This window comes from Megalobrama amblycephala, linkage group LG2 (assembly GCF_018812025.1).
Source record: "Megalobrama amblycephala isolate DHTTF-2021 linkage group LG2, ASM1881202v1, whole genome shotgun sequence".
NCBI lineage: Eukaryota > Metazoa > Chordata > Actinopteri > Cypriniformes > Xenocyprididae > Megalobrama > Megalobrama amblycephala.
The window spans coordinates 38,859,519-38,920,466 of record NC_063045.1 but is presented as its reverse complement, the minus strand read 5'-3'; the positions used below and the strand labels follow the sequence as shown (position 1 = coordinate 38,920,466).

Below are 60,948 nucleotides of genomic sequence, written 5' to 3'. Positions count from 1 at the left end.
TCACAGGACCTCGTTTTTTGTGATATCAACTTGAGACGCAACTTGGTTAGACATGTGGCTTTGATTTTATAGCAGTTTTAAAGTCCACATTATTTTCTATTTCTATTTTAATCTGCTGAGTGCCTTCATTAAAAAGAGACCAAGCTTTTAAAGCATTTATGAAGTCTGTAACCTGATTTTATCACTTTGTCAACAGAAAAAAGGCAGCTGAAGAATCCTTCATAAGAAATGGAGAGCATCTTTAACACGTGCAGCATGTCATAAAACAGGTTTGTCATTCTACAAAACATGTCTCAGATGAAATCTGTGGTCATAAATAGTAATCTCACTTTTTCTCTCTTTTTGTTTCCCTCTTCAAACAGTACAATCAACGCATAAAGCACGTCTACGTCCAATAAATCAACTTTTCAACATGACACTTAACTCACACTTAAAGGTGCACGAATATATTCATATGTTATTGATGTACATTTGTAGGTATTAAAGTAGCTCTGCATGCAGCATTCAACATGTAACTTAAAACTACTGGATGTGAAATACATGTACAAGTTTGCAGCACTTTTAGATGATTTCGAAATGGTTTGAGTTGGCGTTCCTGCAGGGGGAGATGCATGTATATCATATCAAACATGCATTGACTAGTTTCTGAAACATGCCAGGTATTTCAGTGCTGTTTTTCTGCTGTTATATTTAGCTCAGGCCTGACTGGTGAGTTTCATTGACTGAAAGCTGATTAGTTTCATGGACTGGTGAGCCACAGATGAGTATCTCTTTCAAACATTTATGTAAAACAGTAACAACATTTTTATGGGTCTTAGTTGTATTTTGTTTTACTTTTAGAGTTTTACAGCTCTGCATTGAACCCTTCTTGTACTGTATTTTATAATAAAGATTTTTTTGTTGTTTATATAATTATGACTGCTTCTATTTCTCAGTCATATTTTTTCATTGTTTCCACATGAAATAAAAGGTTTTCCATTTGATAATATATTATTATCCTTTAATAATATGAATTAATTTTCACATTTAGTTTGCTATATTTAGTTTTTTTCCATCTGTTATCAATACATATGCAATAATAAACATTAAGTTTATGCTCAATTTTATACTTAGTAGGGTTATAAATTACAATGGTTGCCCCATACATTTCTATAAAGTTTTGGGTTTTACAAAAGACCAAAATATATTATTACTATTGTGGTTATTCTTTTTAAACCACTGTTAAAAGGTTTTGCTATAGTGATAGTAATTTCTTTAATTGTTTTGATTAGGGACTGGTTATTTGTATAATAGTAGTTATCGATACACATGGATGGACAACACTGTTGGTTTGTTTTTAATAAATATTACTTTAATACAAAAAATAACCAAAAACTGTTACAAAGAGATTTAAAAGATGATGTATTGCTATTTAGAAACCACACATACCTTGAACCCTGAGCAAAGGGAAATATAACATGATCTGATGAGTTACAGCAAAATAAAGTCAGAAAGATCTTATTTACACTTTACTTCCTTATTCTGGATGGTTTTATTACTATTTAACCTCATTTACACCTTGCCGCTCTTAAATGCATCTGTTTTTACAGTTTATAATTAATAAACTTCATTAATTTATTGTTTTAATATATTTCATGTTTTGTTCTACAGTCATTTGTGTAACAGGTAAGTTTTCTTTTATGCTTCCAGACTGAAGGTAAGTTATCTGCTCACTGACCTTCATTAAACAACTGATCACTTATTAAGAACTGGCAGAAAGTATTTATACTGGAAATTAACTATATGTATAGATATAGTTTAAAAAAAAAAAAAAAAAAAAAAAAAAGATTTTATGGATATACAGTATACTTATACTTCTTGACTATCGCTGCATTGTTCACAAGACTCGTGGATCTCGTGACAGTTCAGACACGACCCACATGCTGCAAAGCATGCAGAGGAGTTAAAACTGAAACAACCAGTATTACTAGTTATACTGCATCACAGAAAGCCCCGATAACCCTTTTGACTAAGCTTAGGTTGTATTCACACAGCAAAAGAAAATATTGCACAATTAATTTTTCTCAAATCCTTCATTATTAATATATTTTCCATTCATATGCGATTTTAACCCGCATTACAAACCTTCAACAGGAAGTTACATTTTGGCTATTTACAACTAAATTAAAGCCCTCATTTTACTTAACCTCAGAGTGCAAATGGCAAGCACAATCAGTGATTGTTGTAAACAACGCTTGAAAAAGTAAGAAAAAGACTGGTGTAACACGTGTACGCTCCAGTTGAAGACAGCTTGCACGACTTTAACAGTTGTCAATGTTCACAAAGTAGTAAAAGAATATTCACACTTCACAGTATGTAGTAACTAAGCTAATCATTTTACAGATCAGCATCGTAAGGTCTTCCAGTGTAGGAAGTGTTGACGGATCCCATGTCCCGGGTTTTGGCTCTTGGGAAGTCCAGGTCGTCATCCAGTGACTTTTGTGAGTAAGGTACGCTGCTTCTGCTGCTGATGCTTCTCGGTATGTTGACCCTCGGCAGAGGCGTCGGTCTCTCCGTCGGCCTGGCCGTCTGCCTTTCTGTTTTGGCTTGAGGCTTTTCTCCACGGTTCCGTCCACCGCAGCAGGAGCAGATCCCGATGAACATCACACAACCACCGAGGACCTCCATGATGCCTCCGATGTAGCCCAAAACGATGCAGTATCCAACACGAATGTCATCCGCTCTCGCTGGGTCTCTTTTGACCGAGGTGGAGTTGAGGCTGTTGAGCAGATGAGTGTACCATGCAATGGGAATAATGGTCAGGACTCCGGAGCAGAAGATGAGGAGGCCACCCAGAGAAGCCAGGATCCACCTTGGTCTTTCCTTCCAGCATCTGACTCCAGGTGTTGCCACCACCAGGCCAAGTATGGTCACGATCAAAGACGCAATCATCATTCCTTGAGCGATCGGAATAATCTGGTTGTTAAAGTACGTTTGGTCATTGGTACGTTGGTTGCACAGTTGCGATCTAGATGTTGTGGAGGTCCTGCAGATGTCCCAGATTCCTTGTTCCACCACCAGATCCACAGCTTCGCCTGCCAGGTTGTTGACTGTGCGCCAGTTGGGCGCAACCGTGCTGGTCAGGTCTAGGATCCATCCACATGGTGCCAGGACCATGCCGAATATCAAGATCCCTGGAGTGCGCATGGTTGAAGGTCGAGCTGCTGTCCCCGTCTAAAGTGAGTCAAATATGTCTGGCGCTTAAGAAGAAACATACTGAAACCTGGAGGAGGTGGATCCGTCTGATTAGCATCTGATGGGTGTGGTGTTGAATGCCTGGTTCAAACTCAGACAAAACTGGTTTTTACTGCATGCCATGTTGCAGCCAATACCTTGAATACCAGTATGCAAGAGCTAAGGGATAAATAGGGTAAACTGGGGCAAGTTGTCACAGAGAAAAGCTGTTTACAGTGGTTATACCCGAGTACCAGTGAGGTTTCAGGTCAAAAGGTTGTCTTTGTTTGTCACCTAGTTCAAAATTGTCTTTAAATAGATGTTTTCACTTAATGCTTCACCTAATGCTTCACCTATCTATATTCATACCTTCTCATTTTTGCTGTTTTACATGCTGTAAATTTATACAGTTCATTAATTTTTATTAACCAAATAATTGTTCAATATTTATGCATTAAATACATTTTTGTCCAGTTTTTTTCTGTTTCATGATGGGGTTTGTTTAACAACTGCTTTACAGTTTTTTTTTTTTGTTTTCATTTTTGTCATGCAGAGGTTAATGACTTTTAATATAAATTATTAATTTACAAAAACATATTTTTGAGATGGAAAGTTTAGACATACTAAGTTGAAATTGACTTAAAAAGTTGACATTATAATAATTATGACATTAAAAAGTTGTAAGTCAATTTCGACTCATCATTTCTACTTTTTAAACTTAAATATGCCATAATTTCAACTTTATCTCATAAATGATTTATTGTCGTGAGACATATTAAGTTAATGACTTAATGTCATATAATTATGAATTTTTATGACTTAGTATGTGGCAAAATGGGCTTCCATAAAATCACATTTAAAAATAGCTTATTAATGGAAATACAAGAAGAGGATGATATTTATTGGTAGCATGCATAAAGTTGTACTTGACATTGTTCAAGATGTGCAATTTTTAGCTTCATAATTTATTCATTTATTACATTCATGTAGCCTTCATATAAACAGCCTTCAACAATTTGCATTAAAATTGATGGATGGAAGTAAATTACAACATTACTGTGAAAAAAAAAAACCCTTCCACAAAACATTTTACATAGCATTCTTCCTACAGCAGAGACACACACCTCTGTCCCGTGTGCAGTGGTTGTGCAAAGATTAGCTTACTTCAGAAGAATGTGTTTGCTTTTTGTAGTTGGTTAACTGTACAAACTTAAGAGGTTCCTGATAAATTACTGTATTTACACATTATAGCCCAGTGTGCTACAAAATCGAAGACATCGAAGGTACTGCCAACAAAATCATAAGGGCTTTACATTATAAAGTGCCAAGTAAAACCAAACTAATGGTGTTAGTGCTCCTCAATATAACCTCAAAACCTCACTTCCCTTGACAATCAGAAAATGTAGGCCTATAACTATGATTTCCGCCAAAATATCATAGGTGAGTAGTTAATATGACCTTAAAATAAATGATACATCAAAGATAATACAGGTGGTAAAACAGATGGTCACATTATGAATTATTGATAATCAAAAAAGGCCTTTCGATGCACAACCACATTTCACATAATGTTCAACATGAACTAAAACCTAAACAAAACATAACTGGCAATAAAAATAAAAACTATTTAAACATTGGGCCACTTCCTTTTACTGTAAATTTTACAGTGACTTGAATTTTACTAGAAAATCATTATAATCTATTTTACAGTGCCGTTGTAAAATATTGCCTAAGGCATTTATGTGATTTTTTTTTTTCACAATATTGTCCTGTTATGTGTAATATAAATTTTCACAATATAACTGGGCATTAGACCACTCAAAAAATGAAATGAAACGTAGCCTACACTGGAAAGACTGATTTGATCAATCTGGTTGATAAACTACGGAATTTTCACGCGGAAACGATGGTTACCACGGTGATTTTCGTAAGCATCTTGCTAAAAGGTTGTCTTTTACAAATCTGAGTCGTAAGGTTGTGCTTTATAGGCCGTGTTCACTGGTCTGTCCTGTTGCGTCTTCGCTCGTGTGAAGTCCATCTCACTTTGTTTGGAGTAATACGGGACACTACTGGCGCTGCTCGCACTGCTCACGCTGATTACACTGGGCACTATGACTCTGTGTGGTGGAGATGGATCGCGCGCGGACTTCACCGCATTTGTCCTCGGCCTTTGATCTTGCTTCCGACCGTCACAGCGCCGACACAACCCGATGGACATCACCAAACCTCCGAGCACCTCCATGATCCCCCCGATGAAGCCCAGAACCAGGCAGTATCCTACACGAATATCGGTGGATGTGGAGAAGATGGAGGTCATGATGTGAGTGTACCACGCCACTGGTATGATGGTGAGGACCCCTGAGATGAAGATAAGAAGACCACCTATCCCAGCGACAGTCCACTGTGGGGTATCAGTCCAGCATCTGACTCCGGCTGATGCCACGCCGATGGCAATGACATTGAGAATGAGTGCCGCCAGCATCAATCCTCGCGCGATCTGGATGATCTGAGCGCTGAAGTACTGCGTGTCCTGTTGGTTGCAAAGAATATCCCGGGATGATGTGAAAGTCCTGCAGATGTCCCATAATCCTTGTTGGAGGACCAGATCGGAAGATTCTCCAGGGATGTTGTTAATCGTGCGCCAGCCTGGTGCCACGGTGCTGGTCAGCTCCAGAATCCACCCGCAAGGTGCGAGCACCATCCCGAAAATAAAAATTCCAGGAGTTCGCATGATAGATTTGGGAGATCACACACAAACACACAAAAAAAGTCCAGCTGGGAATGAATTACTTTGTTTACGGTGTTTAAAGAGTAAAAGGGCAGCAGAAACTTCTAGTGAGAGGACCCCATAAAATCTGGTTATTGTTGAAAGTCACGTGACTGTCGGTCTAGGAAACATCAAAACTGCTTTAAGTTTCGACAGTCTGTTCTGGGCACACCTGTAGGGCCCCGCCCACTTGGCATTACGTCACATGCGATACAAAAAAATTGTAGGGGAGACTTTGGTGCTGATCATGGTGGTCATTTCGAATAAATGATTTGTTAATAAAGTTATACAGTTGGTAGATACTAATCGGAATAGCTATATTGTCAATTTCTTAATTTTATATGGTAGCCTATATTTTGTACTGAAGAAAACAAGACGAAACGAAACCAACCAACTTATTTTGATTATAACAAAAATCTTTATATATTGTTTTTCATGCACAATCTTTAAACAATTCATCTGTAGGTACTCTGCTTTCCTCTTATATGCTTGATTTTCTGTTGATTTTCCTTTCTCATTTGTCATTTATTTGAACATAAGACTAGGACCTTTAATATAGGAAACTATAGCTTTAATTATCATATATTATTCTGAACTCTTCAATTTAACAAAAATAAAATGAAGACAGAAAAAACTGGGGGGAAAACTTTGATATTTTATTATTTTAGGCTTTTTGGGTTAGCCTATTTATAGATCTCTTATTTTACCATTTTGCTTTCTTTAAATCAAAAAATCTTTCAATCTTTCAATCAAAAACTTTGCTATTGTCAATCAGTGCTTGTCTTGTTTTCTGTCCGCTTCCCAAATAGCAAATTGATTCTGGGCCAAATCAAGGTTGAATTATGGCCCATGATTGGCCCAAATGCTGCTTGCTGAAAGTAAACCAGATCTAGAATCATTCAGCTTTTGAGTGCATTCTGTCCTTAATTTATGCTGCATCACGACTCTGTAACAGGGTTATTATAGTTAACTAACTAAAACCATCAAAGACATTTTCATTACTTGAAATAAAATAAACACTAATTCAAAATATTAATAAAAACTATAGCACTACCTAAATAACACTGCTCTGTAAAGAGTTCTTAAAGAGTTCTCTGCTTAAAATACATTGAGAACATTTCAGGGTTGGCACATTGTGATATTCAGTACATTTAAGGTTGTTGCATCATTTAGCATATATGTTGAAACACTCAAAACCATGAAAACAAGTTTGAAACGTCACTCTGAAACTACAGCTGATCCCAGGACACGCCCCTCAATGACTGTCACATTGCTTTGATTAAATCTTGAAGTAAATCTTTCCACTTTCACCACATTAAACTACTAATGTGCTGATATGTTTCTTTCCCCTGCCCAAAATACCAGCTTAATCTAGCTTAAGTTGGTTTGCTGCTCTTGGTGTGTTTAAGATTCAGAAGTTTATGGTTACCCAGTCTGGCCTAGTCCAGTGCTAAACTGGGTGGAAGCAGACTGGCCAGCTTAGACCAGCAAACCACCTTAAGCTGGACTTTCAGCAGGTTTCTTATTCTGTTTTGTACTATTACTGATATCACCGATACTGATATCATTACCATAACACCATGGTACAGTTGTGAGTTGCAAAACAAAGTCAACATGCCCTTTGTTCCTACTGAGCTCCACCTGTATGACTATACATATTGAGACAGATCACCATGGAATGTGGTTTGGAATGAGGATAAACCTAACTCAAGTAGTCTCAGCATATGTGATGATGATATGATAACAAGACTGCAAAACACGTTGTTTCCGCCTGAAGTCTTGCTATATCTGTCATTTGAACCTAGAGCTAATGCATTATCTTACAATTAGCTTAATGGAGAAACAATACCTTCTTTAAAGGCACAATGGGGACAAGAAGGATCTGTAATGGTATTGTGATCAATGCAGTTGCAACCTGCAACCCCTCTACCCAGATCCTACTCACCCTGCTCTGTGCGGGCCTCGAACCTGGGTCTCGTGGGAGTCGGACACGCTAACAAAGAGGCTAAAAGATGCAACTTCTTTACTTGCACAGCAACTACTAGCTGGCCTCCGTTACAAATATGTATGTAAAAATACACAAATGTTTGTGGAATAAAAAGCTGAGTAATAATCACAGTCATCCTATCATTGCATTCAGGCCATATATTTTGGTCATATAGTATCGAAACATCACATAGTATTGAAACATATACTTTAATTTCCATTAAAGAATAGCCTTTATGTCAAACATCACATGAACAAACAGGAAAACAGGTCTACTCATATCCGCTTGTCGGAGAAAGTGTTAGCATATGAACTAACGAGAATATCTATGGACTTTTAAGGTAATCAGCTAACCTATTGCTGCTGCTTTTTTTCTCCCCATTTGGCAGTTCAGGGCTTCCATACTAATAAAATACATTGCATTTAAATAAATGTTTCTCTGAACGTTTAAAGTTGACATAAAACAGAAGTTGTGATAGTGTTTTCCCTATTGTGACACATGTTAAATGGCTTCTCAAATAAGAGTTGTAGCGCAGGACTTGATTTTGTCCATGGGGATTGATTGATTGAATGGTTGGGTTGTTTTGATTTGCTATTGGTCGATCTCAAGTGAGTGACAGGTTATTGTCCCGCCCTTGTGCCAGTAAACACGTCATCAGAGGAGAGAATAGATGTCGCTGAAAGAGGGAGGGGAAGTTATTTTGATTAAAGATTAAGAGGTACATGAATTATTATATAGAATTAAAAAATAGTGGTGTGCACGGATAAACAATTTATAATAAACACTGTGGTATTCCATAAAAATATGAATTGTCAATTTTGAATTCATGGTGATTTTATGGGGTTAGTTCACCCAAAAAATGAAATTTCTGTCATTAATTACTCACCCTCATGTTGTTCCACACCCGTAAGACCTTTGTTCCCCTTCAGAACACAAATTAAGATAGTTTTGATGAAATCCACAAGTTTTTTTTTTTATCCTCAATAGAAAGCAATGAAATTACCACATTCAAGGTCCAGAAAAGTAGTAAAAAAATTGTTAAAATAGTCAACGTGACTACAGTGGTTCAACTTTAATGTAATGAAGCGACGAGAATACTTTTTGTGTACAAAAACAAAACAAAAATAATGACTTTATTCAAAGTCGACTGCATGCAGAATGTGCACGTCAATTTGGGCGAAGAGCAACCTTTGACCTGATGCAATGATGCACGCGGAGGCGCAGAGGAGAGAGCAAAACAAAACACTGGTCACGAATTAGCAGTTTAAAATGAGAATTTTTTTTACAAAGAAATGTCGGAGGATTTCGATATAAGAGAAGAGAAGCTTGAGTTTGTTGCCCAGCCGTATTTGTTTGAACCGCGAGAGGCGTCTAAGCTTACAATACTCCAACATCATGCTTCATACATCGCGTCAGATCATTTCTCATTTTGCGCAAGCCGACTTGCGCATTCTGCATGTGATCTTTCGCCGGAAGCTAGTTGTTTGAATATATAAAGTTTTAAATATGGATATTTTTCTTACAAAAACGCATCCCTTCGCTTCGAAAAGCCTTTATTAACCCTCGGGAGTTGAATGGATTAATTTTTTTTCATGGATGGATGCATGTTTTTGTCTTCAGAATTTGGCCTACCATTCACAACCATTATAAACCTTGGAGGACAAAAGATATTTTTAAATATATCCTGAATTGTGTTCGTCTGAAAGAAGATGGTCACACCTATGGTTTGAGGGTGAGTAAATAATTTTTGGGTGAACTATCCCTTTAAGGTTGAACCATTGTAGTCACGTTGACTATTTTAATGATGTTTTTACTACTTCTGGACCTTGAATGTGGTAATTTCGTTGCTTCCTATTGAGGATAAAAATAAACCTCTTGGATTTCATCAAAAATATCTTAATATGTGTTCCGAAGATGAACGAAGGTCTTACGAGTGTAGAACAACATGTGGGTGAGTAATTAATGTTCATTTTTGGGTGAACTAACCCTTTAAGTGCACAGAGAGGTCTCAGTGAATCCACTAGGATATACATTACCTTAGATTTGCTTCTCCCTAGTGGTGAGGTTTGGCATAACACACATCACACATCTCACACGTCACACACACACACAGACACACACCTGGTCTCTTACGATAAATTGTTTATAATCCGTGCCACTAACCTACACTCTATATAGGCTACAATAAATCATTTTAACTGCCTCGAAAGCACATTTGCCCGCCTGTTTATCTGTTCATCTGACATGGTATTATTAGAAGAGGTCACACTGGCAGTAAACCGGAGGCGTGCACGCCTGCGCGCTCACGACCTGTGCGTGTGAATTTCCTTCTTGTCACTCACATGTGTTACAGAGCGATAGAGAAACTTAAACAGTCGCAGCGTTAGCAGCGAAAGAGGAAGGAAAATGAAGATGTACTTTTCAACGGTGGTGATATTTACAGGTATATTTATAATGTTTACTGGTCACACATTATAGTGTTCACTTATATGGATATATAGGATATATATACTGTTAAAGCTAGCTACTTATTATAAATTATAGACAATATATAAGTAGCCTCCGATTATTAGCCAATAATTATTTTATGAACCTTTAAACTGAAATGACATTGCTGTCGTAAGCAATTAGGTTATATTTACATGTGACATGTGTAATGGACATTGTTATATTGAATATTAGGCTACCAATTCATTCAAAACATGTAGCCTAAAATTGCTCTTTGACGTCACTGGGTATGTGTAGCTCATGAGTGAAGCCTACTGTATGTGTTACTTTAGTTTTTATAAGGTGTATGATTTGAATTTAAACAATGTTCAACTACTGAAAGCGACTTCACGTAAGTTTTTTATTGTGTCTCAGTTTTGGTGTTTATTGACATTGTTAATGTATTGTGCGTAAGTTAATGAAGACTTTTTGTGGCTTTTTCGTTGTTTTTGTTTGTTGTGACATGAAGGTTGGATGATATTTGTTGGCAGCACAACTGGCACATCGACAATAGCAGCAACTACAGCATCTAGTTCATCGACATTGCCTTCTACGAACACAGCATCAGCAATTGTCACTGAGGGACTAAAAACGGATCAGTCTTCCCCAACGGTCAGTACAAAAGAAACAACAACTGATATACCTGTGATTTCCACGAGCACTACGAACGACTCTACATCAGCTCAGACAACATCAAATACAACCTCTAGCGTTAATACTAACTCTTCAGCAACTGAGCTCACCAGCGTAGTCAACAATGCGACTAACGCGTCGACCACAATCTCAACGAGTTTGGTGACTGAAACTCCTGCAACATCCTCTTCTGCGAGTCTTACCTCAAAGAAAACAACTCCTGCAACATCATCTTCAGCGAGTATTACCTCAAAGATAACAACTCCTGCAACATCATCTTCAGCGACTATTACCTCAAAGAAAACAACGCTGGGGAGCACGGCAGAGGTTACATCTACGGTAACTATTACAACTAAACCGGTGTCCTCTTCTACAAGAGCAACAACCGAGGAAAAGAAAACCATCTCAACACAAGACAAAAACAGTGCTGAACAAGAAAAGAAGGACCCAGAGGCCTTGAGCTCAGGTATGAGTTCATATTTTCATATTTTTTGCAACTTGTGTACATATTTCATTTTATCACAAATAATGTTAATACAGTGTTTCAGTTCCTGCTGACCAGTTTAGTTGAATGAACACAAAGTTTTGATTGTTTCCTGACCTTCTGCTCCAGATCTTAAGTAGGTCAAAGGTGTATTTTATTTCCTTATAAGACTTTATCTATAGTTTCGTTTATGGTTTTCATAAACCGGGTCAGTTCATGTAAATTAAAATTCAAACTAATTTATTGAGGTTAACACATAAAGTATCCCTAAAAGATGAAATTTTACTATGAAAATTTAAAAATGTAAGATGACTTTCTCTAGCCAAATAAAAAAAAACATAATTGTCATCTTTTATTCCTTAAGCCTGTAATAAAACTCTATTGCCAAATAAAAAAAATTCCTAGATATTGATCAAGGTCAGAGGCAGGTCTCAAACATTTTAGTGTTTTTAGCAACTGAATTTATTATTTTGTAGCCTACATATCCAAACCACTGATTCCCAAACACTTTAAGAGGGTTCTTCCGAGTTAATATTTAATACAGTAACTGAGTGATTGAACCATTAACAGTTACCTAGTCTTTTCTTGTAAGTGACCCTTTTTATAGAATCTAAGTAGGTGTTATTTGTACTTTACACTCAAATGTCATTCAGCCTCACTTAAAACTGTCTGAATGTCATTGCACTGAATAACGAAACAAGTGTCATCTGCAAACAAACGCTACTAGAGATTTTCTCAGAACTAACTTTTGACATTTAGCTGGTATTGCAGTGATTTTGAGTGGATGTATGAAGTCAAGTTCACACATACACTGCAGTAGAGGAACCACAGGTGTAGTTCATCAGATTAACTGGACATAATCCAATAGCGTGTGATAACCACAAAATGGAATAATACTTCTTGTTTTCATTTTGAACACTATAACATTTGTGTAATTTCAAACCTGACACTTCTTTTTTGAAACATTTTACTTGAAAAGAGTGTGTGTGTGTGTGTGTGTGTGTGTGTGTGTGTGTGTGTGTGTGTGTGTGTGTGTGTGTAGTGCAAATCACATTTTTAAGTGTACCTGAAGTATCTAAATTCATTCTAGGGACACTGTATGTGAAAAGAAAGAGTGTAAGAAAATTAAACTCACCCTCAAATTTTGTTTTAGGGTCTTTTAACTAGTTGCTTATTAGCATGCATATTACTAGAATATTGGCTGTTTATTAGTAATTATTAAGCACATATTAATGCCTTATTCTGCATGACCTTATTTTACATTGTTAATCCTACCCAATACCTAAACTTAACAACTAACTAACTAACTATTAATAAGCAATAAATTAGGAGTTTATTGAGGGAAAAGTCGTAGTTAATAGTTTATATGTGTTCCCATACTAAAGTGTTTATCTTTTCAGTATACTTATTTTTGCACATGATTTTAATGTTTTGTTTGATATGAATTGTAAATAATATAGCTTTCACTATATGTCATATATGATTGAGCAAACTAAATCTTGTCCTTACTTCCTTTTCAGCAAGTGTCGCTGCCATCGTAATTGGCTTCCTTGTCATTGTATTAATCTTACTTGGTGGGGCGTACTACTTCAAGATGCGGTGAGTCAAGCAGCAAATGCAGTTATTTGTAGTTATCTTCTTTTATTTTTTTCTGCCAAGGCTTTTTAGGGTGAATTCCACAGAGCTGTTCATTTTTATATATTAAAAGGAAATATATTGTGCAAAGATAAAATTGTTTGTTTGTTTTTTAGGATAATTAGGTTTTTTGTTATAAATTATATAAAATATATATTTTTAATTATTACATTTCATTATGAAAAACAATGTGAAAAAAAAAAATGTTATTATTTTCTTGCATTATACTTAAATTGTGAAGTATTTATAAATACATCCTGGTAGTATTTCTTGAGTTTATTATTTGCTGACTGTAATACATTATGAATGAGAAGGACAATACTTTGCATTACAGTAGCTGGGAGGGAATGTGCTTGAATCGCATGAAAATAATGTCACAAAAATGTCTAAAAATGTATGATGTTAATGCAAAATATAATTTCATATTTTTGTCTGTAAATTTTGGGGTGAATATTATGAATTTAACCCTTTATTGTAAGCTATAAATGGAAGAGTAAATTCACATTTTATTTTTGCAGTTATTGCTAAATGAATTGTCGATGGCCTTATGGTTTGTTTGTGTGTTACAGACGTTCTTCTTACGGACGCCTTTTGGATGATACTGATCACAGCACTGTGGGGAATTTTCTCAACCCAATGTTTGATGGTTAAAAAGGGAAGTGTTCATGAAGAAACATTCATTTCTGAGGAACAACCTACACACATTTCTTTAGCAATGAATACGGTGGCATCAGATTCTGTATTTTGGCCTCAAAATTCTTCGTCAATCTTCATCTAAATCATCTAAACATAGATCATACGCTGAAGAGAATCATCAAGAAGTTTTTCGAATGTACACTCTTAAGAATAAAGGTTCCAAAAGCAGGATCTCACAGTGATGCCATAGAAGAGCCAGTTTTGTTTCCTCAAAGAATCCTTCAAGATGTTTAGAACCTTTTTTTCCAGTGGAATGGAAAGGTTCCATAGATGTTTCTACGTGAAACCATCAATGCCAATACGGAACCTTTATTTTTAAGAGTGGCGAGACTTTCTGAAAGATTTACTATGAAGGCTGGAAGTGATGTCCTAGAAATTTAATTTTTGTTTGTTTGTGAAATGTATTTTCTTATTGTACTGGGTATATTTTCTGACTAACTAGTTTACTCTGATTAAATGCGCACACTGTTCGTCTCATGATCGTATTTTTTTTTTCAGTGTAAATAAACCACATTAATAACATTAGCTATAATCAAAGCCTCACATCTCAAACAGGCCACTTGTGTTCATTATTGGTTTCTCAGAGTGACCTTATCATTTAGTGTAATTACAGCTCTGCCCTCAGCTGTGGCCTCCACTATTCATGTGAAGACAGTCTCTTGTTTTAACACGAAGACCGTTTAACATTTCTGTTGCTTTAACAATAACAGATTTTTCCTCTTGTCATTGTAATGGCAGGGATCCACAATCAGTGTGCAATTAAGCATTTAAACAGTCAAGACTGTTATTAGAGACTTAAAAATAAGCCATCAAGCAAATGGAGGCACTTTAACAAAACATCTGGTGTTCTGGTCTGTTTGAGATTGGGTTTCAGTAAGTAGTGCTGCAGTTTATTTATCTGCATCCATGAATTTATTTTTGAATGTTTAAAACCATGTTTCCACCCCTAGTTTTTCTTACCTGTTCAACAGCAACCACTGTTTCCTGTTTTTGCAAAAGCTCTAGTTTCAAGAATTGCACAAACCACAGCAGGATTGTCTAATTCACTGGTCTCGAGCTGCAGCAATTGATTATAAAACTGTCAGTGTGTATAAAAAAATGATCATATTTAATTTCATCAATATATATATAGAATTATATGTAATATATTTTTTGCTTATGTCATGAATACTTTATCAGAATTCTTGTTTAAAATCAAGTTCCTGTGTTATATACTTTTTCCTGTGTGATTAATATTTCATGTCACTACCCATGAATATGGTGTACTTTTGTTTGTTTATGAGACATACATATAGATATGTTTTTAAACTAATATCTTACAAAAAAGGTTTTAGACATGTTTTAGACAAACTATATTCAGACAATGTTCTAAATTTTAGTCACAAAAATTGTGAACTCAGATAAAGGAAATGAAAACAAAACAGCTCATATAAATGTACTTGTCCTCCTGAGGTTTCTGAAGATGATGCACCTGCTTTCACAAAAGCAAAAAAGGATTAACTTTAAAGAGTTTCAAATCAAGCATTTCAAAGAGAATGCAGCTCATACACTCTCAAATTTGGCTGTGACCTCGATTATCAGAAACCTGACCTCATTTTACTGGAGGACAAACAATCATTGTGCTCTGAATACACATTCACATATTAAACCTATAAATAACCTATTCAAATAACTGATTCTAAATCTGAAGGAAATAAAACTTACTTAAATTCTGGCAAACGTAAGCATGGAATGCATTATAAAAGCGATTCCAGCAATTAATAAATAGAGAGGAAACTGCAAACTTTTCAGATCAATGATCTAGCTTTTTTAACATTATAAGCCAAATCTCATTTGAACCTAATTTCCCCTTCATTTCAGCAATCTGTTGAGATGAGCAGACAGGTTGCTCTCGTGCTGTTCTCATTCAGCTGCACAGTGTTTGTGATGCTCACAAAGTGTTGTCGTGAGTGTTTTTCAGTGTGCTCTTGTTATAGGCTGTTAATGAGCGGGCCTGTCATTAGCACACAGCTGAGAGCTAATTGCTGTGATGACTGAATATCAAACTGTGCTCACAAAGCCCCATCATTCTCTCTACTTCAACACCTCTTAACATTGAGGTTATTTTAGCCTTCACAATGCCTCATAATACTATTGTTATTTTAGAATAATTTTAGAATATTTACATTTTTAACTATTTAAACTTGAACTTACTTTTTCATAATTTATACAATTATTATATTTACATACACAATCATAGGTATCTTATATAACAGTGTTCGATCTCTATTAAGTAACACTCATTTAGTTTAAATATTTACAGATTTATTTATAATATTTCAGCTGGGGAAGTTGAGTTGAGGAAGTGAGTAGTCCTCATGTCAGCTGGTTTGCTGTAATGTCGTGGGTCAAGAGGACCAAATTAACCCTGACCAAACAACATATTCAACCAAACCTCTACTTAGTTGGCCATTTTTAATTATTTGCTGAATATAGTACTGAAGGAACAATAATTTCAGTGTAACTGTTACACCAGTACTGACCCCAGCACTGAACCCTGAAGAACACCACAAGTGATTAATGAATCTTTTTTTTTTTTTTTTTTTTTTTTTGACATAAAACATAAAAATGAGTAGTCCTCATGTAAACTGGTTTTACTGTTTTAATGTAATGTGGGTTAAGAGGACGAAATTAAAGCGATCGTTCACCCAAAAATGAAAATTCTATCATCATTTACTCACCCTCGAGTGGTTCCAAACCTGTATAATTTTCTTTGTTCTGTTGAACACAAAAGAATATATTTTGAAGAATATGTTAAAGGGATAGTTCACCCAAAAATGAAAATTTGATGTTTATCTGCTTACCCCCAGGGCATCCAAGATGTAGGTGTCTTTGTTTCTTCATTAGAACACAAATGATGACTTTTAACTCCAACCGCTGCCGTCTGTCAGTGGTATAATGCAAGTTAGCGGGAACTTGGACTATAAGATTAAATAAAACACGACAGACAAATCCAAATGAAACCCTGCGGCTCGTGACGGCACATTGATGTCCTAAGACACGAAATGATCGGTTTGTACGAGAAACCAAACAGTATTTATATCATTTTTTACCTCTAATACACCACTATGTCCAACTGCATTCATCACTCGATTCGTAAGGTCTGATCGCGCTCTGACAACGGCAGTGATGTCTCGCTCTCATTGAAGTATATGCGTGAGACATCACTGCCTTTGTCAGAGCGCGATCAGACCTCACGAATCGAGTGATGAACACAGTTGGACATAGTGGTGTATTAGAGGTAAAAAATGATATAAATACTGTTTGGTTTCTCGCACAAACCGATCGTTTCGTGTCTTAAGACATCAATGTGTCGTCACGAGCCGCAGGGTTTCATTTGGATTTGTCTGTCGTGTTTTATTTACTCTTATAGTCCAAGTTCCCGCTGACTTGCATTATACCACTGACAGACGGCAGCGGTTGGAGTTAAAAGTCATCATTTGTGTTCTAATGAAGAAACAAAGACACCTACATCTTGGATGCTCTGGGGGTAAGCAGATAAACATCAAATTTTCATTTTTGGGTGAACTATCCCTTTAAACTGAATTGAACAGTTTTGGGGCACCATTGACTTCCATAGTAGTTTTTTTTTCCTACTATGGAAGTCAATGGTGCCCCAAAGTGGCCTGGTTACAAACTTTCTTCAAAATATCTTCCTTTGTGTTCAACAGAACAAAGACATGTTTACAGGTTTGGAACTACTTGAGGGTGAGTAAATGATCATAGAATTTTCATTTTTGGGTGAACTATCCTTTTAACCCTGACAAAACCATATACCATATAAAGAAAAAACAATATTCTCTATTTAGTTGGCACATTTATTTATTTATTTAGTACAGAAGGAACAATTATTTTACTACAGTGCAATGTTTCACCTTTTATACTGTAAAACAATTAGACAAGTATGAATAACTGGATGAAGCGCACTCTTGCTCATGTGATATAGCTTAATTAAACCTTTTTAGATACATACATACAGCAAGCTGAAAACAGATCACATTATTGCACACTAAAGGTATTTATTTAATAAATGAAAGAACATTATTTGTCAAGCATCAGCCTGAAATATACATAATGCAAAGCTTTCATAATCTGCCGGTGAAGCTGCTGAAGTAATGATTCAGGCTGTTTCAGGGATTTCTCTGAGGCAGACTGATAACAACAGGGGGCAGTGTGTAGGCAGAGTAGTACGGGTAGTATGGGTAGAATGGGTATTGGTATTGTTGGTATTGGTATTGGAAGTTAAAATAAGGGTTTGTAAGGACGTTATCAGCTCTAGGAACAGGGAAGAAGATATGCCTGGTGATGGGGTCTGTCTGAGCAAGTGGAGAACCAATGAGCTGCTGACCCTAGATCAAACACAGCATTCACAGAAAGATGTAGACAGACTTGTAAATACATTGTTTTGCGATGTTATGCAGAAATCTTCTCACCTCACCAATTAGTGGCCCATTATCTCCGTCTGTGTCTTGCTCCACCTGTATAAAGACAGAGGCGTTGTTCAGAACGATTCTATTTTAATTGAATCTATAATATAAATATTTGAATGTTTAGTCTATTTAACCTATTGATTTTTTAGTGGAACTTACTGGAGCACTGAGACAAAGACCCAGGATGGACAACACTACAATGATTGTCTTCATCTTTAAGTTTTACCCTAAAATGCACCAAAACAGTTATTATAGAGTTATTATAATAATATCTTTGCAAAGTGCTTCACGAAGCATAAAGAAATGTGTAAAAAAAATAATAAAAAACTGAAATAAAATCATCAGGGCAATGGTTTGGCAGATTTAGTCATGTGCCTACCTCAAAGACTATTACTCAGAGCAGCAGTTTATCAAAAAAAGACCTAAAAGTTATCTAAAGCTATCTAAAAGTATAACTGAATATATGTTGATCACTTTAAGGCTAAATAATATCTGTTTTATCTGCATTTAGCTGGAGAACAGTATCGTTCAGCTATTGCAAATGTCCCGTCCCAGTTAGTTTGACACATTGCCTCTGTCTGTCAATTAGAAATGTGTAATCAGTTGTGCCAAAAACTGCACTCAGATCAAATGGGCAAACACTAAGATTATACATATTATACATAAAATATCTTTAAAAACCACAACAATCATAAGCCCTAGGCCTACTAAGACAATACTGACATGTTTACATTTCAGAGTTAGCTAGCACCAGTGTTATTTTAGTATCATTGAGACTTTATTATAGTTTTTATTAATATTTTAAATTAGTAATATATAAAGTTTTAGTCATTTTTAGTAATTTAGTAATATGTCTATAGTTTTTATTAATTTCTGTTTTAGTTTTTGTTATTTTAGTACATCAAGTACTAAAAACTAGATGGAAATGAGCTATAAGTGTGTTTGCTGCTCAAATTGAGGCCATCTAAACATTATATCAAGCATGCCTGATAAGCCAGTCATTGAGTGTTAAATGTGTATAGATGATATGCAGTTCTTATCTGAATGTCAGTCATAATAATTCATAGTCCTTTGCAGATGTCACATACAATATGAATCAAAGTTACAAAGTCCTGAATACCTGACTGTTGTAGAGATATAATTGCAAAAGGATTGTAAACTTACCATCAAGTGAGAAACAATCAGTTCTGCTTTACTGTTGAAATAGGTACATTTAAATACCTTATGGGTACTACATCAAAAATCTGTCCAATCAGATTTTACCACACATGTGACCACAGTGAAGTCATAGCTGAAATAATTAAATTACAGTATTCTACAGTGAAAACACATCATTCAGACTTTGTTCAGATAATATCATATTGTCCAGAATCAGGTAAGTAAAAATTGTTACTAAAATGATTTCCTGAAGTTTATAGTAATTTTTTTTAAATCTTGTTCTTGCGCCTGTCTCAGAGTAAGAAGATTGTGACCACATCTTATCAAGTCTAGACATCATTATGGTTTTGTTTATGTCTCCCTAAACTGCAGGTGTAGTTTTCAGGACTTTCCTCAGTAATTATGGAAAACCACTGGGTCCAAATGTAATAGGTTTAAATCACTTGATGAAAATACATACTTGTCTTTCACATTATACTTATAATAACATTCAGTATTTTTTTATTTTGTTGTCAATTATGAGGTTTATGATGATTTTTCTGAGTGGCCATGGCAAGCACAAGTAGCACAACATTTACTTGCAGGGATTAAGATTACTTGGTTAATTATTATTCTAATTAGCAGATGCTTTATATCCGAAGTAGCTAACTAGTAGGCCTACACCAACCCACAAAGTGTATCATATTTTCCCTCTTCTTTAAAATGTCACGAATGTAGAAACAGTCATACATTATCTTTTCAAATATATCCTGTTCTCACAACAATTCTGAAATCATAAGTTCAGAATTCATTTCTTTTCAATGATTCAGAAAACATTTTTTTTTTCAGTGATGTGGTTCAAAATACATTGCATTGTATACTGCAGTGTACATTTGAGAATTCCATTGACATATTTGTATGTTTTGAGATTTATATATCTGTGTGAATTATTACACTGTACAAGTGTTGTCACACATGATATCAAATGTATTTCATATGGTAACATCTATATTAGGCTAACTGTCAATTTTCATTTTAGGTAGAAATAGTACTTTTTACTAATATAGCAAGCCCAATTTACAGTGCAGAAAATAAATTTTAATGACAGATTTGAACCAGTAGAGGTCAGCATTTCTCTCTCTCTGAGAGTTTTCACCTCTGACTCCATTAATCACATACAATGTTCATACTGTATATATTCAGCTATAACTCATAGTTGCATATACACAAAACAATAGATTACAGACACCAAATTATTCGATACAAGTCAGTACAGAGTATTCATAATTGACAATTTATATTCAATATCAAGTCTTAAAGAAGGAAAGAAAATATTCCTGGCCATGGCATGTTGCTCTTTCCATATGAGCTAATGGAGGACCAGCGAAGCCTCTATAGACTGACAAGGCTTTTCTTGTATGCAAAAATGATAAACTATGCACACTTCACCAAAGACTGACTCTTTATCACTCATCTGTTTGAAGAAAGAGATCTTTGGTCAATAGTATTGTATTTTACTCAAAAAACAGTGACAACACTGCAAACGAATGTCTATATCTTTCAGTTTTACCCTAAAAAGACTAAAATGATACACTTGTTTTCATCACATATACAGTATTGGATTATCACAAGTAATTGCATAAATGCTACAAATAATCATGTCTTGTGCAATTCTGCTATATGCAAATTTCATGTTTTCATTCTGAAAAACATACCATTCATTATCTGATCAGACGGTGTGACCACAGTTTGTGAAATAATCATACAACTATTAAAATTGCAACATCAACTCATTAGGACTTCCCAATAAAAAACATAATAAAAAGTGTGGAATAAACCTCAGACTTTTGGTAAACCCAGATATAGCTGTTACACCCAACACAATATGACAAGACACGTTTGCAAATGTCTTTAAGGTTTCTATAACGTGGTACATTAATTATCATTGTGGATCATGTTGAGTAACTAACGTGTCCTTACGTTAATATTATGAGTTCTTTTAGATCTTATCATGAGGAATGGTTAAGGAATATTGAAACCACATCTGATCTGGTTTAGGCAACTGATGTGTCATTTATGGCTGCAGGTGTGTTTCAGAAGTTTCCCATAAACTGAGAGAAAACCACTTTTGTACTAAACTGATAATTGCATTCCTAAGGTGTTATTTGGTTTTCAGTTAACATAATGAAAGCATAATTCATCATTTTTATTATGTTTTGTTCATTAAAGACCTCATCTGATTGGTTGGACAAATAGTTTATATGCACTCAAAGAGATGGTTATTTGTCATTTACATGCTTCCAAAGAGTACACTAAGGTTTATCGTATTTTACAGTCTTCCATAACTCAGTTTTTCAATTTAGTTATAAAGGTGAGTTATTTTATTTTAATTTCACTAATGCATGTGCTATTTTTGCATGTACTGTATATTGGCAATGAGTTCAAAAACCTGGAATATGGATGAGAAATATAATGAAAAAACGTTTGATTCTTTTCTGTTTTTAGAGATCCGGTCATGGTGGCTGTGATTCTAGTGCTGGCGCTTGTATTCTGTGGACTCTCTTCTACTGTATGTTGACAACAAATAATTGTTTTTAGCATTTGAATACAGTGAGCTATGTTTTTTTCTTGTGTGTGGTTATTGATCGTATTTGTTTGTAAAGCATGGACAGGATATGCAACCAGGAGATGTCCCTATAAATGTTGGAGTGAGTATATTTTAATTCCTTAATTCCAGATATATTCATTAAGCTATAGTGTTGGGGTAATGCATTACAAGTAATTTGAGTTACATAATACTTTTTTTAAGTAGCCTAACTAAAGTAACACATTACTTTTAAATTTACAAGAAAATATCTTACTTTTTCAAATTAGTAACACAAGTTACTTTTTCCCATGTATTGACTGACATTTCTCCTGTCCCCGTGTTGAGAGAAATCGGGAGTAAGAGTGCAGTGGTATTGTGAGCACTGCGTAATGATACTATTGTAGATCTAAATGTGAACATGCATTTCACTTGCACAAAACAGATTCAGTTTCACTCAAAATGATTAAAAACAGTGAAATGCAAATCAGAATATTACGCAAAAACCTGCAATAATAATGACATTCGATTATCCAATTCAACCATACACCACATTTGTGTTTCATTTTTTGTTTTTTATTGCTGAAGTAAGAGTGTTGAACTTTCTTCTCCTGTATCCTATTCTTCTGCAATCCAGAATGGCAATACATCTGAAAGGTTTGTTTGAGCCGCGCCCTCTACATTACAGCTGTGAATGTGCATTTCCTTCAGCCTGAGGCATATTCATTTCACTCTTAGTGTAAAAGGGCCTTTACATTTGCCAAAAATAGCTGGAAATATATTTTTTGTTATTAAAAAACAAACAAACAAGCAATCCCTGATGAGAAAAGTAACACAAAAGTAATACAATGCATTACTTTCCATAAAAAGTAACTAAGTAACACAATTAGTTACTTTTTTAGGGAGTAATGCAAAATTGTAATGAATTACTTTTAAAAGTAACTTTCCCCAACACTGTTTATAACATTCTACTCAACTAACATGACATTAGGTCTGAAGATTACACTAGTATTATTACTAAATGTCATTGACGTAATCAGTAAATGTGTAGCATGCATATCAATAGTTGCGACCCAAATGATCCACTATACTATGCACTTACACACTATGTACTTATGCACTATGTATTCAACCATGTAGTGTATGAGTTTTATAAGGTTATTTTCTCATTCAACATCTGAGTCTGATCACCCCTCCCCCTCCGCTATGTAATTAAAGCTTGAGTGCATGAAGTGTTATTCCACATAAAAATAAGCTTAAACTGTTATTCTCTTTCATTCCCATGACAGAGTCTCAGATTTATCCGACGTCCTTTGGCTCAGAGATCAATCAACACAGTGACCAGTACATACTTTTATCCTTCTCCGCGACTGGAGTACTTGAGCCCCTTCAGCCAGAGTCCTCTGCACAGCTTCCATTATGGCTATAACTTCTTCCCATATTATAACCCATCTCTCTATAATCCTCTGGGTTCTCAGGTGTACACACATTATCCTTACCTTAGTGGAGGTCAGATTAACCCGATGATCATCAGCGTGAGAGCTGTGTAGAGTCCTCAACTTCAGAAAGGTAGTGTGTAAGCATAGCTCATAGATTTGTCAAACATCTGGCTTTCATGTTAAAATGTACACTTTTAATACTTTTACTACTTTTATTTACAATTTTACTTTTATGTTGTATTTGTTCTGTTGATGTGTGCAGCCCCTGCCCAGGTGAAAAAACAAAACAAAAAAAAAACTCTTCCATAATGTACTTAAAGGCCCGGTTTCACAGACAGGGCTTAGACTAAGCCAGGATTAGCCCTTAGTTCAATTAGGGCAAAAATAGCTTTTATAAACATACCCTAGAAAAAAACATAATAGTGTGCATAACATGGTGTGCATCTTGAGAAAAAACAATGGCTTTAACATATTTCAAGATGTGTCAGTGCAAGTTGCTTTTAGTTAAAAAAAGCTCAAACATTTTAGCATTTTAGCATTTTAGTCTATGACTAGCTTAAGCCTTGTCTGTGAAACTGGGGGAAAGTGCTCTATTTTCACGCACTATTTTTGTACTTAATATACTAAAAATTCTTCTTTAGTACTTCTTAAGATAATCTTAAGAACAACTAAGTGTTCTCAACTGTGCTATTTTTTTGTATGAAAGATGCGTTCAAGTAACTAAATACATTTTTTTAATACAGAGATAGTGCCAGGACATAAGCTAAAGTTCTGAGAACATTCCCTGTTCCCTTGTAGGTAGAGGTTACATAATCGATTATTTATTGTTTGTAGATTTACCTTTTGTCTAGAAATTTGAATATAGACTTTAATTCGTGTTTGACTGAGACTCTACCATATCATCTCCTCCTGTAATGAAATCAGAAATCCCATGTAAAACCAGCTTGCATGTATAGAAAATAGTGTAACATGCTTCAAAATTCACTCGTTGCCTCTTAAAGATCATGTACAAAAACATGGTGTATTGCAGTGTTTCTTTTTGAATGTGGTCTGTGGTGATCTGACCACCAGCATTTCAGCTGCTTTTTATGATACTCTGTAATGATATGCTTGTTTAAAGCCATTTAGAAATCTAGATATGAACTGCTACAGGGCACATACTACAACCCAAAGAAACATGAGGCACTTGAAAGCACAGACAAACTGGACAAGTGGCATTCACAGCTATCCCTCGAAATTTAATATAAAAAAAATCACAAAATCTAATAATTAAAAGCCTATTTATTATGCAGATGTGCGTATGTGTCTATGATGCATTTGTTCCTGATCTGCGCAACATTTACCACACCGGATTTACCTCATGACTTTCACAACAGTGCAAGTGCTATCAAGAAATATTCAGTCTCTGATCCAGTTAACCACACGCATGTCTTGTTTGAGAAATGTCTTTGTGATAACTAAAGATTTTACATTAGGTAAGGTAGCAAAATATTAAACAAAGTGTCATCTGAGCTAAAAGATGGTCTCTGTGTGATTTTGGATGTATGAAATCTTCGAGTTCTCTTAGATCTTTTAGCAGAGCAACAGGTTCATCACATTAACTGTTCCGCTTACGTTTGACAGAAAATGTCACAATACCTTTTGTCTTCATTTCCAACAATATCTCTCTTGTTTTATCCCTTAAAACCCATCAATCTAGTTATGGTGAAATATTTCACTTGAAAACAATACTTTGTGCTGTCTGTCTTTAAAATAAATGGCATTTGGTTGTTTTATAACTCTTGACATTGACATTCAAAAAGTGACAACAATGACATTCAAAAAGTTTTAGGTGTGTCTTAAGTGTCCAAATACTTTTTGGGGCCACTGTATAAAAATAATATAATGAGATGGTATCATATGCATGTAGATCTTCACTTCAAAGTTATAAGTATCCTAAATTTGCACCAATGATAAAATGTACCTGGGTTTTCAGTAACCAGTTTACCAGTAACCAGTTTTGTTTAGTTTTTGAAAACAGGAAATGAATGACCTCTTTAAAGGAACAGCTAAAAATTTAAATTCAGTCATAATTAACTCAGTCTCATGTTGTTCTAACCCTGTATGACTTTATTTCTTCTCTAAAAACCAAAAGGAAAAAGTCATACAAGAGCTTTTTGTAAAGACTGAACTTCCCCTCCACCAAGTTGTTTTCCACTGGATCACTGAATCAGTGAACTGAACTGAACCAGATCAGTCCGATTTTGCACAAACCATTTAGACTGGGTTTTGTGAAGTGGATGGAATAATTTGTTGGAATTTAAAAATAAAATTAAGGAATGTTCACAAAATTGGACATCACGTCTACTTTTAAGAATTTATGTGTCCAAGGAGACAATACAGCAAATGTTAATATTTCTGTCTGTTCCTCACACTCTGTAAATTGCTTTAGAAGACTTGGAATATAGTATGTCATATGGGTCACATCGACTACTTTTATTAAATACTACTTTTGGGTAATTTTGCATACTCTAATTTCAAAAGCCTCAGTCCCCATGTTGTTATTCTGGAGAAAAAGGCCTTTTATGTTGCATGGAATATAACAGGTGAATTGTTTCTTTGAATTATATTATTTGGGTGAATTATTTCTTTAAGACAATGCTGAGACTACAAAAGCAACTTAAAGAAACTTAAATATAAGGTCTTTTGTTGAGTTTTGTTTAGAAATTTTTTGAGCGGTTTGAGAAATTCTGTCCTCTTGGAGTGATTCTTCTTGATTTGATCCTTGACTTCTTGTGACTCAGTCTTGATGGTGTTTGATAATCAGAGGGTTGCTGCAGCTGTGTTTTGTCCAGAATTATTGAACATTAACATTAATTAAGCTAACTTGAAATTCAATATTAGTCCTAGAGTTTCAAATTTTAATACAATTCCAAAGGTCCATTCAATAGAAACATTTATATATATATATATATATATATATATATATATATATATATATATATGGTGCGGGTTACCCGACTCCCTCCAATTAGTAGCCTATATTTTGCCATGCTGAAATGATGTGACCCACTGTGTTTCACTGGCTGCATTTACATTACTTGTTTCAAGTGACTCAATTGTGACACAGATCGAATGACCCACGGACGTGTAAGCAGGAAAAAAGCACATGGATTTCGATATTCTCAGATCGGTTTCAGGCCTTATTCATATGTGTAAATAAATCTGACATGAATCGGATTTGCGTCTGCCATGTAAGCAGACAGATTGGATATTCCCCTTTCATTGTGAGTCATGCATCATTGGCAACTGTAGTGAATGGTGTCAACTCAGATGGACTGTCTTGTGGTTACAACACCTGAGTCTGCTCACAACGTGGCCACCACAGCAGAGCCCCCAGCCAACATGGTCACCCCACGAAAGCCTCCATGAAGCCTCCATTGCACATGAAGACATTAAGGCATTCTCTAGGCATTTAAGACTGGCTTGAAGTCTAGAAGATACACTGCTGATATCAGTGCGAGTAGCTGGTATCTCTGCATTGGCTTCAAGTCTGGGGATCACAGAAGTGGTCGCACTGACATTTGCACTCTCTGTTACGGCGATGGTCATCTGGTGTGTTTGGGCTGTGCACTGCACTTCAGTTCAAGAGTTCGCTCCAGCACAAGAGTCTACTAAATGAGTCTACTCCAGAGCCCGCTCCAGCCAATGAGTTTGCTCCAGAGCCCTGCTCTGCCGTAGGGGTCTTCAGTCCCATCTGACCTGCTGTGGTGGTCTTCTGCTCCGCCATGGGAATCTTCAGTCCTCTGTCATTCCACCACAAATTATATTCCCCATAATCCATTGCCTGGACTCATCACTGATTGCCTACAGCTGTGTCTTCTTACCTCATCAGTCTCACCCTATTTAAAGCATGGTTTCTCACTCATTCTTGTATGTGTTAGCTCTGTTTTCCTAGCCATGGTTTCCTAGTCTCATGTCTCTTGTTTTTTTTTTTTTTTTTTGGGATTCTTTGTTTGTTCTCAGGTTTTCTCAGTTTGTCTATGCTCTGGATAACATTGTTTAGACTGCCAACTCTGAGCTTTTGGACATTTGCCTGTTTTTTGACTACATTTGTTGATTACCTCTTAATAAATACTGTGTTTGGATCCTCAACCTTCAGTTCATAACAATACTGAACAATCAAAAATAAGTTGTTGTATCAATGTAAATAGTTTGCAACCTATTAGAAAGAGAAAAGGGAGATGGAGGTGGGGGTATCTGCATGATGTAGAAATTCATATAAATTGACAGGTAAAATACAGAAAATATTTGGGGAAATAGCGGTTTAATATTTAAATAAATTATTATTATTTTATTTTTTTTTACAATTAATTTATTAAATATACATTTATTTATGCAATTTACAGACAAATGCATCCTGTCTGAACAGAAGGGTATAAAATGTATCCCCACTGAGAATTAAAAAAAAATTAAAGATATGAATGCTGAAGCAGAGAAATTCCATCATCTAGCAAATTTACAATTATGAGTAGTTTAAATGCTCTAATTTTATGAATGCACTGTATTTATAAAATTCACAATTTTATTTGACAAATTATGTTGTATGTAAAATGTATTAATATTATTAGAGTGCTAAAATATGCATCTCAATATTTTTAGCAGTTTATACTTGGAAGCGTGAATTTTGTTTCTACAGATCGTTACATCATAAATGGGGTTTATAGTTCATTGTCATTTATTTATAACTTCTGCCAGTCATGTAGGGGCTGGTATATGAGATGATGTCAGATGATATCCATGTGGAAAATTACAATTCTGACTGTTTCACATCTTCAGTCATCATTGACGTCTTTTGGGTTGGTGAAGTATCTGTCTGAGCAGCAAAACCTGTTTGCTCTGGTCATATGAACTACAATCACTCATGCCATAACAAAAACAAGAAATCCCCTGGTAAAATCTGCATCATTATGGATGAGCAGTCTGAATGATCTTACAACAATAAACAATGAAATTCTGTTCACAATTTTTTCCATCGAAGGCAAGTCAAGTCACCTTTATTTATATAGCGCTTTTTACAATGCAGATTGTGTCAAAGCAGCTTTACATTGATAACTGGTATATAATTTTGGCTACACACCAGCTCTTAAAGAATAGTGTCAATGCAGGCAGTTCAAAGCACTGTTGAATATCAAATGTCAAGTCAAATGTCAAGTGTCCCCAACTAAGCAAGCCAAAGGTGACAGCGGCAAGGAACCCAAACTCCAACAGGTCACATCAGGTGGCAAACAAGTGGCAAATAGGTGTTAAAATGGAGAAAAAAACAATGGGAGAAACCAGGCTTAGTCGGGGGGCCAGTTCTCCTCTGGTGAACAGTGCTTTGTTACAATTCAGGTTGCCATCATAAGTCCGATAGGATCGCTACATTTAAAGTATTTATTTCAGTTCCATCCAGTTGAGGATCGTATTCATCACGCCGGTATGGACAGTTTGTTGAGGACCTGTGCCACTGGCTGTCGTGTCGATGAGGCCTTCACAGTGGATGATCTAGTTGACTCAATCTCTGCTGATACTTCAGGGCTGCGTTGTGGTCGTGTCATGGCACCGGTCCTTGGTCTCAGCTGGATACGGCCCAGATCCGGTTGACTACGGTAAACCTCAGAATAAACAGAAAGACTGATATTAGCATAGATGCCATTCTTCTTCTGATGTAACGAGTACATCTGGTGTTATAGGAAGTGTTCCCGGTTCCGGCTCACCTAATTTATGCAGCCTAATAATCCTTTAACGGATTTGAAAATATAAATTTATAATGGTTTATGTGTATGCCAGGTTAAAGAGATGCGTTTTTAGTCTATATTTAAACTGACAGAGTGTGTCTGCTTCCCGAACAATGCTAGGAAGATTGTTCCAGAGTTTAGGTGCCAAATAGGAGAAGGATCTACCACCTGCAGATGATTTTGATATTCTCGGTATTATCAGCTGGCCTGAATTCTGAGATCGCAATAAACGTGAAGGACTATAATGCTTTAAGAGCTCGCTCAGGTACTGGGGAGCTAAACCATTAAGTGCTTTGTAAGTAATTAGCAAGATTTTAAAATCTATACGATGTTTAACAGGAAGCCAATGCAGTGTTGACAGAACTGGGCTATATGGTCATACTTCCTAGTTCTAGTAAGAACTCTAGCTGCTGCATTTTGTACGAGCTGTAGTTTATTTATCAAGCGAGCAGAACAACCACCCAGTAAAGCGTTACAGTAATCTAGCCTTGAGGTCATGAATGCATGAACTAACTGTTCTGCATTTGTCATTGAGAGCATATGCCGTAGTTTAGATATATTTTTAAGATGGAAGAATGCGGTTTTACATGGCCTTCAAATGAAAGATTTGTATCAAAGAGCACACCCAGGTTCCTAACTGACGACGAAGACTTAATGCAGCCATCAAGTGTTAGACAGTATTCTAGGTTATTATGTGAAGAAGTTTTTGGTCCAAAGATTAGAATCTCTGTTTTTTCTGAATTTAGTTGTAGGAAATTACTGGTCATCCAATTTTTTATATCAGCTATACATTCCGTTAATTTTGTGAAATGGTAAGTTTCGTCAGGGCGCAAACAAATATAGAGCTGAGTATCATCAGCGTAACAATGAAAACTAACGCCATGCTTCCTAATGATATCTCCCAAGGGTAGCATGTACAGACTGAAAAGCAACGGTCCTAGTACTGAGCCTTGCGGTACTCCATATTGAACTTGTGATCGATATGACCTCTCTTCGTTTACTACTATTATCTGATAACGGTCAGATAAGTATGATTTGAACCATGACAATGCGATTCCACTAATGCCAACATAGTTTTCGAGTCTATTTAAAAGAATATTGTGATCAATAGTGTCAAATGCAGCACTAAGATCCAGTAACACTAATAGAGAGATACAACCACAATCTGATGATAAGAGCAAATCATTAGTAACTCTAATGAGAGCAGTCTCAGTACTATGGTACGGTCTAAATCCTGACTGGAAATTCTCACAGATACTATTTCTGTCTAAAAAGGAACATAGCTGTGATGAAACTGCCTTTTCTAGTATTTTTGACAGAAAAGGAAGATTTGAGATCGGCCTGTAATTGAATAATTCTCTAGGATCAAGTTGTGTTTTTTTAATAAGAGGTTTAATAATAGCCAGCTTAAAAAAATTTGATACGTATCCTAGTGATAAAGATGAATTAACGATATTAAGAAGAGGATCTATGACCTCTGGAAGCATCTCTTTCAATAGCTTAGTCGGTATAGGGTCTAACATACATGTTGTTGATTTTGATGATTTAACAAGTTTAGACAATTCTTCCTCTCCTAAAGCAGTAAATGAATTGAATTTTTCCTCAGGGACACTACAATGCACTGTCTGACGTGATACTGTAGTAGACGGTTGCATGGTTATAATTTTCTCTCTAATATTGTCAATCTTGCAAATAAGGAAATTCATAAAGTCGTTACTGCTGTGCTCTTTGGAAACATCAGAAGTTAAAGCTTTATTTCTTGTTAATTTAGCCACTGTATCAAACAAATAACTAGGGTTGTGCTTTCTTCTAAAAGTTTTGAAAAATAGACAGATCTAGTAGTTTTTAAGGCCTTTCTGTACTCAATCATTCTCTCTCTCTCCACGAAATGCGAAATACTTCTAGTTTTGTTTTCTTCCAGCTGCGCTCCATTTTTCTGGCTGCTATTTTTAGGGTGTTGCTCACTGTACCATGGCATTGGATTAATTTCCTTAATCTTTTTTAAACGCAAAGGAGCAACTGAGTCTAATGTGCTGGAAAAGACAGAGTCAATAGTTTCTGTTGCAACATCGAGGTCTTCTAAGCTGTCTGGTATGCTAAGGCGATGAAACAGATCAGGAAGATTATTTATAAAGTGATCTTTAGTGGTAGAAGTGATGGTTCTACCATATTTATGGCAGGGAGGCAGTTTAGCTGCTTTGACTAAATGTAGTATACACAAGACTATGATCTGAGATGTCATCACTCTGCTGCAGAATTTCAACAGCATTAATATCGATTCCATGTGACAATATTAGATCTAAAGTATGATTACGACAATGAGTGGGTCCTGACACGTGTTGTCTAACTCCAATAGAGTTTAGAATGTCTGCAAATGCCAATCCCAATGCGTCCTTTTCATTATCTACATCGATATTAAAATCACCAACAGCAAGGACTTTATCTACAGCTAGTACTAACTCTGATAGAAAATCAGCAAATTGGTTGCGTCACTGAGTGGGGAGAACTTGTTTGATGTTCTTACTGGAATGGAAGAGTGGCGTTTTCCGCGGCTAGGCCGCCTCACCGATACCCAAGTGCCCTGCTGCGCGGGCTCTACAGCCGGAAACGAACAATGTACAGAGTTCACTAAGCTTGTCTCATCCAAAACAGTATCTGAAGCCCTTGCATTCTTACTATCCTCGGTTAAAGTTTGGATGCGTGTCTCTAATTCTGAGATTTTCTCTGTCAGCCTGACTATTTCCCTAAATTTATGACATGTAAATCCCTCGTCGCTGACACAGAAAGCTATACTAAACATGTGACAAGTGGAACAACTTGCAATAATGGGAGAGGATGACATGACTCACTGTGTTTGTAGACTGATCCGAGTTACCACAGCTGTTTGATGAACGCGTTGAAAAAAGAGCGCGTGAGAGACTGATGACAAGTTAACAAGCTAGCGAGATGCAAACGTGTTGTAACAGCGATTTAGATTCAAAGATTACAAGCTAGCAACGTCAGATTAATGTGGTAGGCAATATTATATATAAGGTAATAATAATATAAGCAACAATGAATAAAAGTCAGAGATTCAAAACAAAGCTATATGGAGTTAGACGCAAACCACTCTGAGCAGCGAGGCAGACAGGAGCAATCGAGCAACAATGTCACTTGATGTAAAGAAACACTACGTGCCTATCAACTAGACATGCGCGCAAGCTAGACATGCTCTGATCAAGTACGCCAGTGGCTCTCAGCTGGTTTCACTGCAGGATCTAGATTTTACATTAAACAACAAGTGATGGCCCAGCACAGCACCATAATAGTTTGAAGCACAAAGGCAAAACGCCAGCTGCAATCATGGGGCTCGCAAGTGAGCCTGTTGGGAAGTTTGAGAGAGGTGTATTCTCTCTCACCTGATGAGGATGAGTTGTTGGATGACAATGACTTATATATAACACTTATAGGAATACTGAGATAAAAGACAAAAAAAATAAAAATTCAACCATCTGTTGTTTTGTTGTGTTGGTTAGCACGTTTTATTACAGTGAACCATTTCAGTCGTCTATCGGGATCCTTAGGAATACGATACAATGATTTCCCTGTTGCATTCCCCCACCTGTTCTGGCATCCTGGCCTACAGCAGCTGTCCACCATGTTGAAATAGTAAGGTTTGTAAGGTCTAAACAGTCTGGTTTTAAATTATTGTTCAACCACTATCGATACCAATGCTACAGCCGCTCTAGCACTCTCCTGATGGCCTGCCAAAATTGCCATTTTGGATTAGATTAGCTTTATTGGTCTGTATTTTGTACTTACAAACCTTTTTGGAAAATAATGATTAATAGACACTCACCATAAACATGTATTTAAGGTATAAATAACATGTCTGTATGTTTTATTTAAGTGTTAAATCACATGACATTTTCATTTTTAGAGTCATAATACTGCATCAGGAGCACTTTACATTAAATCCCCATTAGTTAACGTTAGTTCTGTCAAGACAACTCTTGGGATAGTGGTATGGTAATTGAGATTAGAATGGCAATGGATATGGCAATGTTAATGTATTTGGTCTTGGCGGAATTGATCTGCTACGCTGCTGCTGCTGCAGAGCAAGTACCGAGACTTGCTGCTGCCAATACATTAACAGACATTGCTGTGAGCATGTAAGACATGCTGCTGCTGCTGCACATGTAACAATGGAATTAACCCCCAACAAAGCAGGAAACAGAGAAAAGGGAAAACATCTAACAGATCAAAACAGGTGTAAGGCAAGCCAATAACGCTGTGATGAAACAGCTGAAGAAGACTATTGCTGTACAATGAAAAGCACTTTTTGCCCTACACATTTAATGGGAGATTTAGACAATACAGTACTATACATGTGCTTTTGAGTAAGAACAAGCTGCTGAAGCTGCTGCAAATATGCATAAATCTGCACATGATAAGGGATGGAACAAACACCCTTCCAACAAGACAGAAAAGGATAGACAAACACCCCAGATCTATCAGCAGATCTGTCGCCAATAGACAATAGGCCATTTGCTGCTGCTGCATAGACAAAACTGCATAACGGTTCAGCTTGTGCTTGGATGCCACCAGAATATAACAAACATGACGCTTAGTATTAACTGTATTGATAGTTCTTTTAAGTGACTCAGAGTCAGACACACGTGCATCTGAATCAACCACACGTTTAGCACTGCTAAAAAACATTGCTCTGGAATTTACAAACTACCCAGCATATATGATTCAACACCCTTAGACCTGCTTACAAACAATTGGGAGACAGATTTAGATGAACCGATTTCAGAAGAAATTTCGCACAAAATAATACAGGGAATTTTCTCATTATCCATATGCCTTAGACATGCTGTAGTACAAATCAAAATTGTACAGCGTCTGCACTCGTCTAAAGTCAGACTCTCTAAAGTTAAAGCTGACATAGACACCACATGTGATCGATGTAGGCAGGTCCCCACCACTCTTCTGCACATGTTCTGGACACATTCTGGCTTAATATTTCTGAGAACTTTTCCGGGGTATTTGGAAAGATGGAAAGAAGAGCCGTCCCCATTTATTGCATTGTTTGGTGTGGTCCCAGTAAACACCTCTCTTAGCAAAAGGGAAATTAACATGTTGGCCTTTTGTTGTCTTCTGGCTAGGAGACTGATATTGTTTAAATAGAAAGACACTAATCCACTGACACATAGCCACTGGATAAGGGAAGTCATGAGCCTTCTTAAGTTGGAGAAAATTAGACATACAATCAGTAGACATACATGTCTAGTGGGACATTTTATAATATCTGGCAGCCTTTCTTTTGTTGAGGAAATGGAAGCAGGTACCATGGCGATGTAAAAATGTTTTGTTTCATGGACGTCTAAGTATGTATGGTGACTTTGTTTATGTTTGGTGCTCGAGGGAGGGGGGGTTTTGTTATGTGTGTTCCTCCATTCTGTATAATGTATGTGAAAACGAATAAAAAAAAACTTTGATCGAAAAATAAAACAAAAACCTTGTTCTGAAAATGAATTCGTCATTGAGTAATACCTCTGCTAAATATGGTGGACGCAGATAAAGTGCAATGCTTATATCACTTTAACTGTTTTCATAATGTCCTAAACAGAATATAAAATAGCTGTAACAGCAAAAGGCCACTGCTGCATAACCATGCAGTAAAACTTCTGCTTATATGCTTCAGTGATACACTCATGCATCTGTTGACATGATGCTAGTTTGAAACTTGTAAGATAGCTCATTTAGGAATGATAACCGGACCACACAAAAGCACATATGTGGAATAAAAGATCATTTTTACTTATCTTAGATGTTGATTCAGATGCCTTCTGAAAGCACGCTGCAGACTGCTAACAGCCATCAGCCAACTAACAATGAGCAACACATATTTATTACTCTTTGTTTACATTATTAAAAATACAAACTGTTCATTGTTAGTTCATGTCAGCTCAGGTCCATTAAATAATGTTTTTAATTTTAATAACTAATGTATTAGTAAATGGTGAAATAAAATTTAACTGTCACGGTTGGTGATCCGCTATCTCATTTAAGGACTGTCAATGATCAGCGGCAGCTGATTGTCATCTAACAGCCTATTTATTGTATTTTGTCTCATGTTTGTCAGATAGTTGTTGGAGATTCCCCCGTGCTGTTCCTTGTGTTCCTCGTGTGTTCTTCAGTTTGAGTCAAGTTCATTGTGGCGTATTGTTCCTGTTCCAGTTCATGTTTGGATTTCTCACCTGGTGTTCTCCCTTCACTTCGGGCACTCTTCACGGTCTGCACTCATCTGTCCCGGATCGCCCATCGAAGTCCCTGTGTCACCGCTCTCCTGCTGACTGCTACATGTTTGGATTATTTGTGTGTTGACTCAATAAAGAGAGAAGTTTACTTGCTACTTGCATCCGCCTTTATTGCCGTGACATTAACAAAGATTAATAAATGCTTTTACTTTACTTATTTCTCATTGTTAGTTTATTTTAGTTCGTTAGTTCAACTAACTGATCCTTATTGTTGCATTACCACCTTTAAAACCTTTCTTGAAAATAGTATAAAAGTTTTTTGAAGCAATAAGAAACCACTATAAATACAAATTGTACATTTCCAAGAACTTGCCACATATGTTTTGAACTATATTTCCAAAATATTTTTCCTTTTTTGATCAGGGACACACTTATGTGTCATGGACCCACATTTATAGGCATAGTATGCATTTCAGATGTGAGTTTGCCATATATTATACAGTATAAAAACTGTCCAAAATATAAAGTCACAGGCCATAATTTCACATGCATGTATTTAAGATGTACAGTACAGTAAACCCTGTACATAAGTTTACATATAGCTTGCTTAAGTATATAGCAGGCAATGTGGTTTGTCTAAACAATGCACCGGGGCAGTGGTGTTGCATGATTTACACTCTTGTTTGGATTACTTCACATTGATTGTATAAGGGATTTTGAAAGGCATTTTTCAAGTTTTGGTAGAGAGTTGAACAAAAGTTAACTTATTGTCATGTCATCTACAAGGTGAATGCACTGGACCAAGCCCTGGTTTACTCACATCCAGCCAGTATTTAAGCCAAAGTACCACAGCTGCCAGAGTAATACAGACTGTGACATTACAATAACTGGACAAGAGCATCTGTACAAGGTAACTCATTCATTTCTTGATTTATACAACATTTATGGCTTTTAATTCTGTCTTTATTATTGGTAAATGAATAATCATAAACACGAGCAACCAAAATGCTTTATTAAAAAAATACACTGTGGAAAATATTTAGAGAATAAAGATTTCACATTAATCTCTTTTGGCGCTTTTGTTTTGTAGGATGAAGTCAACACAGGCAATGATACTGATGCTTTTTGTTGCATCAGTCTTTTCAAAACCAGTAAGTACAGTATCAATTAAATGTTTTCTTTTACATTTTTATTATGTTTTTTACATATATACAATGTTACTTTTATAGCTACTTCAGTTTCTTTCAAAAGAATACAGTACTATTAATAATGATACTTTTTTCAACTGTTTGAATCCTCAGTTTCCTTTGCGCAGAGGATCTGATTCATCAGACTCTGTGCAGTCAGGATCCAGTTCAGAGGAAAATGATTATTTGAATCGCCGGTTTCCTTTGCGCAGAGGATCTGATTCATCAGAGTCAAGATCCAGTTCAGAGGAAAATGATTCATCCAGGCAGGATTCAAATTCTGAATCAAACGAGTCTAAATCAAGTGATTCTGATTCTTCTGAGGAAGTCATTGTGCCAAGAACACGCGCTCCAGCTAGGACCACAACAAAACCACCAACCATCGCCACCACCACCCCTACCACCACCACCACCTCTACCACCACCACCACCACCCATACCACCACCCCCGCCACCCCTACCACCACCACCACAGAAGACACTACCACCCCTACCACCACCCCTACCACCACCACAGAAGACACTACCACCCCTACCACCACCACAGAAGACACCACCACCCCTACCACCACCACAGAAGACACTACCACCCCTACCACCACCACCACCACCACCACCACCCCTACCACCACCACCACCACCACAGAAGACACTACCACCCCTACCACCACCACCACCACCACAGAAGACACTACCACCCCTACCACCACCACCACCACAGAAGACACCACCACCCCTACCACCACCACAGAAGACACTACCACCCCTACCACCAACACAGAAGACACTACCACCCCTACCACCACCACAGAAGACACTACCACCCCTACCACCACCACCACAGAAGACACCACCACCCCTATCACCATCACCACCCCTACCAACATCACCATCACTATCACCACCACAGAAGACACCACCACCCCTACCACCATCACCATCACTATCACCATCACCCCCCCTTGAAGGGGTGGCGATGGCTGCTAATCTGCTATTAACTTGCAATATTGCGGTTTAATCATATTTTAATTCAAAATGAATGTACAAATAACAATGTACAACTGATTATACTGCACAGAATAACAATGTGCTTTGAAAAAGAATGATACTAATGAATGATTTAACTAATAAAGATTTTCTTCATTTGAGAACAATTTTATGATGTGACTACCTTTAATATGATGCAAGAAAAATCAAGTCATATTTAAATGTGGTTTTTATTGGTAGTATTTTGTCTGAATTAAGAAAATATGATTTCATATCAGCATATTAATATGTGAGTGACTTTTCTTGTACCTTTTTAGTAACCAAATGAAATAATAATAATAATAATAATAATAACAACAGTAACAATATACAATTATTATTATTATTATTATTATTATTATTATCAGTAGTTGTAGTAGAATTACCATAGCATTAGTCTAAATCACATGAAAACTTCTATGTATGTTTTTTTCAATTCACCTCAGGTTTTTTTTCATGAGGTCAAAATAAAATATAGCTGCAAGCAGCGATGACGGGCCCAAGCCTGGTGGCACCGCCACCCCAGTGGCTTCAGTGCAACTGTGCATGGCAGGCAATAGGTATTTAAAACGGTTAAACATAAGGACTATGTCAAAATCACACCACATTTACTGCAGCAGCTGGTGCTCCCATGATCACAAACCACAACAGCCACATCCATGAGGTCATTTAAATTTAGATTAATATCATGTCATAAAATGTCATAAGTCAATTTCAAATGAGTGCAGAATACCGTGCTAATCTGCCATCTGTGTTTTTCTCAGACAACCACTATAAAAATTACTGAGCAAACTATGTACTATTATTTGTGCAAACTCAACAGTACTCTGAGAAATCTAATCCAGTGTAATGTGAATGTCTGTGATTGCTGATGTTGTATTACTCTAACATATAACCCTAAATTTTTTGACCCCCTGAGCTGTTGTTTGCGCAATAATCTTATGCACCAAAATCATGCTTTCATTTAATTTCAGTATGAGCAGATTTATCTGTTATAGACAGCCACTTTTATAAAATCACGTGAAATTTATGTAAATATAGGTTTTGATTTTTTCCTAAAACCTATTTTGGTGTTTGTGTGACCATGCTGAAGGAACAGGAGAGTTCAACACTCATTACTCTTACTAATTACTCAGCACTCTACGGCCTAAGGAAGTATAGAGAACTTTGTCTTCAGTAAGCGCTCTGCCAACTGATTGAACTTCAACTTTGACTCCTGGTCTTTATTGAGCATATAGAGCTCCGGACGTCACGTCACCCATTCTGTTTACACCACCATGTTGGCAGGCAGGGACAGCCGGGAGCGAATATAAAATGAATTCTTAACCGTTTAATCCCAAATTTTTTCCCAGACATGAAAATATCCAAATGAGGGGTCATTAGTTGCCCCTTAAAATAAACAACAATTATTTTATACATTTTTTATGGAATTGTGTGTGAAAAATTGTGTTTTATGTTCAGCCACAATTGTGACTGGTGGAATAAAGTGTAACGTTACGTTATACTGAAAATTCTTAGCCTGTATCAGCCCAGTTATTTAACACATTTTAAACTCATTCATGTAATTTTAGGGTTACTATTAAACATAAAAACAACACTTATAGGAATACTGAGATACAAGACAAAAAAATAAAAAGTTTTGTTGTGTTGGTTTAGCACGTTTTATTGCAGTGAACCATTTCAGTCGTCTATCGGGATCCTTAGGAATACGATACAATGATTTCCCCGTTGCATTCCCCCACCTGTTCTGGCATCCTGGCACACAGCAGCTGTCCACCATGTTAAAATAGTAAGGTTTGTAAGGTTGAAACAGTCTGGTTTTAAATTATTGTTCAACCACTATCGATACCAATGCTACAGCCACTCTAGCGCTCTCCTGATGGCCTGCCAAAATGGCAGAGTTTAGATTGCCATTTTGGATTAGATTAGCTTTATTGGCCTGCATTTTGTACTTACAAACCTTTTTGGAAAATAATGATTAATAGACACTCACCATAAACATGTATTTAAGGTATAAATAACATGTCTGTATGTTTTATTTAAGTGTTAAATCACATGACACTTGCATCAGTAACACTTTACAATAAATCCCCATTAGTTAACGTTAGTTCTGTCAAGACAACTCTTGGGATAGTGGTATGGTAATTGAGATTAGAATGGTAATGGATATGGCAGTGTTAATGTATTTGGTCTTGGCGGAATTGATCTGCTACGCTGCTGCTGCTGCAGAGCAAGTACCGAGACTTGCTGCTGCCAATACATTAACAGACATTGCTGTGAGCATGTAAGACATGCTGCTGCTGCACATGTAACAATGGAATTAACCCCCAACAAAGCAGGAAACAGAGAAAAGGGAAAACATCTAACAGATCAAAACAGGTGTAAGGCAAGCCAATAACGCTGTGATGAAACAGCTGAAGAAGACTATTGCTGTACAATGAAAAGCACTTTTCGCCCTACACATTTAATGGGAGATTTAGACAATACAGTACTATACATGTGCTTTTGAGTAAGAACAAGCTGCTGAAGCTGCTGCAAATATGCATAAATCTGCACATGATAAGGGATGGAACAAACACCCTTCCAACAAGACAGAAAAGGATAGACAAACACCCCAGATCTATCAGCAGATCTGTCGCCAATAGACAATAGGCCATTTGCTGCTGCATAGACAAAACTGCATAACGGTTCAGTTTGTGCTTGGATGCCACCAGAATATAACAAACATGACGCTTAGTATTAACTGTATTGATAGTTCTTTTAAGTGACTCAGAGTCAGACACATGTGCATCTGAATCAACCACACGTTTAGCACTGCTAAAAAACATTGCTCTGGAATTTACGAACTACCAAAGGTGTAAAGTACTTGAGTAATTTTACTTGATTACTTTACTTAAGTATTATTTTTTGGGATTTTTACTTTACTTGAGTACAATTAAAAATCAATACTTTTACTTTATTTTTAAAGAAAAAAAGTAATTTTTACTCCTTACAATTTTATTTACAGTCAAAAAGTACTTCTTTTTTGGAGATCATTCTATTTTCCCTTGCTATTACCAAACCAACTTAATTGCACTGATGCCCAGTTTAATTTAAATGTTATTTATTGATTTTCAATGAGATTCGTTTTCACATTCCATGAAATTGGTCAGACATGTTCATTGGTCCTTTGGAAGTGATGTCATGTCGCATCAATTACCACAATGCACAGCACCTTGACCTGGAAATTAGAGAAATTATAACAGTCAATCAGTGGAAGAAAATGGAGGAAGAACATGATTCAGCTGCGAACACAGTCCAAAATCAGCCACAGGATCAAGAGCACCCGTGGCCAACAGTTCATCTGATGATGAAGATTTTTTCGCTTCTTTGAAACCGACAACACATGAAGCCAGCAACTTTCCCTTCTATTTGCAGCCTCTCTATCAAGACTAATATACCTCTTCCTGCATCGGCTGCCTGTGAGAGGCTTTTCAGCACTGCAGGATTGCTTTTCAGCCCCAAAAGAGCTAGGCTTGACACTCACAATTTTGAAAATCAGCTTCTGCTTAAGTTAAATCTGAGGTTTTACAACTTTGAGTAGCATGTTGCATATTGGCATGAGATAGTAATCTTATAGTTTGATAATTAAATACAATTAAATACAAACAGTTCTAAAGCAGGATAAAACCTTGTATGTGGTTCATTCAATTCATGTTTTTAGAGATTAAAAGCTTAAACAAGAATCTCTAGTGTTCATTCTTGCTGTTACTTTTACTTTTTTAATACTCAAGTACAATTTTAATGTGGTATTTTTTTTTTACTTTTACTCAAGTATGATTCTGGCCAGACACTTTTACTTTTAATTGAGTAAAATTTTCACTCAGTACTTGTACTTTCACTTGAGTAACATTTTTGAGTACTTTTTCCACCTCTGCGAACTACCAAGCACATATGATTCAACACCCTTAGACCTACTTAAAAACAATTGGGAGACAGATTTAGATGAACCGATTTCAGAAGAAATTTGGCACAAAATAATACAGGGAATTTACTCATTATCCATATGCCTTAGACATGCTGTAGTGCAAATCAAAATTGTACAGCGTCTGCACTGGTCTAAAGTCAGACTCTATAAAATTAAAGCTGACATAGACACCACATGTGATCGATGTAGGCAGGTCCCCATGCACATGTTGACACATGTTCTGGACATGTTCAAGACTTTACAAGACTTTAAAAAGAATTTTTGAGAACTTTTCCGTGGTATGTGGAAAGATGGAAAGAGGAGCCGTCCCCATTTATTGCATTGTTTGGTGTGGCCCCAGTAAACACCTCTCTTAGCAAAAGAGAAATTAATATGTTGGCCTTTTGTTGTCTTCTGGCTAGGAGACTGATATTGTTTAAATAGAAAGACACTAATCCACTGACACATAGCCACTGGATAAGGGAAGTCATGAGCCTTCTTAAGTTGGAGAAAATCAGACATAGAGACAGAGGGTCTTCAGGGACATTTTATAATATCTGGCAGTCTTTCTTAACTTTTGTTGAGGGAATCAGGTAACATGGCAATATAAAAATGTTTTATTTCATGGACGTCTAAGTATGTATGGTGACTTTTTTATGTCTGGTGTTCAGGGGAGGGGGGTTTAGTTATGTGTGTTTCTCCTTTCTGTATAATGTGAAAGCTAAAAAAAAAAAACTTTGATCGAAAAACAAAACAAAACATTGCTCTGAAAAATTAATGTGTCACTGAATAATATCGCTGCTAAAAATGGTGGACACCGATAAAGTGCAATGCTTATATCACTTTAACTGTTTTCATAATGTGCTAAACAGCATATAAAATAGCTCTAACAGCAAAAGGCCACTGCTGCATAACCATGCAGTAAAACTTCTGCTTATATGCTTCAGTGATACACTCATGCATCTGTTGACATGACACTAGTTTAAAACTTGTAAGATAGCTCATTTAGGAATGATAACCGGACCACACAAAAGCGCAAATGTGGAATAAAAGATCATTTTTACTTATCTTAGATGATGATTCAGGTGCCTTCTGAAAGCGTGCTGCAGACTAACAATGAGCAACACATATTTATTACTCTTTAAGTTATTAAAAATACAAACTGTACATTGTTAGTTCATGTCAGCTCAGGTCCATTAAATAATGTTTTTGATTTGAATAGCTAATGTATTAGTAAATGGTGAAATAAACTTTAACAAAGATTAATAAATGCTTTTACTTGACTTATTTTTCATTGTTAGTTCATTTTAGTTCATTAGTTCAACTAACTGATCCTTATTGTTCCATTACCACCTTTGAATCTTTTCTTGAAAATGGTATAAAAGTTTTTTTAAAGCAATAAGAAACCACTATAAACACAAATTGTACATTTCCAAGAACTTGCCACATATGTTTTGAACTATATTTCCAAAATATTTTTCCTTTTTTGATCAGGGACACACTTATGTGTCATGGACCCACATCATTTATAGGCATTTACATAATACGTTTTATGATACCCAACATTCATTCATATGTCAAGCATTAAAAATGTATTTAAACTGCCATTTAAATAATTTGACAAGTATGCATTTCAGATGTGAGTTTGCCATATATTACAGTATAAAAACTGTCCAAAATATAAAGTCACAGGCCATAATTTCACATGAATGTATTTGAGATGTACAGTACAGTAAACCCTGCACATAAGTTTACATATAGCATGCTTATGAGCATTTCACATACTAAACATGTAGCAGGGAATGTGGTTTGTCTAAACAATGCACCGGGGCAGTGGTGTTGCATGATTTACACTCTTGTTTGGATTACTTCACACTGATTGTATAAGGGATTTTGAAAGGCATTTTTCAAGTTTTGGTAGAGAGTTGAACAAAAGTTGACTTATTGTCATGTCATCTACATGGGAATTCACTGAACCAAGCCCTGGTTTACTCACATCCAGCCAGTATTTAAGCCAAAGTACCACAGCTGCCAGAGTAATACAGACTGTGACATTACAATAACTGGACAAGAGCATCTGTACAAGGTAACTCATTCATCTCTTGATTTATACAACATTTATGGCTTTTGAATCTGTCTTTATTATTGGTAAATGAATAATCATGAACACAAGCAAGCAAAATGCTTTATAAAAAAAATTATACTGTGGAAAACAATATTTAGAGAATAAAGATTTCACATTAATCTCTTTTGGCGCTTTTGTTTTGTAGGATGAAGTCAACACAGGCAATGATACTGATGCTTTTTGTTGCATCAGTCTTTTCAAAACCAGTAAGTACAGTATCAATTAAATGTTTTCTTTTACATTTTTATTATGTTTTTTACATATATATAAAATGCTACTTTTATAGCTACTTGGTATCTTATAAAAGAATACAGTACTATTAATACAGATACTTTTCAACTGTTTGAATCCACAGTTTCCTTTGCGCAGAGGATCTGATTCATCAGACTCTGTGCAGTCAGGATCCAGTTCCGAGGAAAATGATTCTTTGAATCGTCGGTTTCCTTTGCGCAGAGGATCTGATTCATCAGAGTCTGTGCAGTCAGGATCCAGTTCCGAGGAAAATGATTCTTTGAATCGTCGGTTTCCTTTGCGCAGAGGATCTGATTCATCCGACTCTGTGCAGTCAGGATCCAGTTCCGAGGAAAATGATTCTTTGAATCGTCGGTTTCCTTTGCGCAGAGGATCTGATTCATCAGACTCTGTGCAGTCAGGATCCAGTTCCGAGGAAAATGATTCTTTGAATCGTCGGTTTCCTTTGCGCAGAGGATCTGATTCATCAGAGTCTGTGCAGTCAAGATCCAGTTCAGAGGAAAATGATTCATTCAGGCAGGATTCAAATTCTGAATCAAACGAGTCTGAACGAGTCTGATTCTTCTGAGGAAGTCATTGTGCCAAGCCGCGCACCACCAATCATCACCGTCACTTGAAAGGGTGGCGATGGCTGCTAATCTGCTAATAACTTGCAATATTGCGGTTTAATCATATTTTAATGCAAAATTAATATACAAATAACAATGTACAACTGATTATAGTGCACAGTATAACAATGTGCTTTGAAAAAGAATGAAACTAATGAATGATTTAAGTAATAAAGATTACATTTGCATGTCACCATTATGGTTTTAAGTGCTCATTTTGATAATTTTTTTTCTTCATTTGAGAACAATTTTATGATGTCACTACCTTTAATATGATGCAAGAAAAATCAAGTCATTTTTAAATGGGTTTTTATTGGTAGTATTTTGTCTGAATTAAGAAAATATGATTTCATATCAGCATATTAATATGTGAGTTCAGTAACTTTTCTTGTACCCTTTTCAGTAACCAAATTAAATAATAGTAACAATATACAATTATTATTATTATTATTATTATTATTATTATTATTATCAGTAGTTGTTGTAGTATTACCATAGCATTAGTGTAAATGACATGGAACCTTCTATGTACGTTTTTTTCAATTCACCTTAGGTTTTTTTTCATGAGGTCAAAATAAAATATAGCTGCAAGCAGCGATGACGGGCCCAAGCCTGGTGGCACCGCCACCCCAGTGGCTTCAGGGCAACTGTGCATGGCAGGCTATAGGAATTTAAAACGGTTAAACATAAAAGGACTATGTCAAATTCACACCACATGTACTGCAGCAGCTGATGCTCCTATAATCACAAACCACAACAGCCACATCCATGAGGTAATTTAAATTTAGAATAGAGGGTAGGGCTGGGCGATATATCGCATGCAATTGTCACGCGCATTTCGTCAGTAAAGCCGGTTCCCTGATTACCGCTAAATCGCCATCACCTGCTTTCAAATGGAGTGGCATTTAATAGACAGAGCCGTAGTTCACTGATAAGCTACGCAATATCGCGTTCATTATCGCAGATGAATCGCCTTCGATAATGAAAGCGATATTGCACAGCTTATCAGTGAACTACGGCTCTGTCTATTAAATGCCGCTCCATTTGAAAGCAGGTGATGGCGATTTAGCGGTAATCAGGGAACCGGCTTTACTGACGAAATGCGCGTGACAATCGCATGCGATATATCGCCCAGCCCTAATAGAGGGTATGCATCGACGTCACTTTCCCGCCCGAACGCGCTCGCTCAGCTGGACTGAGTGGTAAAAGAACCTGCTGCATGACACGATTTAATAGGGGAAACTGCGAAAACGCGAGTAAAACAAATGATTACACTAAAGGTTGGACTCGAAAGTTTTTCTTACAACTCGTCAAATAAACCTAATCCATGGATATTGACAGGAGTCGTGTTTGCTGACATTTATATGTGCCTGATTTGACGCTGGGGAAATACATAAAGCAAATCTGCCTGTGAATATTTTATATAACTACAATATAGGTAGGTTTAAATCAGAGTAATCACTTATATCAATGTTATATATATCGTCATATTGTCCAGCCCTAAAACATATATAGTTTTATAGTATAGTTTTGTCAGTGTTTATTTTAAAACACACAATTATGCAGAATATAAGATAAGAATATAAGAAGATAAGAATTAAAAATATTTAATTGATGAGTTGTCAACATATTATATAACAATACAATATATACGGTATGATTTTACCTCGAAATCCAACAATTTGACACAAAATGATAACTGCAAATCCATGTTTCTCTGCCTGGAGTCCAGTTGTTTCTGTGAATTGCAGCAATCCATTTGCTTCTTTTTTCTGTAGCTTTCAGCAGTCTTTAAATATATACCTCAGGTTTTGTGTCAAAGCTATTTCTACAGTCAATCGCAAAGCTCTTTTCCGTTTTGGATGTGTTTTGTTGCTGCCACTCACTCTTTTGCCACTCAGTGGCCGTGACCGCAGTCGTAACGGTCAACGGTGATTTCACGTGCATACCCTCTATTATATCATGTCATAGAAGGTCATAAGTCAATTTCAAATGAGTGCAGAATATCATCCTAATCTGCCATGTTTTTCTCAGACAACCACTATAAAAATTCCAGAGCAAACTACTGTCACAGACAAGTCAGGTTCCACCTCACTCCCTTACCCACGCACTCAATCACCAGCCTACTGATCACCGCCACCTGTGACTCATCAGCACTGCAATCACCACCACTACAAAACCACCACACTCCACAAACATCTCCACCGTCTTCCACCGATGCGGCTGCTTCCACACCCACCGTCACTGCTCCTTCACCAGCATTCACCGCCAGTCCCATGGCCAAACCGGCACCCTACTCTGGATCGGCGGAGGAATGCAGCGGATTTCTTCTCCAATACGAACTGGTCCTGGAGATGCAGCCGCACCTCTACCCTACCGACACGGCTAAAATTGCGTTCATCATCTCACAACTGCAAGGTAAGGCCCTCCAATGGGCTGATTCGCTGTGGACTCAGAAAGGCTCTGTGGTGAAATCCTATCCGGCGTTCGTCTCTCACTTCCGTGAGGTCTTCGGAAAACCTCTCTCGGATTCATCGACTGGTGAGAAACTTTATAATTTAAAACAAGGAAATAACTCTGTCAACGAATATGCCTTGCAGTTTAGAACGCTAGCCGCCACCAGCGGATGGAATGAACAAGCCCTCATCACCACCTTTCGTCAAGGTCTGGAGCCTAATGTGCGGCTGCATCTCGCTGCATACGAGGACTCCATAGGACTTGAACGCTTCATCCAACTCGCCATCCGCGTGGGTTCTCGTATGCAGTCGTGTCTCCTCGAGCACCAGGGCCAGTCTCTCTCCAACATCCTCCTCCATCGGTCCGAACCCGTCAGCTCTCCAGAACCAGCCAGCAAGCCTATGCAAGTCGACCATTCACGTCTCACAACAACGGAAAGACAGAGAAGGCTGACCCTGAACTTATGCCTATATTGTGGATCTCCGGGGCATGTCATCTCCGCATGCCCAACCCGTCCTCCTCGGCCCGTGGTGAGTGCGATAATTCCCTCCATTCAGAAAATGAAACCACTCACTACTGTTGTAAACCTTACTGCTGCTAATGCCTCTGTTCCAGTGGTGGCGCTCCTCGACTCAGGGTCAGCAGGAAACTTCATCTCCGGTGCCCTCTGTCGATAACTCAAACTCAAGATCTCCCCGTCTCCGACTCACTATCAAATCCACTCCATCACGGGCAAACCCCTGAGCCGTAAGACCATCCGTCACTGTGTGGGACCACTTCAATTTCGTGTGGGAATTTTTCATACTGAAAATATTCATCTGCTGGTTCTGGAGGAGTCCACCGCTGACGTGGTTCTAGGGCGCCCCTGGCTTGAGCTTCACAATCCCACCATCTCCTGGCGCATGGGCGAAGTCCTGAAGTGGGGCGACCACTGCTTCCTCGACTGCTTCCCTGAGCTTCCTGTTCCGAACTCTCCTCTCTCCAAAACTCTCTCCGTCAATGCCACGTCCATCGAAAGCCCCGTAGAGAAGCTCTCCGTGGAGGTTCCTCCGGACTACGCCCCCTTCAGTGACGTCTTCTGCCCGCAACGCGCCTCCAAGCTACCTCCACACCGGCCATGGGACTGTGCCATCGATCTGTTACCGGGTGAGCCAGTGCCCAGGGGACGTATCTACCCCCTGTCTCTACCGGAGGAGAAGGCCATGGAGGAATACATCAAAGAGGCCCTTAGTCAAGGTTACATCCACCCGTCTACTTCCCCTGCTGCTTCAAGTTTCTTTTTTGTGGCTAAGAAGGACAGAGGCTTGCGGCCCTGCATTGATTACCGTGCCCTTAATAAGATCACAGTCAAGTTCCGTTACCCACTTCCCCTCATCCCAGCGGCCCTGGAACATCTCCGCGGTGCCACTGTGTTCACCAAGTTGGACCTCCGCAGCGCGTATAACCTCATCCGGATACGTGAGGGGGACGAGTGGAAGACCGCCTTCGTCACGCCCACCGGCCACTACGAATACCTCGTGATGCCGTATGATCTGGTCAACGCCCCCTCCATATTCCAGGACTTCATACACGAGGTGCTCCGGGAGTTTCTCCACAAGTTCGTGCTGGTGTATATAGACGACATCCTCATCTACTCCCGGAGCTTGGCCGAACATCGCCACCACGTTGCGGAGGTCCTCCAACGCTTACGGCAATTCCAACTCTTCCTCAAAGCTGAAAAGTGCTCTTTCCACCAGCCCTCTGTCCAGTTCCTGGGGTACGTGATTGACCACAGTGGCATCCGGATGGACGAGGGGAAGGTGTCCGCCATCCAGACCTGGCCCACTCCAACAACCATCAAAGAACTCCAGCGCTTCCTCGGATTTTCCAATTTCTACCGTCGCTTCATCAAGAACTACAGTACAATCGTCAGCCCACTCACCAATCTGCTCCGTCACCAGCCCAAGTCTCTGTCCTGGTCCCCGCAAGCCACCAACGCCTTTGAGACCCTCAAGAGAGCCTTCACCACCGCTCCCCTCCTCGTCCACCCTAACCCTGACCTACCTTTCGTCGTGGAAGTGGACGCCTCCACCACCGGAGTGGGAGCGGTCCTCTCTCAGCAGCAGGGGACACCAAGTAGACTCCATCCATGTGCCTTCTTCTCCCGCAAGCTCAACCCGGCGGAGGTCAACTATGACATCGGTGACCGCGAACTCCTGGCCGTCAAGCTTGCCCTTGAAGAGTGGAGGCATTGGTTGGAGGGAGCTAACCACCCATTCCAAGTTCTCACTGATCACAAGAACCTTGAGTATCTAAAGGCTGCCAAGAGACTCAACCCTCGCCAAGCTCGCTGGGCCATGTTTTTCTCTCGGTTCAATTTCTCCATCTCATACCGCCCTGGTTCAAAAAATACAAAAGCTGATGCCCTGTCTCGTCTCCATGCCCCAGACGAAAAACCTGAAACCCCGGACACCATTCTCCCAGAGTCAGTCTTCGTAGGCCCCATCCAGTGGTCGGAAGAAACCATGCCCTCCTCCAATGCCTCCTCACGCACTCTGCCGGGTTGCCCCCAAGGCTTGCAATACGTCACACGGGCACGACGCACTCCACTTTTGCACAATGCACATTCTTCACTTGGCACTGGCCACCCGGGGGTCAATGAGACCCTCTCGTTGCTCAAACAACGCTTCTGGTGGCCCAACATGGCCAACGATGTCAGAAGGTACGTGCAGGGCTGCAGGGAGTGCGCCATCTCCAAGAGCCCACGCCATCTTCCCACCGGCAAGCTCAATCCTCTGCCCGTTCCTGAGAGACCCTGGTCACACCTGGGAGTGGACTTCGTCACGGATCTCCCCGAGTCTGATGGTCACACTTGCATCCTGGTGGTGGTAGATCGCTTCTCAAAATCCTGCCGTCTGATCCCCCTGGAGGGTCTACCTACCGCCATGACCACTGCAGAACTGATGTTCAACCATGTCTTTCGTCACTATGGAATACCCGAAGACATCGTCTCCGACAGAGGACCCCAGTTTATCTCCCACGTCTGGAAGGCGTTCTTCTCCCTCCTGGGTGTGACCGTCAGCCTGTCATCCGGATACCATCCTCAGTCGAACGGGCAGACAGAACGGAAGATCTAGGAGATAGGCCGCTTCCTGCGTACCTTCTGTCACGGCCACCAGAACTCCTGGAACCAGTACCTGGGTTGGGCCGAGTACGCACAAAACTCCCTCCGCCAAGCCACAACTGGATTAACACCGTTTCAGTGCGTACTCGGTTACCAACCCCCACTGTTCCCCTGGGATGGGGAACCCTCCAACGTTCCAGCAGTCGACTACTGGTTCCGGGAGAGCGAGAGGGTTTGGGACTCGGCTCACCACCAACTGCAGAGAGCCCTGCGCAGACGCAAAATGACAGCCGACCTTCGGCGCTCCGACACTCCAGTCTACCAACCGGGGCAGAAGGTCTGGCTGTCCACCAGGGACATCAGGATGCGTCTGCCCTGCAAGAAGCTGAGTCCCCGCTTCATTGGCCCGTTCACCATCGTCCAACAGATCAACCCCGTCACCTACCATCTCCAACTTCCAGCACAGTACAGTAGAATTCATCCCACATTCCACGTATCACTACTAAAGCCTCACCACCCTTCTGTTCTTCCCTCCACAGAACCTGACGTGGCAGCCGTCGAGCCCCCCCTTCCACTCATCCTGGATGATGGCACTGCGTACGTGGTTCACGAGATTCTGGATTCCCGGCGCCGTGGTGGTCAACTGGAATACCTGGTGGACTGGGAAGGCTATGGCCCCGAGGAACGCTCATGGGTCCCCAAGAATGATATCCTTGATCCTAATCTGTTACAGACTTTCCACGCAACCACCCGGACAGACCTGCCCCACGCCCTAGAGGACGACCACCACGACGTTGGGGTCCTCGGCCCTCAGGAGCGGGCCGTGGGAGGGGGGGTACTGTCACAGACACGTCAGGTTCCACCTCACTCCCTTACCCACGCACTCAATCACCAGCCTACTGATCACCGCCACCTGTGACTCATTAGCACTGCAATCACCACCACTACAAAACCACCACACTCACACACACTCACTGTCCGGTCTCGTTTGCACTACAATCCATGTATGCTTACCTTAAGGACTCCAAACACCTTACTTACCTGTTCCAGTCGTCTCCTCCATCTCCTTCGTCTCCTGTTCTCCTCGTGTGCCTACCTGCCTGTGTGTGTGAGTGTCTCCACCATCATCCTCCAACGCCGAACTCCATCCGCATCTGCTACACATCACAAGGACAGTATCACGCTCTCTTCATCTTTCAAGAACTGTTTATTCCATTCATCCACATCCATATACTCTGCTGTTTGACAATAAACCTGCCAACATTACTTTTACGTCTGCCTCCGTGTCTCTGTTGTAACAACTACGTACTGTTATTTGCGCAAACTCAACAGTACTCTGAGTGCAATTTGGAAAAGTAGTCCTGTCCAAATAGTGATATACTGTTATAGTTCAATTTCAAATGTCATTAAAGGGTCATAAAAACCCCAGAACACATTTTTTGAGCTGTGAACAGATATGTATAGGCTGCACATCATTGAAAACACTAAAGGTACTCATTAATTTTATTTAAAAGTTGAAATTAGTTATTTTTGCATTTTTCAGAGCGATTTCTGTCTTCTGGTTTGAAAAGCAAAGTTGGGGCAACGTCACAAAATCTGATGTCATCGTGTACTACCGGCAAGATCCGGAGTGCTGGTTAGCTCCAATATGGGCTGGTCAAACATGCTGACCTCAACAGTTTCTACATTTATTCATGACTTAAAGCTCATTCAATCCAATCACTGCGCTGTAGTATGCATAAGATTATAATTGCGGTATTATGCATAAGGAAGTATCACTTCTCTCGCCTCTGTCTCTTGTCTTTCAGAGACAAATTGTTGGTGCTTGTGCACCTCAGTGCTACAACACAAAAATGCGTTTTCCTGCGACGCGACCAGAGCAGAAGTTATTGGTGCATGTGGATTGTTTTGCTGTAATCCACCAGCACAAATGGAAAATATGTTCGCATGAGATTGCATTACAGCGGAGAATTCAAATGTCATAAAAGTGCTGTTCATCATCTCTGCATTCGGACACGCTAGCCGTAGGCTATGTTCTCTTCAGCACAGCAGCACATGAATGTTGTTTGTATTTTGACGCAATGCGGTCAGAACTGAAGTTTGAATATGAACACATGAAAAATACAATTGTTATACACGCGGAGCGCACATATGATCGGTTTCAGTGCGGAGCTTCGTGTTGTGTTTAACAACACTAGCCACGTGGCTCATAGCTCATATAAAGAATAAAGTATCCGTATTTAAAATTTTTAGACATATTTCACATATTTTCCTGCACCAACAGCCTGGTCTCATTGTTAATACGTAGTTATAAATACGTAACTTTCAAAGACAAAAAAACGTACATTTTTGTACGTTTAGAAAGGTGCTAAAACTTGTTATAACTTGCTAATTATGGCACTAAAACGTAAAAATACTTACGTTTTTACAGTGAAAAAAAACGTAAAATATTTACGAATCTCTTCCCTGAATTCCTGAATACTTACAATCCAATACTTCCCTGAAGTATGGTGACGGCGTCCCATCAAGAAGCTGCTATCACTACCTCAATCACACTTTGGCTGTTACATTTGTTGTCTTTTGAATGTAGAATCTTTAGTACTTCTATTCCTCACTACCTCTATCACACTTTGGCTGTTACATTTGTTGTCTTTTGAGCGTAGGATCTTCTATTCCTTAGCTGCGCGGCATATATCTGACACGACTTCCAAGTTGCTCTTTGTAGAAATGAAGTTTTATTTACGGCCAGGAGATCACTGGTAACAACCGAGTGAGTCTCAATGAATAGAAAGATTGAGTAAACAGTTGAGTCTTACAGTTGAGTAAAAATTTTGACCTGAGCATCCTTAGTCTACGTTTTCTGTATATTTCATGTTGACATAAAATATTTCTATCACAGTGGTACCAAAAGTAGTTCAAATGATGATGAGTTCCAGTCGCAGTCCTCTCTGGCGGCAATAGTTTTTTATAGTGTACAGAGCAGAATTTAATTTATTAATCCGTGAAAATATGATTCCGGCTTCTCTTCGTGAAGGCACACACTCATTTCAAATGTCAATCCACTGAAACATGGCATGTCGCAATCTGTGATGAAGCAGGTGAGAACCAGTGAGCATTTTTTTTACGTTTTAGTGCTATAAATATGTGAGTGTTGTGAATCAGCGAATCAATGAATCAGGGCAGGCAGATATTCACAAAACCAGGAAACAATAAACAGTCCAAAAGGTCCAAAGGGCAGGCGGCAGAGATTCGTACACGGGGAACAGACAGGATCAGAAACAGACAGACAAGATAAGTGACGCTCAGAAATGTAACTAGAGTTAACGAGACCTCGCAAAGTATGACAGATTGTGAGTGGCTTAAATAGTCCAGATAATGTGCTGCAGCTGGGTGTGGTGATTACTGATTGGTGAAGTGAGTGCAGGTGATTGCCAGGGAGGATTGTGGGAAATTTAGTCCGGTAATGACTGGAACCGTGACAATCGGGATCCTCAAACACCCCCCCAAAACAGCAGATCTATCGCCAAGACACCTCACCGGATGCTGTGTGCGAGCTCAAGGCAGTTGGACATAGTGGTGTATTAGAGGTAAAAAATTATATAAATACAGTTCGGTTTCTCGCACAAACCGATCGTTTTGTGTCTTAGGACATCAATGTGTCGTCACGAGTTGCAGGGTTTAATTTGGATTTGTCTGTGCATGTTTTTTTTACTCTTATAGATGGAGTTACCATTGACATGCATTATACAACAGACAGACTGCAAAGGTTGGAGTTAAAAATCATCATTTTTGTTCTACTGAAGAAACAAAATCACCTACACCTTGTATGCCCTGGGGGTAAGCAGATAAACATAAAATTTTCACTTTTGGGTGAACTATCCCTTTAACGCTAGTTACTCAAGGCTATGTGTGCCATGGCTACCTTGCCGACCAGCTTAGCCCTAGAAATGCATGTTGTGTGTTCTCATGAGCAATAAATAAAATGTTGCAAGCTGATAGAGATGGGAACCCAGCACCACCTAGCAAATATCATCAATTATTCATTTGATAATGATAACATAACCCTTATGCTTTTATTTGATCATTAAAACCATTAGGAGCGATAATGAAATGACTGAGCTGCATCAACATGTTAGCATAGCTAAGAAAACATAACCCTTGAATAATGATGTCATTTTATGCAGATAAACATGTCTGTGAATGCTTATTTTCCTTCACAACCATGCTTAGACAGCATACTCACAGAAATACAACAATAGACCATTTGCTGCTGCATAGACAAAAATGGATAACGGTTCAGCTTGTGCTTGGACACCACCAGAATATAACAGACATGACGTTTAGTATTAACTGTATTGATATTTCTTTTAAGTGACTCAGAGTCAGACACACGTGCATCTGAATCAACCACACGTTTAGCACTGCTAAAAAACATTGCTCTGGAATTTATGAACTACTCAGCATATATGATTCAACACCCTTAGACCTACTTACAAACAACTGGGAGACAGATTTAGATGAACCGATTTCAGAAGAAATTTCGCACAAAATAATACAGGGAATTTTCTCATTATCCATATGCCTTAGACATGCTGTAGTACAAATCAAAATTGTACCGCGTCTGCACTGGTCTAAAGTCAGACTCTCTAAAATTAAAGCTGACATAGACACCACATGTGATCGATGTAGGCAGGTCACCACTCTTCTGCACATGTTCTGGACACATTCTGGCTTAATATTTTTGAGAACTTTTCCGGGGTATTTGGAAAGATAGAAGAGCCGTCCCCATTTATTGCATTGTTTGGTGTGGTCCCAGTAAACACCTCTCTTAGCAAAAGGGAAATTATCATGTTGGCCTTTTGTTGTCTTCTGGCTAGGAGACTGATATTGTTTAAATAGAAAGACCCTAATCCACCGACACATAGCCACTGGATAAGGGAAGTCATGAGCCAAACTTAGACATACAGTCAGAGGGTCTACTGGGACATTTTATAATATCTGCCAGCCTTTCTTAATTTTTGTTGAGGGAATGGAAGCAGGTAACATGGCAATATAAAAAATGTTTTATTTCATGGATGTCTAAGTATGTATGGTGACTTTTTTATGTCTGGTGTTCGGGGGAGGGGGTTTAGTTATGTGTGTTTATTAGTGAAAACTAATAAAAAAAAAAAATTGATAAAAAAAAAACCATTGCTCTGAAAATGAATGCGTCATTGAGTAATATCGCTGCTAAATATGGTGGACACCGATAAAGTGCAATACTTATATCACTTTAGCTGTTTTCATAATGTGCTAAACAGCGTATAAAATAGCTGTAACAGCAAAAGGCCACTGCTGCATAACTATGCAGTAAAACTTCTGCTTATATGCTTCAGTGATACACTCATGCATCTGTTGACATCACGCTAGTTTAAAACTTGTAAGATAGCTCATTTAGGAATGATAACTGGACCACACAAAAGCGCATATGAAAAAAAATATCATTTTTACTTATCTTAGATGTTGATTCAGAATAAATGCTTTTACTTTACTTATTTCTCATTGTTAGTTCATTTTAGTTCATTAGTTCAACTAACTGATCCTTATTGTTCCATTACCACCTTTGAATCTTTTTTTTGAAAATGGTATAAAAGTTTTGTAAAGCAATAAGAAACCACTATAAATACAAATTGTACATTTCCAAAAACTTGCCACATATGTTTTGAACTATATTTCCAAAATATTTTTCCTTTTTTGATCAGGGACACACTTATGTGTCATGGACCCATACCATTTATAGGCATATTTACATATTAGGTTTTAGGACAATAAAATGACATTCATTCATATGTCAAGCATTAAAAATGTATTCAAATTGCTATTTAAATAATTAAAAATGCATTTCAGATGTGAGTTTGCCGTATATTATACGGTATAAAAACTGTTCAAAAATAAAGTCACTGGCCATAATTTCACATGCATGTATTTGAGATGTACAGTACAGTAAACCCTGTACATAAGTTTACATATAGCATGCTTAAGTTCTGAGCCTTTCACATACTAAACACGCAGCAGGGGATGTGGTTTGTTTAAACAATGCACTGGGGCATTGATGTTGCATGATTTACACTCTTGTTTGGATTACTTCACACTGATTGTATAAGGGATTTTGCAAGTTTTGGTAGAGACACGGAAGTTGCACAAACGTTGACTTATTGTCATGTCATCTACATGGGAATTCACTGGACCAAGCCCTGGTTTACTCACAACCAGCCAGTATTTAAGTCAAAGTACCACAGCTGCCAGAGTAAATACAGACTGTGACATTACAATAACTGGACAAGAGCATCTGTACAAGGTAACTCATTCATTTCTTGATTTAAACAACATTTATGGCTTTTAAATCTGTCTTTATTATTGGTAAATGAATAATCATGAACACAAGCAAGCAAAATGCATTATTAAAAAAATTATACTGTGAAAAACAATATTTAGAGAATAAAGATTTCACATTAATCTCTTTTGGCGCTTTTGTTTTGTAGGATGAAGTCAACACAGGCAATGATACTGATGCTTTTTGTTGCATCAGTCTTTTCAAAACCAGTAAGTATCATATCAATTTAATGCTTTCTTTTACATTTTTATTATGTTTTTTAAATATATATAAAATGCTACTTTTATAGCTACTTGGTTTCTTATAAAAGAATACAGTACTATTAATAATGATACTTTTTTGAACTGTTTGAATCCACAGTTTCCTTTGCGCAGAGGATCTGATTCATCAGAGTCTGTGCAGTCAGGATCCAGTTCAGAGGAAAATGATTCTTTGAATTGTCAGTTTCCTTTGCGCAGAGGATCTGATTCATCAGAGTCTGTGCAGTCAAGATCCAGTTCAGAGGAAAATGATTCAAATTCTGAATCAAACGAGTCTGAATCAAGTGATTCTGATTCTTCTGAGGAAGTCATTGTGCCAACAACACGCGCTCCAACTAGCACCACAGCAAAACCACCAACCACAACAGAAAGAAGCACCACCTGTACTTACAGGGGTGACAATAACTGCTAATCTGCTAATAACTTGCAATATTGCTGTTTAACCATATTTTAATGCAAAATGAATGTACAAATAACAATGTACAACTGATTAATGTGCTTTGAAAAGAATGATACTAATGAATGATTTAACTAATAAAGATTAAATGTGCATGTCACCATTATGGTTTTAAGTGCTCATTTTGATTTTTGATTTTTTTTTTTCCCATTTAAGAACAGTTTTATGATGTCACTACCTTTAATATGATGCAAGAAAAATCAAGAAGTCATCATTTTTAAATGGGTTTTTATTGGTAGTACTTTATCTGAATTAAGATTTCTTAACAGCATATTAATATGTGAGTTCAGTAACTTTCCTTGCACCTTTTTCAGTAACCAAATGAAATAATAACAATATACAATTATTATTATTATTATTATTATTATTATTATTATAGTTATCAGACACAATTATTTGTTATAGTTAACCAATAATTGTTTAAAGCTCACTCTGGGGTCTGTCCCCATCCCCCGAGAAGACCAGCCTTAGTTTTATTGCCCTGAAGTATGTGTGTGTGTTGCACGGGGAAAAACAGAGACAAAAAGACACAGGAAAACTGCATCTTCCCTGCATTTTCCACACAGAACACAGATGTTCCTGCATTAATTTATAGACAGACTGTTCTATAAATTAACATGCATATCCCCAGGAAATGGTATCCATTATTACTGTTGTTGTATTGCACTCAGTGTATTCACATGTTTTATGAGACATTTAAGGTAACTTCAATTATGCCATGTTTAGTGTCTATGGGTTCGTATCGAGAAGATTTAAATGCTTGTGTATGCAGTGTGTCCATACCTGTGTAACACATCAGTATTACAATAATCTTTAATAGTTCTTCTTCAAAAACTCAGACAGTTAATCTTGCTCGGTCGTAAAAGCCCTGACAGGGGGTGTGTTGTCGCCCGGAAATACAACATCTTCATTGGTCACATCAACCCTAAGAGGTTGGACTTTGGCCAGAGGTTAAAAGCTAGAGAACAATGCCACTCCCTCTCTTTCCTTACTTCTTGGATGACTGAAGAGACCCCTCCTTGCTGCAGGCCTCTTCAGGCCAAGGCCTACAACCCAGCCATGTGCTCATCATCCAACCCAGAAGATACTGACAAAAAAACTTCGGACCGAATCATCAAGATTTCTCCTCAGCCTGCAGATCTGATGCTCCTCAGCCTAAAGGCATCTTGCAAGTATTGTACATTTGAACACTAAACAGCGATTTAGTATTGATTTGTATAACCTACCTTTGTCAGCAAAGGTGTTTTATTACTGAGGAAACTGATGATTCTTTTCCAAATTGTCTTTGACTTTTTCCTATAGCTCCATTAACAGTTCTACTTCCGGTTCAACTCTATCATTACTCATTCTTACCTACGTATGTGTGTGACCTTCGTGTATGTTATGTGTTTGTTAGTTTAGTTATGTGTTTGTGAGTTAGTTAATAAAGATTGTGCACAATACATGTTTGGTTCCGACTCCGTCTGCTAATAATTTGCCTCTTAAATGATTTAGATCCTGACTACATGCTCTGAGTAGTACGGTACAATAAGAATGTTATTTTTCCATAACCTGGAAATGAACATTTCTTAGAATTAATAAACAATCAACACTGAGTGTTCACTGGACGAACAGGTTAATTGATTGTAATATTAATCTTAATGTAGCTACATCCAGTTAATCTGATTAACCGATTTACATATTCATAATTAATAATCATAATGAGTTATGAATAATTATTAATATTTCCCCTTTGAGTTAATTCACTACACATTAGTGTAAATGACATGGAACCTTCTATGCACCTTCTTGTACCTTCTACAAGTTTTTTCAATTCACAGGTTTTTTTCATGAGGTCAAAATAAATAAATTTAACAGCACCATCCTAGCAGCGTTGGGGAAAATTTATTTTAAAAGTAATGAATTACAATATTGCGTTACTCTCTAAAAAAAGTAACTAAATGCCTTACTTTTTATGAAAAGTAATGCTTTGATACTTTTGCGTTACTTTTTCTCACCCTTTGTTGTAAAAAAAGTAATGTGTTACTTTACTAGTTAAAAAAAGTGATTTGATTATGTAACTCTAATTTATGTTACCTGTTATGCCTTACCCTAACACTGCATTCTATGGTATTAAAGAACTTCAATTAATCTCAATAATTTACATCATATGCTACATTGCATTCATTTTGCATGGTTACAAATTACACTGAAAGTCAAAAGGTGCATCAGCTGAATGATAATGAAGGTTATTTGGGATCGAAAGCACATTATTTGTTACAGTCTAACTTAATGGTCTATGACATCTATGACAATCCAAGATACAAATCCCACCTTCACATGTATTGGTAAGATATTACCATGTGACATAATTATATGAGCAGGGAGACCATTAATCATATTGATATCCATTTATCATTGTCATGTCAAGTTTAGCGCACAGCATTTTGGTAGTCAGTACATTCACACATCTCAGAAGTCGTGTAAGGTCAGCCAAGGTCAGCCAGTGCTTGCCAGATATTAAAAATTCCAACAACAAACTGTGGGCAATTTCTTCCTTCTAGTCAACTTTGCATTTAATATGCTTTGATACATCACTCTGTAAACAGCCACCACATTCAGTAATGACCTTCTGTGACTTACTTTCTTTGTGGAGGCTGTCAATGATTGTCTCCTGGACCATTGCCATGTCAGCAGTCTTCCCCATTAGTGTGGTTTCAAAGAACAAGAGATACCCGGAATTTATACTGTAGGGATGGTGTTGTTTTACTTTACATGTAGGGAATCTAGTATAAATGAAAGTTTCATTTTTTAAGATAATTTACAATAAAAAAATGAACTTTTTCACGATATTCTAATTATATGACCAGCACCTGTATATATATATATATATATATATATATATATATATATATATATATATATATATATATATATATATATAGGGGAGAGTGGGGTGATTTGTGCCAGGGGGGAAGTAGTTCCACCCATTGTTTCTGGAAAACCATAGGAAACATTGGTCATGTGACCACATAATTTTGAAAAGCCATCAATTTTACTCATCCTCCAAAGGAGAGAGACACATGGCTTGAGAGGAAAGCACATTTTAGCTCAAAGTAAAATTTCTATGATCAAGGTTTTTTGATTGTAGTGTCTGAACAATTAAAGACTTTGGATGCAAAAGCCTCTAAGTGCCATCTGAAATTTTCTTCTAAAATGAGCATTTTTATCAAGCTTGTATGTTTATGTTCAGTTATTTCACTTTAATGGCAATGAAAAGGACCTATTAATTGCCATTAAAGTGAAATTACTAAATCTAAACATACAAGCTTGATAAAAATGCTCATTTTAGAAGAAAATTTCAGATGGCACTTAGAGGCTTTTGCATCTGAAGTCTTCAATTATAGGCAAGTTTGAAAACATTTCACACATGCTGGATCATGCTAGTTTTTCCAAACTTGTGGGTCCAGGGTGATTTCTGCCAAAGGGCCTGGGTTAAGTTGTGCCAGTGGCACAACTCACCCCCACTTGTGATTATTTTTAACATATAATTCATTTTTAATTGTACATTGTACTCTTACATTTTAGAAGTTAAACTATGTGACATTCTTGATTTTAGACCAAAACCCATCATGCCACG

The 60,948-nt window shown here is 37.7% G+C and overlaps 5 protein-coding genes and 2 long non-coding RNA genes across 7 annotated transcripts; 4 read left to right on the top strand and 3 right to left on the bottom strand.

Moving 5' to 3' along the window:
• Positions 1–1,329: 1,329 nt before the first annotated feature.
• On the bottom strand, positions 1,330–3,300 carry cldn23.1 (claudin 23.1). Its single transcript, XM_048175084.1, has one exon. The coding sequence runs from the start codon at positions 3,184–3,186 to the stop codon at positions 2,377–2,379; it is 810 nt and encodes a 269-aa protein (XP_048031041.1). The 5' UTR covers positions 3,187–3,300; the 3' UTR covers positions 1,330–2,376.
• A 793-nt stretch (positions 3,301–4,093) lies between these two features.
• Positions 4,094–6,110, bottom strand: cldn23.2 (claudin 23.2). The gene has a single exon (XM_048175095.1). It carries the CDS (start codon positions 5,942–5,944, stop codon positions 5,168–5,170), a length of 777 nt encoding a protein of 258 aa, XP_048031052.1. The 5' UTR covers positions 5,945–6,110; the 3' UTR covers positions 4,094–5,167.
• A 3,864-nt stretch (positions 6,111–9,974) lies between these two features.
• parm1 (prostate androgen-regulated mucin-like protein 1) lies at positions 9,975–14,372 on the top strand. Its single transcript, XM_048175075.1, has 4 exons — positions 9,975–10,410; positions 10,924–11,553; positions 13,092–13,170; positions 13,776–14,372. Exons 1-4 carry the CDS (start codon positions 10,374–10,376, stop codon positions 13,855–13,857), a joined length of 828 nt encoding a protein of 275 aa, XP_048031032.1. The 5' UTR covers positions 9,975–10,373; the 3' UTR covers positions 13,858–14,372.
• Positions 14,373–17,751: 3,379 nt separating this feature from the next.
• On the bottom strand, positions 17,752–19,570 carry wu:fk95d07. The gene is made up of 4 exons (XM_048175160.1): positions 19,536–19,570; positions 18,531–18,598; positions 18,375–18,419; positions 17,752–18,290 (listed from the first exon to the last, which is right to left on the bottom strand). Exons 2-4 carry the CDS (start codon positions 18,582–18,584, stop codon positions 18,072–18,074), a joined length of 318 nt encoding a protein of 105 aa, XP_048031117.1. The 5' UTR covers positions 18,585–18,598; positions 19,536–19,570; the 3' UTR covers positions 17,752–18,071.
• Positions 19,571–36,325: 16,755 nt separating this feature from the next.
• LOC125258275 lies at positions 36,326–37,121 on the top strand. The gene is made up of 3 exons (XR_007182573.1): positions 36,326–36,445; positions 36,626–36,686; positions 36,837–37,121. It is a non-coding gene; the product is annotated as an uncharacterized LOC125258275 (long non-coding RNA).
• A 6,252-nt stretch (positions 37,122–43,373) lies between these two features.
• On the top strand, positions 43,374–44,875 carry scpp8 (secretory calcium-binding phosphoprotein 8). Its single transcript, XM_048175116.1, has 3 exons — positions 43,374–43,780; positions 43,965–44,025; positions 44,175–44,875. The coding sequence occupies exons 2-3, from the start codon at positions 43,966–43,968 to the stop codon at positions 44,628–44,630; spliced, it is 516 nt and encodes a 171-aa protein (XP_048031073.1). The 5' UTR covers positions 43,374–43,780; position 43,965; the 3' UTR covers positions 44,631–44,875.
• Positions 44,876–56,419: 11,544 nt separating this feature from the next.
• LOC125258268 lies at positions 56,420–57,429 on the top strand. The gene is made up of 3 exons (XR_007182571.1): positions 56,420–56,576; positions 56,761–56,821; positions 56,973–57,429. It is a non-coding gene; the product is annotated as an uncharacterized LOC125258268 (long non-coding RNA).
• The last annotated feature ends 3,519 nt before the right edge of the window (positions 57,430–60,948 follow it).

What these genes read in the sequence shown, in the direction of transcription:
- cldn23.1 (XM_048175084.1), bottom strand. Translation starts at nt 3,186, where the DNA reads ATGCGCACTCCAGGGATCTTGATATTCGGCATGGTCCTGGCACCATGT.
- cldn23.2 (XM_048175095.1), bottom strand. Translation starts at nt 5,944, where the DNA reads ATGCGAACTCCTGGAATTTTTATTTTCGGGATGGTGCTCGCACCTTGC.
- parm1 (XM_048175075.1), top strand. Translation starts at nt 10,374, where the DNA reads ATGAAGATGTACTTTTCAACGGTGGTGATATTTACAG. An exon ending in AACGGTGGTGATATTTACAG is followed by an intron (nt 10,411 to 10,923) that starts GTATATTTATAA and finishes TGTGACATGAAG; the next exon opens with GTTGGATGATATTTGTTGGC. An exon ending in CCCAGAGGCCTTGAGCTCAG is followed by an intron (nt 11,554 to 13,091) that starts GTATGAGTTCAT and finishes CTTCCTTTTCAG; the next exon opens with CAAGTGTCGCTGCCATCGTA.
- wu:fk95d07 (XM_048175160.1), bottom strand. Translation starts at nt 18,584, where the DNA reads ATGAAGACAATCATTGTAGTGTTGTCCATCCTGGGTCTTTGTCTCAGT. An exon ending in GTCTTTGTCTCAGTGCTCCA is followed by an intron (nt 18,420 to 18,530) that starts GTAAGTTCCACT and finishes GTCTTTATACAG; the next exon opens with GTGGAGCAAGACACAGACGG. An exon ending in ATGGGCCACTAATTGGTGAG is followed by an intron (nt 18,291 to 18,374) that starts GTGAGAAGATTT and finishes TGTTTGATCTAG; the next exon opens with GGTCAGCAGCTCATTGGTTC.
- scpp8 (XM_048175116.1), top strand. Translation starts at nt 43,966, where the DNA reads ATGAAGTCAACACAGGCAATGATACTGATGCTTTTTGTTGCATCAGTC. An exon ending in CATCAGTCTTTTCAAAACCA is followed by an intron (nt 44,026 to 44,174) that starts GTAAGTACAGTA and finishes TTGAATCCACAG; the next exon opens with TTTCCTTTGCGCAGAGGATC.